The sequence below is a fragment of the Hibiscus syriacus genome, unplaced genomic scaffold (genome assembly GCF_006381635.1).
Source record: "Hibiscus syriacus cultivar Baekdansim isolate YM2019G1 unplaced genomic scaffold, ASM638163v2 tig00116962_pilon, whole genome shotgun sequence".
NCBI lineage: Eukaryota > Viridiplantae > Streptophyta > Magnoliopsida > Malvales > Malvaceae > Hibiscus > Hibiscus syriacus.
In genome coordinates, this window is record NW_024063488.1 from 7,615,391 (window position 1) to 7,687,479 (window position 72,089).

Here is a 72,089-nt window from a genome sequence, read left to right on the forward strand (position 1 = left end):
CTGTGCAGTCAGCATGTGAGATCGGGTGGGATCAGTCGTGGAGATTTATGTCAAGTCAGATAGAGCATGTAGGCAGCTCCAACGGTCACTGTACGGACAGGTTCTACAGTCACTGTACGGACAAGACTAGAGGGTGGAAAATCTGTGTGAGATTGCTTATATTCGGGGATATGGAATATTCAAATAATTATATTCTGGATGGTATTTTGAGGGGATATTTTATTGTAAAATTTTGTTAAGGGATGGTAGATTTTGTAAGTGGGGAAAGTAACATTCAACATCATCTAGTCAAGTCGGGGGGGTTGCTAGCCGGGATAGGGTAAGGAGACTAAGGGGAGAGGAGGTTGATCTTACTTTTCACACTTTCAAAAGAAAACTTTCTATCTTTTTCTTTGATTTTTGGAGGGTCTCGTTTGAAGTGTTGGCTAACCAAAAAGGGCGTGAGAGTGATATTGGGTTTTCTCCTTCAATTGCCCATTCTACTAGTATAATGTCTGAGGAGGTTGCGGATCTTATAAAGCATCTGAGTTTCACGGAGGAGGAGTCGGAGGATATTTCTCCACCGCGGGTCATTACTGAAGACGATGTGGTATAAATGGACAAGTGGATCGTAGCGTGGATAATTGGCTACAAGAGAATAGATAGAGATGTGGTGTTGTGGGTATTCTAGTCTATTTGGGGTCATTCTAAACTCTTGGGTTCTAGCATTTTGAAGGACAATATGTTCCTTTTTAAGTTCAAAACGCTCTCGGATAAACAAGCGATTATGAAACGCATCCCATGGAGTTTTGAAAGAACTCTTTTGGCTATTGCACACTTTGACCCTATATTAAGTCTTGAAGAATTAGATTTTAGGCCCCTTCCTGTGTGATTGAGAATTTATGAGCTCTCTTTAGGGCTCATACAGATTGAGACAGCCGAAAAGATCGGTAACAGAATAGGAAAGACTATTGCTACTGATACAAGGTTAGGAGAAGGTAGAATGGGTGACTACCTTCGAGTCAAAGTGGAGATTGACTGCACCAAGTCGCTGCATAGATGTGCTAAGATGGGGGTGCTTGCAAATGGGCAATCGAAGAAGTGCTTGCTAAAGTATGAACGACTGCCTTCGTTCTGCCATCGGTGTGGTATTATTGGCCATGTGCTTACTGAATGTCCGAGCTTTTTGGAACACTTACAGCAGTCACTGCAGTTCGGGGAATGGCTCCAAGTGTCGCTTATTAAGCGCCCAGAAGAGAATAACAATAGAAGAAGAGAATGGATTATTTATGCTGCAGGGGAGAACAATGGACGGTCTATGACAAGCTCGGCGAACAGTTCGATTTCAGATCGGGTTACGAGGATTCCCCAAGGGAGATCGTGGATACCGGGAAGAGATCTTCTGCATTCATCCAACTCTAATAAAAAAGACGACTCAGATCCGTCTGATCCCGCAGGACCTGATAGCTCCCTCCCTCGAACTTTTCCGGAGGTTTTCATTGCCCGAGAGCGTATGTTATTGGAGGAGCAACAAGCAGATCGAGAACCGAGTGTGAGGGCTGAGGTCGATTCTTCAAGTTCGGGGAAGAGAAAGAACGGGGAGCCAAGCAAAGGAAAAAGGAATGTTAAACGAGTGAATCGACAGATAGTGCATATTTCGGACTCTACCCTGAACTCTAAGGTGGGTACTGGTGTGGATGAGGACCCAAGTGAGTTACCGGAGGAACGTGCAGGTGATGTTGTGGTATCGGCGGAGGTTGAGGCTCAGCCCCGTCAGTCGTCGTGACAATCTTTTGGATGGCATGCTTCGGATAGGTTTCAATAATTCTTTTGTTAATCTTATTCGAAAGTGTATTTCCACTGTTTCTTTCCAAGTGCATATTAATGGGGTTTTATCTGACTCTTTCATTCCTCAAAGGGGTCTCCGTCAAGGAGATCCTTTATCTCCATATTTGTTTATGTTTTGCGCTCAAAGGGGTCTCCGTCAAGGAGATCCTTTATCTCTCATTTGTTGTATGCAGATGATAATATTATGTTTGTTAATAATTCTATTGGGGAGTTGCGCAGAGTTAAGAGCATTCTGAATCAGTACGAGAAAGCTTCAGGTCAGAAGGTGAATTTTGAAAAATCAAGCATCTATTTCAGCCCTAATACACTAGTTGTGGATCGTTCGAGCTTTTTGAACGTTTTAGGAGTCATTGAGGCTGTAGATCCAGGTAACTACCTCGGGTTACCCCTTGCTGTTGGAAAAGGCAAGAGAGCGACCTTTAACTTCATCAAAGATAATACTGAGAAAAGGATTCAGAGGTGGACGAAACGTCTCCTTTCTTTCGGAGGGAGGGATGTCTTCATTAAGTCGGTGGTATAGGCTCTTCCAGCTTATGCAATGTCATGCTACCTGCTTCAGGAGGGTGTTATAGAAGATATTAAGTCTCAAGCCAGGTCCTATTGGTGGTCGGGCAAGCAGAATGCGAGAGGTTGGCCGATGGTTGCTTGGGACAAGGTTTGTTGTTCAAAAAAGTTGGGAGGTATCGAATTCAGGGATCTTAGCCTGTTTAATATTGCATTGCTCGGAAATTAGATTTAGAGACTCATCCAAGATGAGAACTCTTTGGATTTTAAGGTCCTTAAAGCTAAATATTTCCCTAACTCTTCATTTTTTGAGGCAAAACTTGGGGAGAGTCATTCGTATGCTTGGGCAAGTCTGATGAAGGCTTGCTCAAAGAGGCTATTAAGGATGATTTTTTCTGGAGGGTGGGGGTTGATAGTAAGGCTCGTATGCTTGAGGACAAGTGGGGGGACTCTAGGTCGATTTGTTGGAAGGAAAGATATTTGGATCGGCCTGATCAGCCGGTTAGAGTGGCGGAGTTTATGATTTATGGGAGTGTAATGTGGGATGAGCCGAAAGTAAACAGGGTGCTTCTTAGGGAGGATGCGTCACAGGTCCTGAATACCTTGATTATTCCAATTCAGAATGATATGATGTTGTGGAGCCATCATAGCTCGGGAATCTACTCTGCTAAATTGGGGTACAATTGGCTTAAAATTCATAACAATCCGACTTTGGTTGTGGAAGGTATTTGGAATACTGTGGCTAAGGCGAATGTTCTTCCAAAAATCAGGATTTTTGGCTGGCGCATTTTCCATGAGGCTCTACCAGCGGGGTTAAAGTTGAAACAAGCTAGCCTTGGAGAGGGGATCTTTCCGATTTGTAACCAAGAGCTGGAATCAGTGTTGCATGCGGTTAAGAATTGTAAAGCCTCCAAGACAGTCTTTTTGATATCCAGGCTTCCCCAAGAGATTGTTGATTGGGAAGGAAGTTCTTGTCTCCTCTGGATGTCGTGTGTTCGATCTAAGTTGAGTAGTAAAGGTTTTGATTTGTTCCTCGCCTTACTTTGGAACATTTGGAACCGACGCAATAATTTGGTGCATAATGGGGACATGCAATCGGATAGAGATATCATCTTGAACTCCTCGAATCTGATTGGGGAGTTTAAGCAGACTTCGATTCCCTTCGATGGTTCAAAGGCTGACCTTCAACACCAAAGGATCCTTAAATGGTGCAAACCAAATTGAGATGAGGTTAAGATTAATGTGGACGGAGCGTATTGCAAGGATGCTCGGGTTGCGGCTATAGGCATTGTTGCTAGGGACTTGCATGGTATGGTTATTGGAGGGGGGCAATGAAAATTAATCCTCCGTTTACGGCTGAATCAACGGAAGTAGACGCTTTCACCCAAGGTATTCACTTTGCGCAAGAGAATGGATGGAACAATGTCATTATTGAAGGCGATGCCATTTCGATTATGTACAAGTTGTCGAACGGGAATTCTAGTAAGACCCATGACATTTCTACTATTGGATTGTTACTCAATGAGGCAAGATTGAGTTTGGCTTAGCATCCTTCTTTTAAAGTTCATTATGTTTGTAGGGATGCTAATAGAGTTGCTCACTCCATAGCTCAATGGGCTTTATCGAATCACAATCCAGTCTGGTTTTTCCTGGATGAACCTGAATGTATCAAACAACGTGTAATCGATGATGCTATTGAAATATAAGAAGCTTTTCCTTCAAAAAAAAAAAAAGGTGTCCCATTCTCTTATTTATTATTATTATTCATTCTGGAAAATGAGAAAATTTATAAAGACGGAGTTGGTGTTTATGATTCTCTTTATATTATTATTCCTATAAATTTTACTTTATATTACTAAGGTATCTTTGATTATCTGTTTGTACGTGCGTGAACACAAATTATTGTTACCACATGGACAATAGAAAATTATTGCCACCTCAACAACCAAAAATAAAACTCAGTAAATCAATGAGAAAACCAGAAAAAGCAATAGCCAATCCTTAGATTGGATCAAGGTCCGAGTTAAAGTTTGGTGACGATATGATGGTGAACGATGGAGCCAAGAGAAAAAATAACTATAAATATTAGCTTCATTTTTGTGACACTTAAGATCCTTCAGCAATAAATCAAAAGAGATAGGGTAAATTACAAATTTAGAGCCAAATTGATCACTGTGTAAAAATTGATGGTTCAATTTGTTATTATACATATTTTTAAAGTTGTCACACCATCATTCCAGTGGTCATTTAAAGGAGAGTGATAATAAATTAATTAATTAATTAAAAAATATTAGTGATCAATTTGCATTTTTTTTGCACAATTAAGTGACCAAAAGAAAATTTGATCAATGATTAAGTGGTCACAAATATAAATATATAATTTACCACATAGAAAACAACAATATAAAAAGAGATAGGGTAAATTACAAATTTGGTAGCTAAACTTTAATCTCTCTCCTATTTTATCCATTGTACTTTAAATCTTTTTAATTTCCTCACTATTCCTCACTAAACTTAAAACATTGGATTTTCAACCGTTTTCTCACTAACGATGTTATAAATGAGATGTTATATGGATTTAAAATGACGTTGTTTTGGTAAAAAATTTATTTTTTTAAACTACATCGTAACTCCATTAATTATTTAACACCAGAGTGATCAAATCAATATATTAAATTCAATAAGAAAATTGGTCATGTCCACATGTCTCCAGAGGGCAAATCCTCTTATATTTTATTTTATAGAACTTAGTTTCTTCCTTTGTTGAACATAATTTTATAGGAAATAATTGGTCAAAGGATAGGGATTTACTTGAATGAAAGCTGAAGCCTATTGAACCAATTGTGTTGTGTATGAATTGGTCGAAGGATATTATCCTGGAGGTAGGCTTAGGACTGCAGAGAGACTGCACCACCTCCTGTGCTATGTAGAACAAGAATAACACATAATGCAAGCATAGTATTTGAGGAAGCACAATTCATTTTCACACGAACCAACCAACAACCAAAAGAAAAGAAATGACTTCGACAAAACCAGCAATTTCTCTTGTAAATCGTACACAGAACAGTCAACTGGCTCATTCAATCAAGGATACACACTATCTCTCCATTCATCATATTAATAATATCATTGATGCTAAGCACAGTTAGAAAAACTAAATCATCAAAGAAATGACTTCCACAAAACCAGCACTCTCTCTTGTAAATTGTACTCGTACATCTTTGGAAGGTAAGACAGTCTACTGTTGTTGGGCTTTCATTATTTGCAATGTTGGGTTGCTCACTGGATGCTTTCCAAGAAGCTATTATAGGCCGCCCCAACATTGGGTTAGAGACCGAAGGCCAGTAAATCCGCCCAGATCCATCGTTCTAAATTTCTCTCTTATACATTTCTATGGGTTATTATGTACATCTGTATTGGAATTTTTTAACTGTACAAATAAGGTGAAGAACTATCTTTCTTTTTATTTTTTAAAATATTTATCAATAATACATTTTATAAATATTTATTTTTTAAAATATTTATAAATACGTTATAAAACACCAGAACGACAGCAAAGATAAACATATGCCAACAGTTAAGATTAACCCCAAATAGAACCCCGTGACAGACAAATAACATGAGAAATAAAATTCTCACATTCTCAAATATAAGAGATTTGTTCAAAACAATTAATTATAAAGTAAAAACAAATGCATGATTGATTCAATTATGATAACGTATCGTTAGTTGGTGAAACGATATTGGGTACCCATCCAAAATCAAATTGATGTGATCAGATTAGACTATGAAATGCAACGAAAACCAGTACCCATAATTACATGGATTTCTTTATTACGAATTAAAGAAAAAAGTTTCCTTAACTGTTCATTTTATATTTTTATATAATACTTGCATATATATCTTTGGATATATATTCTTCCTCAATTGAATTTTATTAATAAATACGAAAGAAAGAATTAGAATTACAACGCACCTCGACATAAAGAGAAAATAATAGAAACAATAGTCACCAAGAAATTCGTACAAAAATAAGAATATTAAACCCAAAGATACAAAGAAAAACGAAACCTTTCATCGAGAATGACGACCAACATCAAAAGAACTCAATAACCTTCATAAAAAAAACTCATTGTCTCCGTCGAACGAGACGTCTTACAAAGTGATAAAGGAGTGGTGAGCGAACCAAACTATCTGGCAGGCTGCTACGTTACACAATTCTGATTATATTGGCAAATAACCTTTTATCAAAGAGAGAATATGACTATATTTGACCACCGACAAACCAATTAGAAAATAAAATGTCGTTTGTGTGAGCACCAAAATTACTGTAAAGGTATGCAAAAAACATACCAAAAATCATAAGCATCGTGTCACAAGAGCAGAGGAAACACGTGCTAAAAGAGCAAAGAAAAACGTATCACAATGATAAATATTCTTATTTAAAATTGAAAAAAAAAAACTCAAAAAAAAAAAACATAATAGGAGAAAATAGGAGAACTAACTAAATAAACAGAAGTAAAAAAAGAAAAGGGTACAAAGATATTAAGAGAATAATAGTTTAGAAAAGGCTCTTTGGATATTTCTTTGACATTGAAATTAATACTCATACGTGTATATTTGATGGGGACTTGAACTGGGAGTGGAAAGTCTTGGTGTAGGCCAATGATCGATTGGAACAAGAATTATGAAAAGCAATAATGCCTTATTTGGTCTTTGCTGTTTTGCTTCTGCCCTTTCTTTTCTTAAAAATTCTCAGCCATATTTCGTGTTTATCAACAATATATCATTAATATCCACCTGATTTTTAGCCAATAGAGGGTGTGATAATTGCATACGTCAAGCAATCTCAGTCACCATAAGTGAGTGATATATATTGATGTGCACCATTTATAATATGTATTGATATATACTATTAATATAAAAACATAGTAGAATTCATAAATAGATATTAAATTTATAAAAATCATTTCATTTGTAATTGAATTTTTAAAAGTTATAAAATATTTATTAAACTTCGAATTTTATTAAAAAATAGACGGTGGCCATGAAATATTGTTAAGGGATAACAAGTCACGCTAAATTAATAGGAAATATTTTAATTGGCTCCTCAATTGTAACTAAAATTTCATTTTTGATATTTTTTCAATATTTTAAATAATAATTTTAAAAAGAAATTAGAATATTTAGAATGGTTAGGATCCACTTACACAATGTAAAACACTTTAGTTTTACAACGATTTAGGACCGTTAGATGAGTGAAAATAGATGACTGAAATTAACTTATTTTTTTCCAGTGAATATCTTCTCATTTCCTATTTTTAATCTCAAACATCTATTTTCACTCATCCAACGGTCGTAAATATATGTAAAACTAAAAGAGTTTTAGTTTTACATTGTATAACAAGATCATATCCCTATTTAGAATATTTTTGAAAAATATATGGAAACAATTTATTTTTAAAATTGAAAATTATAAATTTTTTGAAAAAATTTCATTCATCAAATTATTTTATCACTAATTATTTATTAATCAAGATTGTATTTGTAAAATTAAAAATTTATAATTTTCAGATTTAAAAAAATTGAATTATCAAACAATTTAATTATTTTTTATTAAACAATGTGATTCAAGCACTTGACTTTTGCTTAAGAAGTTTAAACACATTTTTTAAAATACATTCAGAAAATTATAGTGTCATATTAATAAGAAAAATACATCCAAACTGAAATAAAAATAATTTAAATAATCCTTAACTTTTAATAATGTATTAAGTAATTTATATGGTATAAATTCGATATTTATAATATGACACTAAAAATATTATTTAATTTATTTATATCGATTTTATTTTCAATTCAATGAACATAATAAATATTATTTTAATTAAAATTACAAGTAAAATGAATTTTTAGTTACAATTAAAGGGTAAAATGTGATTTCCCCCTATTAATTTAGCATGCCACATCACATCTTTAAAGATAGATAATCGCGTTGTGCCCATTTTATAATAAAATCTAAAGTTTAATGTCTATTACATAATATTTGAAAGTGTGGTGGCTAAAAAAATCATTTCCACATAATTTATTGTCTATTAATAAATTTAACCTTATAATATTAATGGTGGATATCAATGTTTGACATTCATGCTAAGATTTTTCCCACCGCAAAATAATTATTGATTTTAAGTTTTCGATAACTAGAACATTACAAAGAGGAAATAAATTACAGCATTTTCTTAATATAGAGAGTGAAAATTACATAATAACTCAAGACTTGCATGGAGTTCAAGCCCATATATATGTTTATAAATCATCGAAGACGGTCTCAGTTCAAAAGAATTTGCTCACATATTTCGGGAGGAGCGGGCGAAGTAGGGCTCTGTATGCATTCTCCGTTGGATGATAACTGTCCCAGAATATATACTTTGAGACGTTTGTACAAGTAGTTGGACTCCATTTATTACACAAAATTGCTACCTCATAGTACCCAAATCCACAGCAGCCTTTGTCTGCAACTTCAAAGCCTGAAAACCCCACAAATTGAACGGTCGTTTTTGACGACCGCCTTGTGTAAAATAACAACAACAAAAAAAGGAGTTTAAAGGGTAAGGTTTTAGTTACCATATTCTCCAGGGTTTTTAATGAGATCAAACAGCGGATTGTAGATATCTACGTACACAAATCTCCCATCGGGCATGCTTGTTCCAAGGGAATTCAACGCTGCGTATAGCTTTTTATTGAACGATCTAGCTGCCACGTTATAATCATTTGCGCATCCCCTTTCAATCCCTCCTGACAAAGTTCTTTGTGATGGCACACAGCCGATTGGAGGTGTACTAAACACCCCTATTCTTCTTGCTCCCAAACCATACAGTTCCTTCCAGTATTTTTCATTAAATAATGATAATAATGAACTTTCAAGGCTAAATGATTAATGTGTTGGCATGAAGATTTGAAATACCTTTAAAAAGTGTGTAGCCGAGTTAAGCATTAAATCAGTGTAAGCGGGAATGTCGTACTGCAATTTCCTGGCACGGAGAACAAAATAGGTATTGGCAAGGTCGTCGCTACCTGCTACAACCAGATATAAATTCTTGGCCAAGATGAACTTTGTTCTCTCTTCTCCAACAAGTTGTTTCAGCTTCGCTATGTATTCTCTGAAGTGATCTAACTGGGCCGGCATCGATATTACGGACTGATAAACGACATTGGTAAGAAGCAAGAATGAAACACAAAGGTAATTAACAAAAGGAAGTTTTAGTTAAGAAGAAATATTATGTACCACCAGTTGGGCAGTCAAAGAATCATATCCGCTGCCACCTGACGCAAAGCTTACTCCTGTTATGAGATCCTGAGGTTTTAAATTTGGATCCAAATATGCTGGCACTGTATCTTTTATTCCCAGTTCTTTAGCTGAAGATTGTTTAAACAAAGAAAAGAAAAGTGAGTCTCACCTCATTATTCCATCTGTCACTCTAAAAAGTTATTAAAATTATAAAATAATTATTAAAAATTAATCAATTCTAAAAAATATCATATTAAAATAACATAAGTTGATAGAAAAAAATATTAATATTAATCAAAAGAATACATTGATATATATTTTTTAAAGTTCAAAAACTTATACTCCGAAAAAAGGTAAATTTATATGTATGTATAATATATAGTACAATTTTAGATACGCTGAAAGCTTATGACGTATGTACACCTTTGACATAATACAGAAAATAATTAATCAGATAATGCTACTGAAAGTGAATATTTTTCATGAAAATTTCTGCTATTTGTAGGAGCACTTTTATTCATAGAACAGGGATAAATTTTGATTTAATATTAATTTTTTTTTATTTTATTTAATAATACACGATTAATAAATAACTAACACTGTTAAGAAATTTAACTAATTGTTCGTATAAGTAAAGAATGTATGTAGTAAATAAAGATGATGTATAACATTTACAATTATTCCATCCTACAGACAACCATTAAAGTTAATGTATGAAGAGTAGTTTTTGTTTCCCGTCCCGTTTTGACGTACTAGAAGAGAAGAATAATATATATGTAGTTTGTCAAAGTGATAAGCCAACACCAGATGTTTTTCAGTTTGATTTTCTCTGAGATGCAAGAAGAAGAAGAAGAAGAGGAAGAAGAAGAAGAAACTTGGCTACAAACTAAAACAAGAAGATGAAGCATAGGGAAAATTATAGGATACGTGAGAAAGAGAGAGATTTGATTAATTAGTACCTATGAAATCGGAAGGGACTTTTCCGTTGCAAAACCTTCCTGTTGGAACACCGCCTTCAAAATCTTGGCCGTAGGGGGGGAAGTTGGACTTGATAAGAGTGGGGAGATTGTTGTTGTTTCCGGGGTCAACAATTGAATCCCCAAACGCCATAACACCGGTAACCATTTCATTCGGTGGTAGCTTTATCAATGCCGTCGTTTTGAATATCAAAAGTGAAAATATTACCAACAGACGAGACAGCCAAGCGGTTGAGGAAGCTGAGGAAAATGTCAGTTCCATTCCGGAATTATTTTTTATGTGATACTCGACTTTGATCAAAGGTTGTTTGTGTTCTCACTCGTGCTTCTTGGCCTTTTTATACATGCAAACCACAGGATTTCATCCAACGCCACGTAGACATATTTAAAACTGACATCAGAAATGCAAGCAAAACAATGCAGTCATTTTCAGAACTTGGATAATTTAAAATGTCTGTTGTTTTAGTGTAACTAAAGATATTATAGAAACATGAAACGCAGACGATGCAAATTTTATTATTTACTCCAATCAGTTTAAGCGTTTGAAGTCAAAGTTTTTCAAAGATAGAGGGTTTAACAGTAACGAACGTAACCGATTTATTTTAATATAATTAGTAACCAGACTTGAATTTTTAATTAAAAAAAAGTAGAAGGATTGGATTCCAAATCTAAGAAAAGCCAAGGATTAGGAGCATATTTTAACCAATATTAAATTATATATTTAAGTTAATTAATTTTAAGTTGAAAACTGTTGTACCAGCTCAACTGCTCAAGTACACGAGGATTAAAGATCAAGATTCACAACCAACAACCAATTAGTCTAGTGGGATGAGGTACTAGGTCCCTTAAGTAAGGTCAGGGGTTCCAATCTTGACGATTGTGAATGGAGTAAACTGGGTTGGGAGAGTCGCTCTCGCCTCTGCAGTACCCGATTTGGATTAGTCGGTCAATAGATCGGATATCAGTGATTAATTCAAAAAAAAAGATCAAGATTCACAAGGCGCGTAGGAACAAATAACCGAAGGATGGAGGTTATATTATGAAGATGAATGACCGCAAACTCTAAATACGATCAATAAAACAAATAACACTAATCAAATGAGCGATTGTTAATTGTTATAGCTTAAATGTGCTTGAACTTGGTTCTACGTTTTGGAATTCTTACTAGTGATGGATTCCTTCTATATTTGAAGCACACACAAGTCCAAAAACTCAAAGCTTAAATTAGAGCATTTGCCGAACATTTTTTATCAAAAAAGAAATTGAACTCCCGTTTAAGATGACTGAAGCCACAACAGCATATTTGTGACGCATGGAAAGATTGTTATAAAGCAATTGGACAAGTTGGAAAAAGAGCTAGGTCTTGACCAAGACCTCGTGTGGAAAGGTGGAAAAAAGGCGAAAAGATGAACCGTAGTTATCTCCTTTAACACAAACAGAATCTTTATGAAACAAAATTAAAGTAGTTTGGAAATTAGAGATTCTTCCTTGTGCCAAGTTGTCAATTTTATTAGATTAATTGGATCTTTAAGTGTAATTAACTAATTGGATGTAATCTATTTGTTGATTGGTGATATATTTGATGTTCTTAGGTTATCTGTAAGATTTTGAATTTAAATCTTGTAAACGAATAAGTAATAATGTTAGGAGAAATTTTTTCGTATTCAAAAGTCTAATTCAACTCAATTCCATATATAATTGGATGTCTATACAAGTACAAGACACCACGGTATTGCATGCACATATCATCTCCTTCCGTTGCACTATTCATGTGATGTTGAATTTAGAATTGCTTATAGCATTACTAGATGTTGCTTAATAGTACCTAACTTCCTTACTTGAACCATTTAATTTTGGTGTTGGGAAACTTAAAACTTCAAGAATAAATAATGTCTATAACTAAACTATGAATCTGATCATTAAACCACCCTCTGCTCTCTGCAACAGGTGTCTTTAATGGTGAAGTAGGAGTGCAATTCTGCAAATGCTTATAAAATTTAAGAGAATTAACATCTTAGACTCAATTGTTATGAACCAAACCAGCCAACGGTCATTGAAATCTCCCATCTGCTCATCTTTATGATATTGGACAACAAACTATTTGGCGAAGCAAGTCGTGGTTAATTTTGATTTTAACATTAATGCGAAATCTTTGAATCATCTAAAAGATTTGACGTGGGATGAAAATTGAAAGGTTAATCTTTTAGAGGAAGCTGTGCAACCCACAACCACAAGATTATTATATCAATTAACTGATCTCAAATTTGTATATGATAAACCGGCAATCAGTTGATTTCGATTGCTGATGTAATGGTAGGAGATTAATTCTTGTTATACTCCTAACATTTACAAATGAAGCAAATTAAATTGAAAAGATTACTCTCAACTTTGGGCCTTTGTAGAATCCGATTTGGAACAATCGATCAATTCAAGTGATTAAACCAAAAAAAAAAAAAACTCAGTGTAAAAGTTAAATTCCTCGTGAGACTTGTAAATTATAAGTTGAATTAGTATGGTGCAGTCATCAAATGCATGTAATTAAAGTAGATCTTATTCCCACTTACCCCACCATTGCAAGAGCATAAAACATACAAGAAAACAAGCGCAACCGTTGTACCGGGAAGCACTCTCGTCATAATTATAAATAAAAAGGATCTGTAAAACTTATAAACAGACATGGCTTGAAGGGATGGCCAAGGGGTCCGACAGGTTGAACAAATAAATGAACACACAAACCTAATCCATATTAGTTTTATTATAATCACAACCTCAACAAGAAATTAATTGAGAAAATTAGGAGCCTTTGCTGGTGACAAAAGCCCATGATCAATGGGCACTGACAAGGAAAGGATGCTGGCACACCCCACATTCAACGGTCTCGGAGCCTGAGCTGGGAACTTGCACCTGCAAAAATTCTCAAATTCAGCAAAACTACAGGAAGAATACAATAAGCTTTGCGGTCCTCAAATGGTTTGGCACATGGATTACAGACCTGCAAATGAACAGTGCAGGTAGGACAGGCAACTTCCTTCATCCGCCTACCAGATCCGTTAGACTTGGAGCCTACCAAAATGAAACCATAAAAAGAAAGGTCCACATAATATTATATTTCCCCCTTTATTAAATGTGTCCTACAACATATCCTACCCTGACTTTTCACCCAGCTACATCAGTCATTGGAGTTAAAACTGTCTCTATTATTCAAGCAACACCATGAGTATGACACATTTATAAGCTCTTCCATTTTTTTTACTAATATTATATTGTGCATACATGTCTGTGCAAGTATCTTGTTTCACAATATCATACAACACTCGGGGTACCAAAATTACCTGATAATGCACTGCGACCTTTTCCCATCTCCTCCTGTCATAAGTCATCATAATTGGACAATTCACATAAGTGATTCAGCTAGTTTATCTTAAGTTGCTTTAAGATCAATATTAAAATCATACAGTTCCAAACTGATGCATACCTGAAGCTTCCTAGCAAGATCCTCATGACTCTGTAACACAGTAGGTTTACTTGCTGCTTCCTTGGCATTACTCAGCCTCCGAGTGACTTCAGCCTATAACAAAACAAAAAGAACCAAGAATGATAGGTATTCTACATATAAAGGTCTCTCCCCAATAAATATTTTCAAAAAACTGAAAGGAACTATGAACAACTTAAAATTCTTTCATCATTCAGCAAACAACTATGAACAATATGCTCAATCTTCCCTGCATCAACCTACCCTTGAACTGCATAATCAAATTCAGTTGTCTAACCACTTTAAACAATAGCTTTGAGGGCAGAGAAGAAAAGGATTTCAAGACTACACCACAAGAAAACAGATATTAGACTCTTTCATGGCTCTTGCATTGGTCAGTCACCTAAAGATAGATTTCAAAATAAAGGACACTATAGAAATACAGATGCACTATAGAAATACAGATGCTCAACATGTTCAACCAAGTTCGCTTACAATCTGTAAAATATGTTCTTGTCATCCTGATTCTTATCACACACCAATGCCTAACTGTTATGCTAAGTTGTTAAAGACCATTAACATGATAAATAACCAGATACTATTTTGCTATGAAAGAATGGAGGTAAGAAACTGATTGATAACCATACCATGCATCGGTCACAAACCCTAACTGGTTGGGCATTCTCATCAGCAGTTAGAGCAGTTCTACCTTGGGTACACTTGTCACAGAAAATATCCCCACAGTTCCTGCAGTGGTGCTGAAATAGAAAAGGGGGAACGATGCGTTAAAGCTTAAATTGTGAAAGTATGCAAGCAGGGGATCTTTTCCAAAAACAGAGGGGCTGCCATACCTTCCGTACAAAGGCCCCAAAATCTGTTGCACATGCTGTGCACTTTGAAACAGCTTCATCAGGGACCTAGCGAGAAAAAGAATATTGAGATAAGCCCGCAATTAGCTTTCTTAAATATGATTTTATTTGACCTGCAATATCTAGGTGAAAGGGGGAAAACATATTTGGAACTCTAATTTTTACCCAATGATCTTTCTCCTCAACACCAGGCTTTATAATATTCATCCAATCAGCAATTCCTCTCTTCTTTTCTGCAGATTGTTCAGCAGTCTTTAGAGGTTCAGGAGGCCTACTTTTCCAACCCATCTCCTTGATCTGTAATAAACATATGAAAGAGTAAAGTCATCAAGACACATACATATGCAAAGCTCTACACAAGCCTGATGTACCAATCAAAGGAAAAGAAAAGAAAGGAATCAAGTCATTCATGTACGAGGATTGGGGAAATTCACCAACAAGGTATCGGAAGAAAAAAATTGAAAAAACATTAAATGCACATAAGCTTACAGCCTACAGGAACCGGACAAGAGTAGAATGACAAACCCTCGTATCCTTCACGTGAATAAAAGGCTTATTATTAAAAAATTGAGTGCTCCAGACGACATATATATCTTGCAATGCACTCTCTTCTGAAGACACTTCAATCACAATGCCATATTAAGAGAAATAAGATTATTCTTACAGATCATATTTTCTTAAGCTATAACAAACGATGTTCAATGATAATTCACTGCGTTGCTCCTTCCAACCCTCCTAAATATCAAATGGAGTTTAAAACTCAGACGCACGCATGTTAAGCTATGGAAAAGTTTACTATAAATATGGAAATTGGAAAGTGAAAAAAAGAAAAATGAAACAAGAGTATAAATCGGTGAAGTGAAAAATTAGAACTGCCGGATTCCTGAATACAGATTAGCTGATTTTGCACACATGTGTATGCATCTTTCTGCAAATAAATGAATTAATAAACAAGTCTGCATTGAGTCTTTAAGTATGTGTATCTTGTGCATATATGCTGAATCCATCGAAGTATGATTCAACATGCCACACCAAGAATCATAAAAACAACACTATATAGAGCAACAACTTCTCTTCTAACTGAAGAATTGAAATATCTTAGGGATGGATCAATAATACACAAACCACAAGAACAGAAAAAAGTAGACGACCATGATAGTATGAAGTCATACGAAACAGTTCATTCTAACAAGAAAATTACAACTCTCTCAGACTGACCTGTACAGTTGCAGCTGTTACAATATCCAGAAGAGTGTTTGTAGTGTAACTGTTTGATTGCAACCTGATTCGCCTTGGTTCAATGTCAACAGTGCTCTTGGACCAGAATGCCAAGGTAGATGAGTCCAACACCTACATCAGAAGAAAATATTCTTTTTTTATTACAATGCCCACATCATTCAAAGACAGAAAATCACAAAGAAAAACAATGGGGAGGGAGCAGGGGGAGGAAGAAAATAAAAGTACTAGGCAACTCACTTCACATCTTGTGATGTTCTCAAGAGGATATATTCTCAATGTTCGGCCGCTGCTAGGCTCAAGCATACGAATACCATCTAAACCAATCTGACACCAAAAAGATAAGCTGAATCATGAGTTCAAAGAGCCGGAGAAATAAATAAAAGGGCTAGAAAACACAATTATTCATTAGTAATATAAATATGACTTACAATGTTGATAAATCATACAGAACTATGGGACTTGTCAGACTAAAATTTGAAGAAACTTGCAAAGCGTTTCAACTATCCAGTTTAAATTCCAACAATTCAACAACATAAACAACATGGATGAATTAAATTCTCAGAAACTTAATCTCACCAACCAAATGTAAATCAACACCAATGGTATTTAATTAAAAGTTACCTGGCAAAGCACATCCATGGGACCAAGTGCTCCACTTTCAGACAACAACTTAACACGAAACTTCTGGACACCACTTTTTTCATCTTGCTCGGTCTCAGCCTTAGGCACCGCCTTCAAAATCTTACCAGCAGATGAACCTGACCCACCAGACGAGGCCTTCGCAGAAGGGAAATTAATAGACCGCCCATAATCATCAAATTGAACCCAAGTTGACGATTTTGGAGCAGTGCCACGTGCCCCATAAGGCTCCACCTTTCCTCCTTGATAAGCATAAACCTCATCACCGTAACCACCGTCGTCATCATATCGTGAATAGCTATCCGATCTCTTACCATAGGGATCAGATCCAAAATCAGATCTGCTGAGGTTATAACCTCCTCTAAATTTATCATCGAAATAACCGGCACCACCATGTTCCAATTTTATTGAATTGTCGCAAGTGTTTTCATAAGCGGGAGGAACAGATGATGCCGATGATCCCACTTGGCCATACGGATTTGAATAGTAAGGTGGATTAGGCGTGGGGTTAGGGTTTGGCGGAGAAGGGCCATAGCTGGAAGCCGTCTGGTGTTGATCATACGGCTGGTAATAATGAGGCTGGGAAGTCGGTGGCTGATAAGGAAATTGAGAATCATAAGGCGGGAAAGGAGCTGCGGTGGCCGATGGTGGCGCAATGGGTTGTTGATTGAAAGAAGATTGGGGAGTTATCGCCGGAGCAGGTGGAATCATTGTGGCTGATGGTGGATGAGTATAAGAGAGGAAGCAGCGGGAGGGACAGCATCAACATTTTGGGAATAGGGAGGGTAATTTGAAGGATAAACGGAATAATCGGAGGAGGCATAACCGGAGCTAAAAGGTGGTGCAGATGCGTAAGGTGGTTGGTGAAATTCGGCTGGCGTTGGATTGAGGTTCGGGTTAGGGTTTGGATTAGGATTGGGGTTTGAATTGTAGGGATATTGATAATAGGAGCTGAAATCTCCTTGCTGCATCGCTGATCTAACGAAAATTCCCTGCGTTTGCCGAGAGAGAATTGCGACGACTAATTTGGTTTAGGTTTTATTTCTTTCTCCCCGATTCCTATCTTCTATTGGTTGCAGAGTCAGAGTCGACGGTGACTCGGAATTGGGACGATCTTAGATGGGTGAGGCCCAAACCAAAGAACAAGAGGCCACCCATTTGGATGATAAAATGCAGCCAATGTTAGGCTATTTGGGCTAATGACGCTTCTAATTACTGAAGTTTAAAGAGACTTCTTATTTACAAAATGGAATATCACTTTTAAAAATAAAATTATTAGGATGTAAGCTTATATAATATAGGATAAACTATACCCATAACCATTTAATTATAGCAAAAATTTAATTTAATCTTATAATTTTGCCAATCAAACCATTTAATTATTCAAAATGATGTCAACCAAGTCAGTTTGATGGAGGAGTTGATGTTAAAGTTAACAAAATTGATGTAATTACACATTTAATACTCAATACTTACATATTTTATCAATTTGATCCTAATTTTAAAATTTAATCTCATAAATTCATACCTTTAATCAAATGATGACTCGAGGGAGAGTTGAGCAAGCACTTACCACTAAGTCAAACCCTTCACTTGTGACGTAGATTACACATTTTATACATACATTATACTGTAGTTAATGCTAAGAAAATAAAGAAAATTGCTTTAAGAAATTCAAACTCAAGCAAATTATAAAATCTGACAACGTCTAAACCACTTAAGCAAATCTAATAGTTGGTTTATGGGTAGAATACATTTTATACATATTTGACTTAAAATAAAATAAACTCCTAAACTATATTTCTTTTTCTCTTAAAGTCCTTAAACTATTATATATAATCATTTCAAGTCCTATAATTTTTTCCGACCAATGGGATGTTGACATATCATACAAAATTAGGTACTTATCTCGACAAATAAATTTATCTTGACAAAATTAGGTACTTAAAGTTGTAACATGTGATATGATAATTTAAGGATTTATTTTCACCGAAAAATAAGTTTAGAAACTTAACGAAAAAATATGGCAATTTAAGGACTTAATTTTAGTATTTGGGGAAGAATTTTTTCCCGTAACTCCTACTGATATGGTTAGTATCTCCTTTCACCATCCAGCCTAGACTATGCAATTATTATTTTAATAAACGACGCATAGTCGTTAACAAACATGTTAAATCTCCACAGTTGGTTTGATGGCTTTACCTGTAGAAAACCTACAGTCAAGTTGTGACTTTGTAAATGGCAACCTTATAAACTAAGGCTTCATTTGCATGCACAATTAAGTTGAAAGTGTCAAACAGGTACCCTTAAATACAAATGTAGCTTTAAAGATTTCAAACTTTCTGAAGAAAACAACTAAGGTTATTGTAATTCTGTAACTACGCAAAATAACAACTCGTTCAAAGAGGAAGATAACAGCTACTAGCATGAGCTACATAAGAAAATTCTGGTTGTCATATGAGAAAGGTAAAATTATTCATACAACACCAGTTTTTTTTTAATAAAATAGAAGTAATCTCATCCCATTGAACTGAAAAAAAGTAAACTCATCCCGAGCACACTTGCCTATTAGTAGGAAGTCTCACTACTTGCATTATTATTTTCAAGTACTCTATTGCTCACAAAATTCCCATTGATCGGGCTGGAACTTCTTTTCCAGCAGTCAAAATTGTCATCTTACTCCTTAATTCTAGCAGGTTCTTCCACGGCATTTTCCATCCGACTATACCATTCATCAATACGTGTATGTTCCACCATATCTTTAACAGACGTTAGATACCGGATAGGCCTCAGAACACCGAAAACAGCAAGGTCGGCTAAATTGGGTTTTGAACAACCTGATTATTACACAGAGAAGTTAATGCTTGTAAATAGAACATATCATGTATTTCGTCAATATCGCACTATATTATGTATGAATGTAAACTGAAACAGACCAAGATAATGCCGTCCCTTCAAGGCATCCAACCATGTTTCAGCAGCTTCATACAAGGCTGCTCTCTCATCAGTAATGTTGTGCTTCTTCTTCAGTTTCTTTGAGACAAAATACATAGCCGCTGCTCCAGCATACTTCGCTACAAACCTCTCAGTGAAACTGAAATTACCTACATTTATAAAAAAAACACATAAACCAAATATGATTACCAGAATATCATCCTTTCTAGTTTTTAGAGCATGACACAAGCAAAGAATATTAAGTTCCCTAACTAAAGATTAAACAAGTTTTAGTTGTGCAAGTAATCGACTAAAGAATATTAATTGAAGCATGATTATTGGATAAGCTTATTATTATTAATGGCCAAGTAAAATACTTCAAAAAAGGACATACCAGCACGACTGATGTGGAAGCTTATATAAGTTATTAATGGCCAAGTAAAATATACTTCAAAAAAGGACATACCCAGCACGACTGATGTTGACAATAAAAATAATGATTTAGAAAAAGACTAGAGAACAATAACATGTTAAAGGAAGGCTCATATACTAAAACCAAAGTAAAACATTGCACATCAACCTCAACAATAACCATGAAATAACCAAGTGCCGACTTCATTCAAAGTTAATTATTAACCTAGAGTTAAAACAACACCAGAAAATGAAGATAGCTGTAAATATCCTCCCATCCATTACAAATAGTTAATCGCCATCTTTGGCAACAAAAAATCGCAAAAGAAATAAAATAATACTACAACAAAAAATGGTAGACAGAGAAAAATTATAAAAGCAATATATCTTCCACCTACGTTAAGTAGATATAAATAGATCTTTGAATGTAGAGGAAAAGATAATCTTACCATGAGTGGTGATGTAGTCAAATGATTCAAGTGCCTCAGAAGTACTCCGATATATGTTTGGTGATAAAACATGAACCAGGTGATTATCCACCCACCTACATCATTGTATTTCCACCATAAATTATAATGAAACCTCCATATTGATAATAAATCAAGTAATCAACCATTATATGAAAATTCTTCAAAATAGGAGTAATATGAATTTTGTCTAAATATCTGATAGAATATTCCTCATAAACAATTGGCAATCTTCAAACAAGCAAAAAAATAGACGAAAGTTTGATAAAGGGAAAATAACCTGAAGAATCAACCATCTGTTCATGATCAACTTTGAGTATAGGCACCTTCTTATAATCAGACCACTTGATCTCCTTTTTGCTGATTGGGTTGACTTCCACAATTTTATATGGAATGTTATAATAATCCAAAAATGCTGTAATTCAAAGAAATGGGGCAGGGATGGAAAGAAAAGAAGAAGGTGGGGGGTTCTGTTAATAACATTTTGAGGATCAAATGAAAATTAAATTCACTTCACTTCATCTCAGAATGAGTTATGGTAAACTATTACAGTTTATGAACTAATAATGACGTGTAAAAACAGATTCCACCGATTATAATAACTTTAAGGAGTTCATTTATTCTTAAACAACAGAACAAGATCATACTATTGATATGCTTCAGTTCCAAGACTTCACACTAAATAAGCTATTTGATCAACAACACAAATCAATATGTTATCAGTATCACTATCTCAACTGTCACAACCCCTTACAATTATCAATCAAATAAAGCTTTATGCATTCACCAAAAGGAAGGGTATGAAAAGGAAGGCAGAGTTGAAAGTCAAATTGTCAAGCACATATTTAGTCATTTTCCCGTTTTAATAAAATAATTTGTTTTTACAAGCATTTTTCACTCAAATTTTAGCATGCTGATGAAATAATCCATCGCTATTAGGGCAAATTAAGCCCTCCGAATAATAGTTAGAGAGCTTACTTGACCCTAATAAAAGGATAGGACTATAATGACACAATATGTATAATTTAAAAAATCAAAAAGCTAAATTTATCTTTTATGATTATTCTAAACTAAAATCCGCCATTCATTTCTAAACTTATTCTTCATTGGAGCTCATTTCTATAAGAAAACAAAGGAAATAAAATTCCAGGAAAACGTGGATAATAACTGAACGTGGTATTTGCTACAATAGAGAGTGAAATTATTTACCTTTAACCTTGTTACAAAAAGGGCAAGCTTCATACTGGTACAGAACAACTTCCTTAGGAAGGAACTTCTCAGAGGGAGGCTTCTCCTTAGTGAGCCAGAGACGATGCTGCTGCAGAAAACAACATGGTCCCGGCAACACTACGCGCAAGGGAGGAACGCGATAACCCCAATCGCTCCCCGAGTTTCTGCGAGAAAATGTGAGAATTTGACGATGAAGAAGAGCATGTACTCATCAACGCCGCTTGAACCATCCGTGGCTCAATGGCGCCGCCGCAGGATAAGGCTCTGCTTAGCGTAGCAAGTCCGTTGACCTTTCTCATTGCTACAAAAACGAAATCGTAGTTTCAAGAACTTCTCGAATTTCAGCTGTTCTTGGTTAAAGACTTGAACCGCAAGGTTTAGGGTTTAAGCTTCGTCTACGTGGCATTTGCTTCGTCCACGAAACAAAACGACATCGCCTTCAGTACTCACCTACAAAAATAATGATAATTAAAAAGGGAAAATGAACAATTCAAGAGAAAGTAACTTCACTAAATTACTGAAACGACCAAATGCTACATTAAAAATTTGGGTAAACTATATGAATGATCACTTACCTTTTATTTTTGTATACTTCTACTCATCAAATTCAAAAACATAAGTTTTAGTCACTTACGTTATCGTTTTATTAAGTTTTGATAATTGAGATGTTAAATACCTTTAAGTTGATGACATGACACATTAATAAAAAGGTTAAATTCTTTTTAAGCCCTGAAATTTAAATAAAATACAAATTATGGGTCTTTCTGTAAATATAAAATAGTTTAGGGATAAATTTTCAATTATCCCTTTTTGCTTTTCTGCATCCTCCACTCTACCAAACTATAGTTTTCCTCCACTAATGCCACACACCCCGTCCATATGCATCTTTCTCGTTGTCGATCAGTCTGACTTTGAGCTTACAGTCGATAAAATTTTTCCCAAAACCCAATACCAATTTCCCCCAAAACCAAAGCCACCACCAATGTTTGCTTGAATGAAAATCAGTCTATATCTGATGGTCGTCGGTGTATTTTAGCCATGCGTTCTTAAAAAAATATTATTGCATGAATTAGTAAATCTGGGTATAAAAAGGGCAAAAATGATGGAGGCTCTACATATGAAGGAATTGTTATTAATTTGGTCGAGAACGCAAAGCACTCGTGTTGCTCTCGTGGGTGGGAATCACATCGCCGCCCGATTTTGCACCCGCTAAATTTGCCTCTCTTTTGTCCCTTTCTTTCTCTACTCTTCTTTATTGTTTTCCCTTTCACCTCTTAATGAAAACCAAATGTCACAACAAAAAGCGCTATGGGGAAATTAGATTAATTTGCATTTGGTACACATTTGATGGTCAAGGTTATTCGTTCTAGGGTTTTCAAGCTCCTTGATCGATCGGTGGTTTTCGCTTTGACCATTGTGTTACTTCCCTGGTCGGGGATTAAATTCATCACCAACAACGAAACTGTAACGAAGCCTGAAATTGTCTCTAATGATGATGTTGCTTTGGTTTTAGGAAAATTTGGTACTGGGTTTTGGTATGATTTTCATCGACCTTAGCCTCAAAGTCGGATTGATTTGCGACAGGAAAGATGAACAACCTATGGACAGGGGTGTGCGGCGCCAGTGGCGGAAAACTATAGTTTGGGCGAAGTAGAGGTTGAAGAAAAGTAAAAAGGGATAATTGAAAATGCATCCCTAAACTATTTTGTATTTACAAAAAGCCCATGATTTGTATTTTATTTAAAATTTAGGGGTTAAAAAAATTTAAACTTATTTCAGTGACCAAAATTAAATAAAATAATAACGTAATTAAAACTTAGCTTCTATTAAATTTGGTGAGCAAAAATGTAAAAAAATAAAAGGTAAATGATCATTCTTATAGCTTACCCTAAAATTTTCAATGAAGAGGTTGGCAATACACGAGATGTGTTGAGGGTATTCTCGGTAAAACAACCAAATTACAAAAACGACCTAATATAACAATAAAAAATTCAATGAAGAGGTTGTGATAAATACAGAAGATGCGTGGAGGGTATTAACGGTAAAAAGAAGTAGCCTGCGTATTTAAAACAGTAGAGCCCTAACTTTCTCAGGCTATATATACCCGAGCTTGTTCCAAAATTCGCAGAAATTTTTAAAATTGTACTTTGTGTACTCGTGATTTCGGTAAAAATCTCAGATAATGCGTGGGAAAAAGAACAACGCGTGAGAGAAAAGAATGGCTCGGGTGATGGGGAATTTATTTTCTCAACGGCATTATTTAAGAAATTTGCAGATAATTTTGAATTTTGAATTTTCTTGAAGAGAAAGATCTCTAAAGATTTTTTTATCTAAGCATGTATACTTATTACTGAACGATCTTGGGTTACTGGTTCGGGAAGTCCTTTGGATTTCGAAAAGAGGAGGTGATACTGTCGCGGTGCTTTCCATACCACCCCCAGGGTTTTTAAGCCTGGGATTGGTCGAACCAATTAAGGTTTGTTGAGCAAAAGTATTTTGTTTTCGTTTCTGTTGCTCAACTCCATGCGTTTGCGATAGTTGGATATGATTTGTAATTTTTAGCTTTTGTAATTGAAAAAGGAAAGGGAGAATTTATTTTCTCAACTGCATTATTTAATTATTAAAAATATAGTAAATTATTATAAAATATAATAAACGATTATAAATATATTATTATAAAATACATTATTTAAAATATTTAAAATATTGATATATTCAGGTAGGGGTCGGGTTTATAGTCTAAAATTCGGACGAGTTCGAGACGGGAGAAAACCTATAAATTATCGGGACGAGAAGAGATCGGATATTAATAAAATATTTTCGAGTCGAGATTGGGATAACCAAAAATCCGACTCGACCTGCCCGGTGCCCATCCCTATCGGGAAGTCCTTTGGATTTTGAAAAGATAAGGTTGATAATGTTCAGTGCTCACAAGGTTTTTAAGGCTGGGATTCGTTGAATCAATTAAGGTTCGTTGAGCAAAAGCGGTTGGTTTTCATTTTCTGTTGTTCAACTACATGAGTTTGCGATAGTTGAATACAATTTGTAGGGTGAATTCACGAGATAATGTTCTCGAACTTTTTTATTCACGATATAATACACATCCCAGATTAATTGCTAAAATGGGGTGAATTCTACTGTGACCTCGTAGGTCGCCATGGCATCCGGGCGACCTTGTAGGTCGCCATGGCATCCAAGCGACCTATGTGGTTTGCATGTGTAGGTCGTCATGCAATCAAATAGTATTAGAGCATGCATGGGGGAGTTGTGGGAGCTGTGCATGGGACGTGGGAACTGTGCATGGGGCATGGGGGAGTTGTGGGAGCTGTGCATGGGACGTGGGAACTGTGCATGGGGCATGCACGTCGAACGGTGTAGGTCGTCGCCATGGAGTCTCGGCGACCAAGCTCTGGGAGATTCCTGTGTAACTGCATGCGTTGCATCATAGCTGGGAGATTCCTGCATCCGTAGTTGCATGTGTTGCATCCATAGTTGCGTTATTGCAACGTTAATTTAGCTGCCAAATGCAGTAAATATTATTGTTCAATTGCAGCTTTTCAATGCTCAATAGTTATACGATGCAATGCTAATATTATTTGCTTCAACAGTCAAATTTAATGACTCTGTCCAACGCTCAGTTGCTTTATATAAAGGATATGGGGTTTAGGGTAGAAGCACAAGCAAAACCGCACATATAAACTTTGCCGAGAGAAAGAAAAAGAAGAAGAAGAAAAGAAGATAAAGGCTCAAACATAGTTCGTGAGGTAATTTTTTTATTGTTTAATTTAGTTTATTATATGAAATTATTAGTTTGTTAGTTTCGGGTTTAGGGTAAAACTAAAATCTAGTTAATTAGTTTGTTAGTAAATTATTAGTTTGTTAGTTTAAGTTATATTATATTAGTTTATTAGTTTAAGTTATATATTATATTATATAAAAATTAGTTAATTAGTTTCTTAGTTTAAGTTATTAAATATAAAAAATATTAATTAATTTGTTAGTGTCTTTAAACGTATATTAGGTTGTTCGTTGAAGTTGAAGTTATATATAAAAAAATTAATTAGTGCTTAATTAGTTTGTTATTTTAACTAAGTTATTATAATAAAGAAATAGTTTATTAGTTTAAGGTATATTATATATTAGATTATATAAAATTAATTTGTGGGAGCTATTGTTGTTTAAATAAATATTTTGTTTACACATACAGGACATTATTTCACAATATTTGCCCACGTACAGATTGATTCGAAGAAAGAAACAAGGCAGGAAAAGAAAGTAAAGGAAGAAGGCATAAAGACGTGAGTAATTTATTTTTTGTTGTCCATTTTTTATTGTTGTGTATGTGTAAATTAGTTAGTTAGTAAGTTTATATTAGATTAATAAACTATTTGTGCGAGATAATTTCCGTTTTAAAAAATATTGTGTTTAAAAATATTTAGTGTGTTTTAAAAATATATCTCGACAGTTTTGCCTAACAAATTTGTTTGTTATTTTTAAAAATAAAAAATATTATCAAACTAATCATTATTATTAGTAATAATTACTAAATGATTAGTATCAAATCTAATCATTAAATAGTTTAGAATAATAATTATTAGTGATTATGACTAAATCATATTATTATTAAATCATTAAATATCAAATCATTAGATTAATAGTAATTTCAAATCATTATTAGGTTTATTAGTAAGCAATCATCAAGTTAAATAATAAATTTTATTTGATCATTAATATATAATATTATATTATATTTAATAATTTATGAAATTATCTTATCTAATTTTTAATCTAAATTAATTTATTTTTTTATTTGTAGAGAAAATGAGCAACAACTTTTTCACGATTGTCCATTATAATGGACAGATTATGGAAAATGAGGTCGGAGTAGTTTTTCAGTCTGAAAAACCAATAAATATGATGTTCAAAAAAGACATCACATTTATAGAAATGAAGCATAAGATAGAAAGAAAAATTCGAGCTGCAGTGATGGTTTGAGGTATAGGTTTGATATGCTCTACCCAGTCAGATATGATGCAGTTCCACTTGAAGAAGATGATGATATTGGAACCATGGTTGGATTACATGAGTCAACCATATAGCAGTTATTGAATTATTTGTTGATGTGCGTAACATATGTGATGTTCCTGGGTCATCAAGAGGTGTGGCTCAAAATCCATCTGAAATGGCTTTATATAGTCAGTTTGAGGAGCCGACATACAGGTTCCCGAACAGTTTTATGGCACTATTGGAAAGTGTAAATGAAGTCGGGGGGACATCTACAGCAGAGTATGAGACGAGAACATACCGGAATTGGTTGTTGATATTGACGCTGAAAATCGATTGGGGAGAAATTCATGATGATTCAAGCGAGATGAAGAAACTGAAGAACCCGTTTTGGGCGCGATGAAATATTTTGGTGGAGGTGCAATTGATGAAGTTCCGACACCTTATGAAGCTACTCCTCACATGTACGAGATAGACTATGATGCAATGAGGGCACCTGAATTCCAGACATGTCACATTTACCTCCGTACCAAATGACTGAATCATTCGATAATTCTGGTGAATTTTCAGTTGGGGTGCAATTCAGAGGAAAAAATGAAGCTACGCTGGCGATTAAGAGTACTGTATCAAATGCCATGTTGTGTCCATGTTGCAGAGTCCAACCAAAAAACCCTATACGCAAAGTGTGTAAAATATGGCCCAGAGTGCAAGTGGAAGATCAGAGTGTCGAAAAATCAAAGGCACGATGTTTGGGTCATCACGAGGTACATGGTTCGCACACATGTTTGCGAACTCCATCGAACAATACCACCGACTATTGGACTCAGATGTAATATGTGAATACGTGAAGGCGATGGTTGAAAAGGATCCAAGGATATCTTGTTCAGTGTTAGCTGATCTATTCGAAGCCATTTGGATATCAAGTAAATATGGCAAGGTGTGGAATGCGAAATGAAGGCAATGAGTTGACGTATGGAGATTGGGATACATCGTACAATGAGCTACCACATTTGCTACAAGCAATGAAGCGATTTATCCCATGAACTATAGTGAAGTCTCAAACCATGCCCGCATATGAGAAGAAGGTCAACTTCTGCCAGGGAAGAAATATTTCATAGACTATTTTGGGCATTCAAGGCATGTATTGAAGGATTTCCATTTTGCAAACGTATGATCTAAGTAGATGGTACGTGGTTGTATGTCAATATAGCATGTACTTTTGATGGCAGTTGCTCAAGATGGTGAGCGAAATATCTTCCCAATTGCATTCGCCATTGTTGAGGGAGAGACAACAGAGGCTTGGGATTTCTTTCTGACCAATCTACGTCAATATGTCGTTCGTGAAGATGGATTTTGCTTGATATCCGATAGAGGAACGGGTATTTGGCGGCAATTGAACGACCAGGAAGTCGTTGGATACTTGTTGAGGGAGAGACAACAGAGGCTTGGGATTTCTTTCTGACCAATCTACGTCAATGTCGTTCGTGAAGATGGAGTTTGCTTGATATCCGATAGAGGAACGGGTATTTTGGCGGCAATTGAACGACCAGGAAGTCGTTGGATACCTCCGTATGCATATCCGACATTTTGTATCCGTCATATTGGCAAGAATAGTATCGACCAGTTTCATAACGCACATATTCGTAGAGAGATAGTCAGCATGGGTAAGTTTTATTTTCAATATTTGTGTATTTTTTACGTGGTTTTTTTAATTGTGGTTTAACACAATATATTATGGAACAGGATACAAACTACGTCGACCAAATTTTGACAAGAGATTGGAGAATTTGAAGGTATTTTACGATGATCAGCGTGTTTGGAAGTGGGCTTCAAAAATACCGCGGGAAAATGGTCGCAAGCATACGATGAAGGTCGGAGATACGGACATATGACGACAAACCTTGTTGAAGCCATTAATTCGGTACTAAAAGGTCGGAGATACTCGAATTCATACCAGTATGGATTTCCATGCTATAGAGAGAGGTCAAGCAAAGAGATGCGGATTATGTAGGGGTGAAGGCCATTCAAAAAACAATTGTCCTAATTTACCAAGATATAGGCCTCATCATTAGTAATCATATATATTTATGTATTTATTAATCATTATAAAAATGATTTAATAATAATTTAAATATTTAATGATTTGATGATTTAGTAATGATTTGATAATAATCATTATAGTAATGATTTGATAATAATCATTATAATAATGATTTAGTATAATCATTATAAAAATGATTAATGATTTAAATATTAATGATTTGATGATTTAGTAATGATTTGATAATAATCATTATAATAATGATTTTATAATAATTATTTAGTTATTATTTAGTAATTATTTATAATAATGATTTAATACTAATGATTTAATAATTATTACTAATAATTATAGAATACTAACAAATGAGTGTACAAGTGTGGATTACTGAGTTTAAATTTATACATAGTCGAATTTATTAATGATTTTTAAATATTTAATGATTTGATACTAATGATTTACTAATTATTATTAATAAGGATTTATTGTTAATATTTAATTATTTGATACTAATGATTTAAAATAGTTGATTTACTAAATTTAATTATTTGATACTAGTAATGATTTGATACTAAAAATCATTGTTAAAGTTAAAAAAACTAGTCTAATTTCAATATATTGTAATAATAGCAAACGAGTTTACAATTGTTGTCGATGCCGGGGTGTTGTTGAATGATATGTCGGGGCGAACGTCTGATACGTTGTGGCCCTTGTGGCTCAGGAGTATTGTACCCATCCCCCTCATTCATTGGGGTATTGAACTGTCATGTGTTCAAAGTCATACGTCGACGAAAACGTAGGAGAATAGATGGGTGCCTCAGGCTGCACAAACTCTTGTATGTATGCCGGGACAGTAGAATCATCAACTGCGTGATGCAAAGATTGTGGTGCGCTATTATCCACATCGGTCATTTCCGCTTCAGGTTGTAGAGATGAACTCCCACTCCCACTCGGTAGAGAGTATTCAGCTTTACCAAATCTTTTCTTAAACCTCAAAATTGTCGCCTCTCTACTATTGTTGTGAGGAACAGCTTTCATTATCCAAAAATAAGCAAGGTAAGCCGAAGTCTCAAAATTAAAGTCGTCGTCTTGAATGGCGTCAAGAGTTGGCATGAATGAAGCCCTATTGTTCCAATGTAGGTTGCATGCTTCTCAACCCAATTAACGCTTTCTTTACGACGACCATCAAATTTGTGCAGGTCGTCATGCATCTCAACCCAATTCACTGGACGACGACCATCTAAGTTTTGGAGGAGGTCATGATCCCATGGACATCGCGGAATAGGTTGGTGGAAGTAGAATTGCCTCAGCACTCTATCCCCAAATTGGATCTCAACAAAAGCAAAATTGATCAATGGTGTAACAGCACACCAATATTGAAACCCATCTAAAATATCGTGCGGTATCAACGCAAATAATTCTTCATTCATGTATGGTCTCCAATTAAACTGTAAAATTACAAAAACAATAAAATTGATTTAAATCAAATATAGTTAATTTAAATATAATTAAAAATACAGATTATGCATACCTCCTTTTTGGCCTTAATGTCGATCTTCAACCTGAACTCTTTAATGTTGTTGTGCACCAACCCTGTGCCTTCAATTTTATGCCTCCATCTGTATATCATCAAAACAAAATAGAGACATTTTGTTCAATAATTTTAATCAAAATAATATTTTTTAATTAATATTTTATATTAAAATAGAGGATTCATATTACCTTCCGGCAAGTGTAAAGTCAACCGCAGTCCGACTAATCGGTGTCAAAAACGAAAGTCTATGCCAAGCCCATGATTGTAGCAGCAACAGACATCCACTGATTTCTACTGTATTATTATCATTCACGACTAATGACGCCTTGCACATCTCACGATACAAGAATGCCAATATCGCCGAACCCCAGCTATATTGCCTACAATTCTCAAAATTTGTTAAAAAAAGAAGATACTGAGTGTGAACATAACTACCGGATTTATCAGGCATCAAATTCCCCCAATCAATTGTAATATATGCTCGTGTTGCATATATAATTTCGTGCTCCGTACTATTTGATTGAAGTTGAAATTCATTCTTCAACCATGACAACCTCACCCGCCACCCTTTACACTCTGATGGTACGGTCGCTTTCCCAAGAAACAAGTTGCAAAGTTGTTCCACCTTATTAAACTCATGTGACATTACCACCGGCATCCCATTAGTTTGGACCCCGAGTTGCATTGCCACATCCTCCAAAGTTATAGTGCATTCGCCACACGGCGAATGAAACGTGTGCGTTTCTGGCCTCCAACGTTCAATCAACGCACTGATCAAACCTGGGACCAACTTGTAATATCGCACAAATGTTATATACCAAAATCCAGCCTCTTGCAAATTTTCTTCTATCAGTGGGTGTGGCTTGGGCACTTTATGTAGTCGAAGACGAAGGACTCGCTGCTCGTCCTCCTACAATTAAATATTTCAAAAAATTATCACAATCATAAAATAATATCAAATATTTATTAATTATAATTCATTAAACAATATTTATTCACCATTATTCCCAAATGACTTGAAATATGTTCATTGTCAAGCCTCACAGTGGAATTTGGTCAGCCATTGGAATGAATCTGTAAAAAAATTAAACAACAATATTTAAAAATCATTTAATATAATCTAATATAAACTAACTAACTAATTTACAACACTAAACTTTAATAATAACTTATATAATAAACTAATAAACTAACAAACTAAACTTTTAAAATATAAGTTAAACGTAAACACTAACCCTTAAACAACTAATAAAATATTTTTTATATACTAAAACTAACTAATAAACTATTTTTCATTATAATACTACTAATAAACTTACTAACTAATTTTTTATATATATAATTCAACAACAAATATAACTTAACTATTTAACTACACAAACTAATTAAATAATTTTTTTATATAACTAACTATTAACAAAACAACTAATTAATTATTTTTTAACTATATAACTATCAAACATATACTAATTAAATAATTTTAATTTATGTATACTATAACTTAAACTAACAATCATATACCCTAAACTACTAAACTAATTAACATTTATAATAATAAACTAATTTAAATATAAAAAAATTTACCTTATCTCCCTTTCTTCTTCTTACTTTCCTTTCTCCCTTTCTTTCTTTCTCGGCTGCAATCTCTTCTCCCTTTCTTTCTTTCTTTTATGTGAGATCTTTCTTTTATGTTCTTGCGATTTGCACACCCCATATATAACCGACTACCTCAATTATTTCACCAACAGCAATGGTTCAATTATTGTACCAATCACGGCTCAAATGGTTCACATGCATGCATCAATAGCTGTAGGCATGTAGCGGGAGCAGGAGAGCACGTGAAGGAATCTTGGCTGCATGTGCATGCATGGTCTCGTGAGCTAGGACTACATGGCGACCTAAGGTCGCCGGGACTACATGGCGACCTACAAGGTCGCCGGGACTACATGGCGACCTACAAGGTCGCCGAGACTACATAACGACCTACAAGGTCGCCCAGACTGCATGGCGACCTCTCGATCTCTCCATTGGCTCGTATGGCTCGTATATGCCTTGTATGGCTCGTATGTCACCCCGTATGGCTCGTATGTCACCCCGTATGTCGCCTGGATTGCATGGCGTCCTACAAGATCGCCTGGATTGCATGGCGTCCTACGAGATCACTGTAGAATTCACCCCATTTCAACAATTAATCTGGGATGTGCATTATATCATGAATAAAAAAGTTCGAGAACATTATCTCGTGAATTCAGCCGTTTATATATACGTGGGTGATATATAAGTCTTGAAACTGTAGAATTCACGAGACCATGCATGCACATGCAACCAAGATTCCTTCACGTGCTCCCCTCCTGCTCCCCGCTGCATGCCTACAGCTATTGATGCATGCATGTGAACCATTTGAGCCGTGATTGGTACAATAATTGAACCATTGCTGTTGGTGAAATAATTGAGGCAGTCAGTTATATATGGGGTGTGCAAATCGCAAGAACATAAAAGAAAGATCTCACATAAAAGAAAGAAAGAAAGGGAGAAGAGATTGCAGCCGAGAAAGAAAGAAAGGGAGAAAGGAAAGTAAGAAGAAAAGATAAGGTAAATTTTTTTATATTTAATTAGTTTATTATTATAAATGTTAATTAGTTTATTAGTTTAGGGTTATATGATTGTTAGTTTAAGTTATAGTATACATAAATTAAAAATTATTTAATTAGTATATGTTTGATAGTTATATAGTTAAAAAATAATTAATTAGTTTGTTTTGTTAATAGTTAGTTATATAAAAAAATTATTTAATTAGTTTGTGTTAGTTAAATAGTTAAGTTATATTTGTTTGTTGAATATATATTATATAAAAAATTAGTTAGTAAGTTTTTAGTAGTATATTATAATGAAAAAATAGTTTTTTAGTTAGTTTTAGTTATATAAAAAAATATTTTATTAGTTGTTTAAGGGTTTGTTTACGTTTAACTTATATTTTAAAAGTTTAGTTTGTTAGTTTATTAGTTTATTATATTATAAGTTATTATATTAAAGTTTAGTGTTGTAAATTAGTTAGTTAGTTTATTAGATTATATTAAATGATTTTTTAAATATTGTTGTTTAATTTTTTTTACAGATTCATTCCAATGGCTGACCAAATTCCACTGTTGAGGCTTGACAATGAACATATTTCAAGTCATTTGGGAATAATGGTGAATAAATATTTGTTTAATGAATTATAATTAATAAATATTGAATATTATTTATGATTGTGATAATTTTTTTGAAATATTTAATTGTAGGAGGACGAGCAGCGAGTCATTCGTCTTCGACTACATAAAGTGCCCAGCCACACCCACTGATAGAAGAAAATTTGCAAGAGGCTGGATTTTGGTATATAACATTTGTGCGAGATTACAAGTTGGTCCCAGGTTTGATCAGTGCGTTGATTGAACGTTGGAGACCAGAAACGCACACGTTTCATTTGCCGTGTGGCGAATGCACTATAACTTTAGAGGATGTGGCAATGCAACTCGGGGTCCAAACTAATGGGATGACGGTGGTAATGTCACATGAGTTTAATAAGGTGGAACAACTTTGCAACTTGTTTCTTGGGAAAGCGCCCGTACCACCAGAGTGTAAAGGGTGGCGGTGAGGTTGTCATGGTTGAAGAATGAATTTCAACTTCAATCAATAGTACGGAGCACGAAATTATATGCAACACGAGCATATATATACAATTGATTGGGGGAATTTTGATGCCTGATAAATCCGGTAGTTGTTCACACTCAGTATCTTCTTTTTTAACAAATTTTGAGAATTGTAGGCAATATAGCTGGGGTTCGACGATATTGGCATTCTTGTATCGTGAGATGTGCAAGGCGTCATTAGTCGTGAATGATAATAATACAGTAGAAATCGGTGGATGTCTGTTGCTGCTACAATCATGGGATTGGCATAGACTTCCGTTTTTGACACCGATTAGTCGGACTGCGGTTGACTTTCCACTTGCCGGAAGGTAATATGAATCCTCTATTTAATATAAAATTAATTAAAAAATATTTATTTTGATTAAAATTATTGAACAAAATGTCTCTATTTTTGTTTTGATTGATATACAGATGGAGGCATAAAATTGAAGGCACAGGGTTGGTGCACAACAACATTAAAGATTTCAGGTTGAAGATCGACATTAAGGCCAAAAAGGAGGTATGCATAATTTGTATTTTTTAATTATTATTTAAATTAACTATATTATTTGATTTAAATCAATTTTATTGTTTTTGTAATTTTACAGTTTAATTGGAGACCATACATGAATGAAGAATTATTTGCGTTGATACCGCACAATATTTTAGATGGGTTTCAATATTGGTGTGCTGTTACACCATTGATCAATTTTGCTTTTATTGAGATCCAATTTGGGGATAGAGTGCTGAGGCAATTCCACTTCCGCCAACCTATTCCGCGAAGTCCATGGGATCATGACCTCCTCCAAAACTTAGATGGTCGTCGTCCAGTGAATTGGGTTGAGACGCATGACGACCTGCAAAAATTTGATGGTCGTCGTAAAGAAAGCGTTAATTGGGTTGAGAAGCATGCAACCTACATTAATGCTTGGAATAATAGGGCTTCATTCATGCCAACTCTTGACGCCATTCAAGACGACGACTTTAATTTTGAGACTTCGGCTTACCTTGCTTATTTTTGGATAATGGAAAGCCGTTCCTCACAACAATAGTAGAGAGGCGACAATTTTTGAGGTTTAAGAAAAGATTTGGTAAAGTTGAATACTCTCTACCGAGTGGGAGTGGGAGTTCATCTCTACAACCTGAAGCGGAAATGACCGATGTGGATAATAGCGCACCACAATCGTTGCATCACGCAGTTGATGATTCTACTGTCCCGGCATACATACCAGAGTTTGTGCAGCCTGAGGCACCCATCTATTCTCCTACGTTTCGTCGACGTATGACTTTGAACACATGACAATTCAAATACCCCCAATGAATGAGGGGGATGGGTACAATACTCCTGAGCCACAACGGCCACAACGTATCAGACGTCCGCCCCGACATTATCATTCAACAACACCCCGGCATCGACAACAATTGTAAACTCGTTTGCTATTTATTATAAATTATTTATTGAAATTAGACTAGTTTTTTTAACCTTAACAATGATTTTTAGTATCCAACGACTTCCTGGTCGTTCAATTGCCGCCAAAATACCCGTTCCTCTATCGGATATCAAGCAAACTCCATATTCACGAACGACATATTGACGTAGATTGGTCAGAAAGAAATCCCAAGCCTCTGTTGTCTCTCCCTCAACAATGGCGAATGCAATTGGGAAGATATTTCGCTCACCATCTTGAGCAACTGCCATCAAAAGTACATGCCTATATTGACCATACAACCACGTACCATCTACTTGGATCATACGTTTGCAAAATGGAAATCCTTCAATACATGCCTTGAATGCCCAAAATAGTCTATGAAATATTTTCTTCCCTGGCAGAAGTTGACCTTCTTCGTCATATGCGGGCATGGTTTGAGACTTCACTATAGTTCCTGGGATAAATTGCTTCATTGCTTGTAGCAAATGTGGTAGCTCATTGTACGATGTATCCCAATCTCCATACGTCAACTTCATTGCCTTCATTTTCGCATTCCACACCTTGCCATATTTTACTTTGATATCCAAATTGGCTTCGAATAGATGCAGCTAACACTGAACAAGATATCCTTGGATCCTTTTCAACCATCGCCTTCACGTATTCACATATTACATCTGAGTCCAATAGTCGGTGGTCTTGTTCGATGAAGTTTCGCAAACATGTGTGCGAACCATTGTACCTCGTGATGACCCAAATATCGTGCCTTTGATTTTTCGACACTCTGATCTTCCACTTGCACTCTGGGCCATATTTTACACACTTTGCGTATAGGGTTTTCTGGTTGGACTCTGCAACATGGACATCAACATGGCATTTGATACAGTACTCTTTAATCGCCAGCGTAGCTTCATTTTTTCCTCTGAATTGATTCCCAACTAAAAATTCACCAGAATTATCAAATGATTCAGTCATTTGGTACGGAGGTAAATATGGCATGTCTGGGAATTCAGGTGCCCTCATCGCATCATAGTCTATCTCGTACATGTGAGGAGTAGCTTCATACGGTGTCGGAACTCATCAATTGCACCTCCACCAAAAATTTTTCGTCACCGCCCAAACGGGTTCTTCAGTTTCTTCATCTTCGCTTGAATCATCATGAATTTCTCCCCATCGATTTTCAGCGTCAATATCAACAACCAATTCCGGTATGTTTCTCGTCTCATACTCTGCTGCTGTAGATGTCCCCCCGACTTCATTTACACTTTCCAATAGTGTCATAAAACTGTTCGGGAACCTGTATGTCGGCTCCTCAAACTGACTATATAAAGCCATTTCAGATGGATTTTGAGCCACACCTCTTGATGACCCAGGAACATCACATATGTTACGCACATCAACAAATAATTCAATAACTGCTATATTGGTTGACTCATGTAATCCAACCATGGTTCCAATATCATCATCTTCTTCAAGTGGAACTGCAGCATATCTGACTGGGTTAGAGCATATCATAAACCTATACCTCAAACCATCAACTGCAGCTCGAATTTTTCTTTCTATCTTATGCTTCATTTCTATAAATGATGTCTTTTTGAACATCATATTTATTGGTTTTTCAGACTGAAAAACTACTCCGACCTATTTTCCATAATCTGTCCATTATAATGGACAATCGTGAAAAAGTTGTTGCTCATTTCTCTACAAATAAAAAAATAAATTAATTTAGATTTAAAAATTAGATAAGATAATTTCATAAATTATTAAATATAATATAATATATTATTATTAATGATCAATAAATTTATTATTTAACTTGATTGATTGCTTACTAATAAACCTAATAATGATTTGATAATACTATTAATCTAATGATTTGATATTAATGATTAATAATATGATTTATCATAATCACTAATTATTATTATAAATATTTAATGATTTAGATTTGATACTAATCATTTAGTAATTATTACTAATAATAATGATTAGTTTGATAATATTTTTTATTTTTTAAAAATAACAAACAAATTTGTTAGGCAAAACTGTCGAGATAATATTTTAAAACACACTAAATATTTTTAAACACAATATTTTTTAAAACGGAAATTATCTCGCACAAATTAGTTTATATAATCTAATATAACTTACTAACTAACTAATTTACACATACACAACAATAAAAAATGGATAAAAAATAATAAATTACTCACGTCTTTATGCCTTCTTCCTTTATTTTCTTTTCCTGCCTTGTTTCTTTCTTCGAATCAATCTGTACGTGGGCAAATATTGTGAAATAATGTCCTGTATGTGTAACAAATATTTATTTAAACAACAATAGCTCCCCACAAATTATTTTATATAATCTAATATATTATATATACCTTAAACTAATAACTATTTCTTTTATAATATAACTTAGTTAAAATAACAAACTAATTAAGCACTAATTAATTTTTTTATAATATAACTTCAACGAACAACCTAATATACGTTTAAAGACACTAACAAATTAATTAATATTTTTTATATTTAATAACTTAAACTAAGAAACTAATTAACTAATTTTTTATATAATATAATATATAACTTAAACTAATAAACTAATATAATATAACTTAAACTAACAAACTAATAATTTATACTAACAAACTAATTAACTAGATTTAGTTTACCCTAAACCCGAAACTAACAAACTAATAATTTCATATATAACTAAATTAAACAATAAAAAAAATTACCTCACGAACTATGTTTGAGCCTTTATCTTCTTTTCTTCTTCTTCTTCTTTTTCTTTCTCTCGGCAAAGTTTATATGTGCGGTTTTGCTTGTGCTTCTACCCCAAACCCCATATCCTTTATATAAAGCAACTGAGCGTTGGACATAGTCATTAAATTTGACTGTTGAAGCAAATAATATTAGCATTGCATCGTATAACTATTGAGCATTGAAAAGCTGCAATTGAACAATAATATTTACTGCATTTGGCAGCTAAATTAACGCTGCAATAACGCTATGGATGCAACACATGCAGCTACGGATGCAGGAATCTCCCAGCTATGATGCAACGCATGCAGTTACACAGGAATCTCCCAGAGCTTGGTCGCCGAGACTCCATGGCGACCTACCTACCACGGCGACCTACACCGTTCGACGTGCATGCCCCACGCACAGTTCCCACGTCCCATGCACAACTCCCACAACTCCCCCATGCCCCATGCACAGTTCCCACGTCCCATGCACAGCTCCCACAACTCCCCCATGCATGCTCCAATACTATTTGATTGCATGGCGACCTACACCTGCAAACCACACAGGTCGCTTGGATGCCATGGCAACCTCCAAGGTCGCCCGGATGCCATGGCGACCTCCAAGGTCGCCCGGATGCCATGGCGACCTACAAGGTCGCCCGGATGCCATGGCGACCTACGAGGTCACTGTAGAATTCACCCCATTTCAGCAATTAATCTGGGATGTGCATTATATCGTGAATAAAAAAAGTTCGAGAACATTATCTCGTGAATTCACCCCAATTTGTACTTTAACTTTTGTAATTGAAAAAGAAAAGGGGGGGGGGGAGCTATACGAAAGAAATCGCTTAACTGATACTTTTATCTTTCTAATTATGAATTAGAAAGATTTTTTAAGGAACACATCTAGGCGTTAAACTAACCCATGGAATTCATTGGATTTCTGTTTTCCTATTAACTATGAATCCTTGGCCTTGATTTCTTTGTATAAATACTATTGCAAATATGGGTACATGATGTTGCTTAGAGAAATGGGAGTTTATTACCCAGGATGTTTTAAATTCAATTTTTTATTGATTTTCCATGAAGTGTGTCCCGATTTGACTTGACCCAAGGTTCAATTTTATTGTAAAAACTATGATTCTCTGTCCCTTGGTTGTTTGATCAACTAAATCTCATATTGTGTTGCGCAACAAATCCATAGAGTGAAGGCACAGTCCAAAACAGAACATAAATTACCCAATAAAAGGGAGAAGCGGGAGGAAAAGAAGGAAAGCAAAAGAAAGGAAAAGACCCAAGGTCTAATCGATAAGTTTAAGAAGCTTGATGATTCCCTAAATGTAAATAAAGATGACCCAATTGGAGAAATAATGACCAGGAAAGCAAAAGAAAGGAAAAGACCCAAGGTCTAATCGATAAGTTTAAGAAGCTTGATGATTCCCTAAATGTAAATAAAGATGACCAATTGGAGAATAATGACCTTATCTAAGAAATCGACCTGCCTGTTTGCTATGCATCTGGTTGCACAACTAAAACAACAACAAGAGGAAAAGAGAAACCTTATTCCTTGGTGAATGCACAGGGTTGATGGTGAGTTTTATTCCTATCTGTTAATCAGATGTGTTTTATTTGGCTATTGATCTGATTTGTTAAGAGAGATGTATTTCAGATTTTGGGATATTTACTTTTATATTTTCCATTGGGGATACGAAACATGGTAAAGATATGGTTTTCCTTAAAAAAAGCCTTGAGAACCTAATGCATCTCTCAGTGAACAACCAATCTTTACCACTGTGAGTTTGGCTCAAGAGCAATGTTGCCCGGAGTACAAAAGCTGATCCCATTATTCATGTGCCTGAACAATGCCGATGGCTCAATGATGGAAAGGTAGTGCTAGTTCCCCCTTCTTCTGGAACTTCAGTGTATGACATTGATATGCAGAAGGTTGCATTGTCGTATGCTTGATTGAGGATTGGATACCTACTCTTGTTGAGCTAAATGATGATGATAAAGCATCAAGAACAACTGACGGCTAAAACATCTAAACTTGACGATGGTATTACATGTCGTGGTAGTGCAACTTCATTCCCAAGTGCTCATTTTCTTTTGGATGCTCTGAGATCTTTGCACCATCTTATACGACCCCATTTTGATTGGTATGACAATCTATAAATGTGATAACGGTGCGAAGTGGAGGGGCAAGTTTTCGGTCTTCTCTTCAAAGAGCGACCCCGATTCTTTCATTTTGTTTCCTAAGTTGTATCGGATAAGAGAAGCAAGGGGATTGGACCTCATTGCCCTTCTCGGGACACATTGTTATTTCTTGGTCAAACCCCTGCGTATGACATTTGAATTCTATATATTCCGTTTTCATTTATAGTAGCAATTGCAAGGCACTTGTGTATTGATTATTATGTTGCAAAATCTATCAATCATGGCTGTGGGAGCATGGAAGTGACTCACAATCCTTGTCCCTTTTCTATGTAGAAATGGCACACGGCTCCGCATCTTATAAATAAAACTGTGAGATAGGCATTTAATCATCTTCCTGGTTATTTGGCACTTACAAATCAAATAGTGTGGGCGCTATGGCACTCTGTCGGTTCTTCTCACCTCACAATATTGGTAACATGTGAAGGGTAAGCCGGTTAGAATCATCGACTCTTTTGAGCTTGTCTCAGAACACTAATAAAAAGCAAATTGAATCACCGACAAGCGTTGAGGAAAATAAGTAACTTCTTATAATATATTTATAGGTCAAATGCGAAAATATATGATTTTGGAAGAATTATATTTTATTATATTAAAATTAATAATTGCTTTATTATGTTGAAATAATATTATTCTGTATAATATATAACAAAAATAAATAACAATTTTGTTATTTTGAAATCATATTTTTCTAATACGGTCTTAAAACAGTTTTTTAAAAATCATTTAAATTTAACGTAAATCAAGCAAAGACAATTGGTGTCTTTATGGAACGCCCACTGTTAATGGACAGGGCCCAATTCTATTGGGCTCCAATCGAGTATGTCCTCTCAACTGGGCATATTGGTTCGTTATTCCTCAAGAATTTCACGGGTCACTCGGGAAAGTAATTTCTGGTCAAAAAAGGATCAACCCTTGTTTTCTCGGTCAAGTGAGAAGACCGGCTGAACGGGTGGTCACGTTCAAGGTCTCGAGCAGCTCTCGACTGGAGAAGATGATGTTAAATGGAGCAGAGGACGAAGAGAAATGGCTAGCGGAAGGGATCGCTGGTATTCAACACAACGCTTTTTACATGCATCGAGCTTTGGTATCTCCTAGATCTTACTGTCTCAACTTGAACTGTGGCCTGATCATGATCCCCAATTTTCTTTCATTCGTACTAAATTTGGATCTATCTTATCTCAGGACTCCAATAATCTTAGAGAAGCTCTCAAATACTCTGCTCAGATGTTATCGGAGCTCCGGACCTCTAAACTCTCTCCTCACAAATACTACGAACTTTGTAATTCTATTTACTTTTTCTTTTATTCCTTTGATTGATCGATTCGGGTGCGTTTGAATTTTCAAATTTTGATTGGATCTTTTATGTAATTATTATTGGAATTTAGATATGCGAGCTTTTGATGAATTGAGGATGTTAGAGTTGTTCTTCAAAGATGAAAGCAAACACGGTGTCTCTGTGGTTGATCTGTACGAGCTTGTTCAACATGCTGGCAATATTTTGCCTAGATTGTAAGTGGTTTAAATAACTTTATTCATGGAACTTAGTATCAGAATTCTATAAATTTGTTTTTTTATACTAATTCCAAATTTTGAACACTTCAAATCATGCATTCTCATTCATTTTAGCTATTTGTGTGCATTTCTCTTTCTCTCGCCCTATTTTAGTATATCTCACTAAAATTGGACTCTAGTTCTTATGTGAAAGAAAACGCAAAGGAAAACTGTAAGCAATCCTTTGTTCTGGGAATTGGAAAGTGACTTTCTGCTTCATGACTAAATATGCTCCAAATAGTAAATTGTCTTGTGAATATGAATATTCTCAATATTTGGAAATCTACCAGGTATCTCCTATGTACGGTAGGATCTGTCTATATCAAATCTAAGGAGGCTCCTGCCAAGGAACTTCTTAAAGATCTTGTGGAAATGTGTCGTGGAGTTCAGCATCCCATTCGTGGGCTTTTTCTAAGGAGTTACCTTGCTCAAATCAGTCGAGACAAGTTAACAGATATTGGTTCTAATTATGAGGGGTGAGATCTCTTGATTATTTCTTCTTTTCCTTCCTGTTGAAATGAGTTTCTGACTGGTTCATTTTTTTGTCTTTGCTGATGGGGTTTGATATTTCCATGTTGTTGACTGCTTCGTAAGATGTTATCGTCATTCGTTCCAGTCCATGATTTTTCTCTTTTCAGTATTTTCACTATTTTGTTACATTAGATAGATGAAATTTATTCTCCTCTCTCTCTGTCTTCAAATATATCTTCAAATACTTGAAGACAATAAACTAATTTTATCAACCAACCTTTTGGACTGAGGAATGTATGGTGTATCCATTTAGTAGCTGCTGCTGAATTTGCTTAGAAGGAAGTGCATGCTGATCTTGAATTTTGATTTCCGTGTCTAAATTAGAACATGCAATAGAATTTGGAAAAGATTTGTTAATTAACCACTTGCCAGGACATGATTCTGTGTTCCTGTAGAGATGTTGACACTGTGATGGATGCTGTGGAATTTGTGCTGCAGAATTTCTCTGAGATGAATAAACTTTGGGTGCGAATGCAGAATCAGGTTTGTTGAATGTCTGTTATCTCTAACTTCTGATATGCAATGCACCACTGAACTTGCATGCCATAGAAGCGAAAATGTATCATAAGAGCATAAATTTTGGCCATGCAGGTGTCATGGTGCTTGTGATTCATTCATACTCTTTGGTCACCCTGAGCTGAAGTGTTCAATTCGGATTTCTGGTCTGCAGGAACCTGGTATAGCTAGAGAGAAGCGGAAAAAAGAAAGGAGTGAACTTCAAGATCTTGTAATATCAACAATCTGCAATTTTTGATTGGATAAACTCTGAATCAGTGTGTATGATGCTCATTGAAGGGAAATTTATGCTTCTGTACGTAACTCTTTCATTAGGTAGGAAAAAATCTCCATGCTCTCAGTCAGATAGAAGGGGTGGACCTTGATATGTACAAAGAAGCAGTTCTTCCGAGAGTCTTAGAGCAGGTTATTGTACTTATTTTTTCACTGCTTTTTTCCCTTCAATTAAACAATTCATGAGTCTATAGCATCAAAGGATTTTATTTGATTCTTTTACAGGTTGTCAATTGCAAAGATGATATTGCCCAATATTATTTGATGGATTGCATAATTCAGGTGTTCCCTGATGAGTATCACTTGCAGACTCTTGAGACGTTGTTGGGGGCTTGCCCTCAGCTCCAGGTGGGTAACAGATATCAATCTTCTTAGTTTATCTTGTGGCTTGCCCTGAAAACGAAGCCAGCTAATACTGGTTTTCTTAACAAGCTCTGCATTCCATAACTTACTGCGTGTCCTTTAAAGTGAGAACTCATTGTAAAATAGCCTGGTAGAGATTGGATCTTCTACTGTGTGACCTCCTCATGTATGGGATGATCTTGTTCATAGGAACCAATTTTGGTTTAATGCTTATGAATTTCCTTTATATTGTTATATAATCTTCTATATTATAGGGCACTAAGCTTGACGAATGCATTTTTATTCTTTTCTATCTCAGCCAACAGTTGACATCAAGACAGTTTGCAAATTTCCTTGAAACATTTTTCATTGTTGTAAAGCAATGATTCTGTTAAAGAATGTGCATGCTTTTGATGTACCTGAATCAGATGGTGACCCAGACTTAACTGTACATGCTGACCATTATCGTACCCTTTTTCTCCATTTCCCCACAGTAAAACTTTCCTTTATTTTTTATGCATTTAATAGGAAATCTGCAGTGTTTTCTGCTTGCTGATTGGATATGATTAAATGACAGGTCATAGTAGTGCAGGTAGACATGCCAGCTGTTGGAGCTATAACTTTGTATGTCTCTCTTCTTACCTTTACTCTTCGTGTTCATCCTGATCGGCTTGATTATGTGGATCAAGTACTGGTATGTTTCTTCTGGGGATCTACTTAGAAAATATCTTCTTTACTGCTGTACTCTGGGCATGCTACTTTACAGTAATGAAGAACATGTCAGATTAATACTGATCATTCTTTATTGTTGATCATTTGTAACAGGGAGCCTGTGTTAAGAAGCTGTCCAACATACCAAAACTTGAAGATAGCCTGGCAATAAAACAAGTGGTTGCTCTTTTGCGTGCTCCGTTGGAGAAATACAATGACATAGTAACTGCCTTGACACTTTCTAATTATCCACGAGTGATGGACCATCTTGATAATGGAACAAATAAAGTCATGGCAATGGTTATCATTGAAAGCATTATGAAGAATAATACATGCATATCAACTGCTGACAAGGTATGCCTCTTTGGTTTTCTCTCTTCCTCTCCTTGTATCTAGTTCTTTTCATGAAGAAAATGGCATTGCTTTTTGTGTAGGTTGAGGTGTTGTTCGAATTAATAAAAGGACTCATTAAGGACCTGGATGGTGCTGTGGATGAGGTGCATTACTGAAACTAGAATTTTCCTGTTATTCTATTGAATAACTTTTAATGCTCCATTTCCAGATCCGTATTAGATTATTTATTCCCCTATTTGCTTATTTTGTGTGTCATGTTTTCAAGAATGTGCATAGATTATCAACCATAAGTTCTCCTTTCTTATGTTCTCTTCATGTGTTACATATTTGTCGTAGCTTGACGAGGAGGATTTCAAGGATGAACAAAATTCTGTTGCTAAGCTCATTCATATGCTTTATAATGATGAACCGGAGGAAATGTGGAAGGTAAGTGTTTGCAATATATATTTTTACACTAATTTTTATGTCCTTTTTGAGGACAATATATCCAATATAATAATATAATATATAAATGGATAGTTTTGAAGTCTAGAAAACTGGATCTTCACCATCTTTTTCTTTTGAGTGTGGTTTAATGCCTTCTCACTTTCCATGGAATGTCACTGCTAATAGCATAGTCAGGACTCAGGATAATGTTATGCTTATTTCCACTGTTTTCATTTTCCTTGTTTATAACTGATCCAATACATCTCCCCGTGAATGTTTATATAATTGACTTCCCTTCAGATTATTTGTATTGTTTGGAAGCATACCATGGCTGGGGGACTTAAACGCCTACCCTTTACAGTTCCCTCAATTGTTTTTTCTGCACTTCAGGTAGGTTTCTTCCTTTTCGATGTTGTTATGTTTCTCTGTGTCATCTTAATTCTCTCTACAATGTCAAAGTATTAAATGTTGCTTATCAGTAAAGCTCTAAGAGATTATACTTCACATGATTTGTATATGCAGTAATTCAAATTTTATTGCAACATATTGCAGAATGGGGGGAAAAGAATGATATAGATAACATGGTAATATTGGTAGTGAATATAATTCAGACTTATGGTGGTGCTTGTGTGCAGTTGGTTAGGCGACTGCAGGTCCAGGAGGGAGACATAGTGGGAGAAGTAGTACCAGCAACACCAAAGAAAATTTTTCAGCTCTTGAGTCAGGTTTCTCTTTTTTTACGGATCTACCACATTTTATGCAGTGTTTATATTTGGCTTAATACAAAAAAAGTGGCCAAATTATACATTTTTTCTCATTTATGCATGTGTCTAAATTTTTTTTCTAGTCAATGTAGGTGTCTATTGTTACAAATGTTACCATTTTAAGTGCCTCAGCTGTAACAAACGTTAGGAAAGTCTATTATCTGACATGTGTTGCGATTATATTTTTTTGAAAATTTTATTTTAAAAAATCTTAAAAATATTATTATTTAAAAAAATCCTTAAAAAAATTAAAATTTCAAAAGCACCCCAAATGTTTTATAATTAGGGATTATCTATTAGGGTTTAGGAATTGAGTATTTGAGATTTTAGGGATTTGGAATTTATTTGTTTGAGATGACGATAAGGGTGCCAGTTAGTGGGTGTGCAGGAATGGATGGGTGGTCGAAGATAGCTGATAGCATGAGTAAAGGGATTAGAATTAGGGATTTTAAGTTTTTTTTTTTTTTTGAAATTTTAAAAAAGTTTTAGGATTTTTTTTAAATAATAATAATAGTTTAAGTATTTTAAAATAATTTTTTTAAAAAATATAAGTGCAACACATGTCAAATAATGATTTTTTTTTTAACGGCCATGATAGACCAGACACTTCAAATGGTTCAGTTGGTATCTATATTGACCAAAAAATTTGGACACGTAAATGGGAAAAGAGAGATAGGTGGGGTAAAATTGGGCCAATAGTCCAAGCGGATTATAAAATTGGGCTTATGCAGTCAGTGCAGAAATTAATTTGGGATCTATGGTAAATGTTAAAGTGTTCTAGCATAAGTCATATTATATTTGGTGGAACTTGTCACGACCTCATGACGAGTTCCACTTGGGTAATTAAAAATTAATGTAAATTTGTTGCCAGAAAATGGAGGCCACAGAGTTCTAGCAGAGAGAATAGAGTGGTTTCATTATTCCCTCTTGGTCTTTATTTTCTGGGTTTTGTAAAAGATGGTTTTGAAAATCCTTTCTTTAGCTTAAAGTTTCCTAGAAAGTTGAATCCTTTCAGCAGCAGCGGTTTCTGGGGTAAATTCCCAATATTTTTTTCTTCTTTTTGGTTTTTTTCCTTGTTTTCATTGTCCTGCAGCTCAAGAAGCAACAAGTCAAAGGTATAGATTTTAATAATGGTGGACTGTGACAAGGTGCAAATTAATTTTTAATTACCTAGGTGGAACTTGTCATGAGGTCGGGACGAGTTCCACCAAATATATTAAAATAATAAGGCTGACAGACCCACATGACCTGGGTCATGTAAAACTAATATCTTGTGGAACTTGTCAAGAGGGAATGACGAGTTCCATGAAGACTAGCATTTGCCGTAAATCCCAAATAATTTTTGAGCTGCCCTATAAACCTAAATAATTTTGGTGCCAGCAATATTGGCCCAATTTTGCCTATAGTTTGGGCACTTCATTAAGCTTTCATATTTTGATACACACACCTCAATATTATCCTGAAAATAACTCTAATAGCTCTTTCTTCAGATTATCGAAGCACTTGCAGCTGTTCCATCACCTGAACTTGCCTTAAGGTTGTATCTACAATGTGCAGAGGTAATCTTGGGTCTTGATCATACTAACAACGGCATAAAGTCATTCGTCAGATATTTAATGGAACCCCAAGAATTCCTTTGAATAATAGTAAATTTTGATTACATATTTTATAGCAACAACAGACCATTTTTCTGGTTGGAATTAGGCAAAAGACACACTGATGTAAATGACTCCTGCTTACATGGAGTAAGAGATATATGATATATGATGGAGCCAAGAAGCATAGAAGAACAATCAGCTTTATTTGTGACAATCTTTAGTATCATGATTGACAACCTTCAGTTTTTTCCTCGATTCCATGCATTATGGATCGATATTTTTGTTTTGGATGCTAATAGGATGTTCTCATTGTTAATCTTCCATTGTTATGACTTAAGTTTAATGGCTTTCTACTATTATGATAGTGACAATTCATGCATCATGAACCGTATTGCAAACTTCTAACCTTTACTTTGTGCTTTGTCTGTTTCCTGCTGACTATCAGGCAGCTAATGATTGTGGTCTTGAGCATGTTGCTTATGAATTTTTCACTCAAACGTTTGTATTGTATGAAGAAGAAATTGCGGTAATTGCCGGGTCTTTAGCTAGCGTTTCAATAAAAAAAAGCCCATGAAACCAGTCACATTCTTGCCTTCTAAATTGTGTTGAATGTTTGTTGCTCTTAGAACTCCAAAGCTCAATTGACCGCAATTCATCTGATAATCGGGGCTCTCCAGAGGATGACTGTATTTGGTGTTGAGAACCGAGATATTTTGACACACAAGGCCACAGGAGTAATATTGCTTACCTTATCTCGAATTATGGTGCTTTATTGATCTGTTGACACAATACTTAAATATGTGCTACTTTGGTCAGTATTCGGCTCGGCTATTGAAGAAGCCTGATCAGTGCAGAGCTGTTTACACTTGTTCTCATCTTTTTTGGGGTTGATGATGAGGACGGCATTAAGGATGGCGAGAGGTTTGACCGCAAAACATAGCCTTTTGAGCTTAAAAACTTTCAAAACATTGTGAATTGCTTCTTTAATAATCCCTATCCCTTCAGGTCTATTTATTAACTTTTGTTTGTAAACATTTCCTTTCAATATTTAGAATTAAAAATTTAAGGGGAGATTGCAGGGTCCTGCTGTGCCTAAAGCGAGCATTGAGGATCGCAAATGCTGCTCAGCAAATGGCTAATGATGCACGAGGTAGCAGTGGACCAGTCACACTCTTTGTCGAGATATTGAACAAGTCGGTGCTTATAGAAGCTTGAACCTTTGTTCTAAGCACCCTAATTTTTACACTATAAACATGTTTTTGGTGACTTGGTTCAGGTACCTCTATTTTTATGAAAAGGGAAATCAACAAATCACCGCTGCTGCGATCCAGGACCTGATAGAATTAATCAATACAGAAATGCAGGGTGATTCTGCAAACCCAAATAGTGATTCAGATGCTTTCCTTGCCGGCACCTTGCGTTACATTCAATTCCAGAAACAGAAAGGAGGTATAATGGGTGAGAAATTCGAATCCATCGAATTGTAAATTTTGGGGAATGTAAAGAATTATGGGGCCAAAGCATCTTTTCAAGCTTTTTATTAGTTGATGGTTTGAGTTAGGGGAGTGCTCTAATTTGATTAAGTGTTCTGAAATTCTGTTGCTTGCCATGTCGAAGTTGTGAAAAAGGTAAAAGTTTTTTTTATATGTACTGTTTAATTTTGCATAAAAACTGAAAATGGAAAGTTTCATAATTTTGAGGTAGCTTGAAAATCAGAATGATTTCTCTTTCTTGTTTTATGGATGGCACAACATTATTTGAGGTAGCTTTTACGATTTAAATTTAACAAAAATAAGTAAAAAGCAGGCAGAAACATAATTCTCTGACTCAAGGAATTAATAGTATCCAGAATTAAATAAAATGCTTTAAACATAAACATAATTCAGAAAAAGAAAAAATAAGTTTGAACATGAAAAGCAGAAGAGACGAGCATATTAACAAGGAATGCTCGTCATCAAAATAATAGATAGAGACCAAGTAAAACACGAAACAAAATCACCTGGTGCTTTTACAGAAATCCTTAGAAAGTCGGGTTGAGACTTGAGCCTAAACATGATGGTTTACTGTTTCCTTAAATTAGAAAACAAAAATGGCAGGCGGATCCATCTTTCTTGGACTTGAATCTTCCTCTATTCACAATATTGAGCAACTACCTGCTTTTTTCTTCTTGTTTTTATTCGGAGGCTGGAGCACTACCTTAATGGCTGCATCAAAGACTCCCTTCACATTCTGCATTAATGCCATTGCATGAGACTTGATTAGAATTCAACACAGGTTTTCAGTTATGAAGAATGCGTAGACAACATTTAACCTGCTGTGTTTTTGAGCTACACTCGATGTATGCAGGAGCCCCAATCTGTTTCTTTAATTCCTCTCCCTTGAGAAAAAGAAGTTACGCAAGACAAATATTTTAAAATAAGAGCATATTCTCCATGAAAGACAATCTAAAAATAACAATAATCTTCTGTAAATAAGTACTTGGGCAGCAGAAATGGGGACTGCGTTAGGATGGTCTGTTAAGAATTGTTGATCATCACGGAGATCTGCAGCAAAGAGTAGAGATCATAAGAAAATTTGGTAGGATACTCATTTGAATTTGAGAAAACTTTCAGCCGCTTGGGGAATCAACTCAATAACAATTCAATAGGACAACCATGGCAAGCATGTCATTATCTGGGGATAAAGTATAATACCAAGCTTAGTTCCAACAAGAACGATCGGAACACCAGGTGCATAATGCTTTAGTTCAGGAATCCACTGAAACGGAAAGCAAGAAACACACGATCAGCTTGTACAAGATTACTGACATCATACTGAACAAAGTTATTATCTCTAAAGACTATTATTCAAAGGTAAAACCTTCTTGGCAACATTTTCATAACTGGCCTTGCTGATGAGAGAAAATGCAAGAATAAAGACATCAGCCCCACGATAGCTCAGTGGTCGTAATCTATTGTAATCCTCTTGACCTGTTCCAAGGCAATAATTTCAAACCAAAAGCTAGAAGAAACTCGTATTTACTACTGGAAAAAGGAATTTCAGAAGCCATTTCCAAATTACCAGCAGTATCCCATAAACCTAAGTTGACAGTGCTGCCATCCACGACAACATTTGCACTGAAATTGTCGAAAACAGTTGGGACATAGTCCTGTTACCATAGCAGTTGTAAAAGCAAAAAGTTACCAATAAGAAAATCGATATTAAAGATGATCTGACCCTGACACTGTGCAATAGCCCCAATTATGGTTTCAATGAACCATGAAAAGATCTAGTTGCAGCTGATCTGTCTACATTGTACGGCATTAAGCCCAATCTTAACGGCATTTATGAAAGACAACAAAATTTTCATAGCAATTTCAACCTCATAGAAATATAGAACGAAGCTCACTCGATTATCAACAATTATAAACAATTCTTCTATCATTTATCCGATAACAAATTACATAAATATTCAGGTTATGTTTTTCTCTAAAGAAAACAAAATACATTAAGATAATGTTCGCTAATTTCTTCATCTATCTGAGAACCAACCAGAACATCAAAAAGATATTCTGATAATTCATGCGATCATCTTTCATCAAATATCCGAAAATAGAGGAAAGATGATTGAAAAGGCTCACCGTAGGGAAAGTGTTGCTGGTGTAGGAAATCAGCAAGCAGGTCTTTCCGACAGCGCCATCGCCGACAGTGACGCATTTTATGAACCTCGAGGCGCTCATTTTCCTCCGCCGCCGTGAGAATTTAAAAGCAACAAGGACTGAAATCGTTTTTTCCTAGGATATCGGGGTTCTCGGCTTTTCTTTCGCAGATTTGCTTTACGCACTTGTGGTTGTCGTGGACGCTGTTAAACGTAGAGTGAGATCCACAGGCTTCATCGCCTGTCTCCACGAATCAAATCCTAAGGAACAGACTGACGGGAGAGGGGAAGCAAGTGAAAGACGGGGAAAATGGCAAAATGAAAGGAGATGGGAAACAAATGCTTGACCTCGCCACCTAAGCCTCATATCACTTTCCACGTACTCATTTCATTTCTTTCTTTCTTTTCTATTATTATTTTAGAATAACGTCACTTTCCATGTATGCTTTACCATTGGTATTTAAAATTGGAGACAACTCTTTCATCAATTTTGTCTCTAAAATCAAAAGAGAGAAAACAGAGGTGCTCTCCCATGGTGCAACAAGTGTTGCAGCAGATACATTGGAATGGTAAGAATAGCGAGACAAAAAGATACAAGGGCCACCATTTCAACCACTTCCTTAATTTGGAACTCATCAGGGGATAAAGATGCAGCCAAGGAATGCGCGGTTGTAAAGGAAAATACTGGAGCTTCCATACCTTAATGAATTGTACCATAAGAAAAGGAATATGAAAACAATATAATATTATATATAATTTTAAAATATATTTAATTTATTAAATAACATTATCACCGTTATCTAATTTTAATAATCTGCATGAATCAAACCAATCACATGGTTAAAAGAATAGTTGTAATCTGTAAAGTTCTTAGATTCGAATACGATATTCGCATGGATGATTAGATGTTCATTTTAAAATGAATAAAAATAATATTTAGGTCATTTTTCAAAAGTAATACCAAATCGACTCTAAAAGTATATAAATTAATAGTTCTGATAAAAATAAATTAATAGTTTATTTATTTATTGAATATCATATTTTCTCATCATACTTTTCAGCTCCATACTGTCACACCAACTACATTTCCTTTAATAGTCTTCAGATTATTTCATTTCCTTAAAATTCTTTTTTAAGAAAATGGCTTTTGGGACTTTTTTGTTTGTTTTTAAGCTAGTACAATAGAGAAGAAACAAACGGAATGAATTCATAAATCATAACCAACCGACCGACAAGACGGCCGAAGGCCAAATATCACGCGGTTGAAGAATATTTCATAGCGAGATCCGTTGTATAGGTCCGAAACACCGAGAGGCTTCTTTGAACGTAAAAGATTGGCCACGAGAAGTAAATGCCTCCTTTAATGCATTCTTCACGATACACCAACGATAAGATCTCTTTGCAGCATTTGTTTCCTGTTAACTTCCTAAAAAGGTTATTTTTAGCCTTTTTTTACTTAAATTATTGTTTGTTTAAAAGCTCATTTTAGTCATTTTAGGATCATGTAGTTGCATATAGTTGCATTTGTGGTGGTTGTGCTATTTTATTTCTTAATGGTGTTGTTTGAGGGAAAGGTGCAGTTTGTCTATGGTGTGCAGGGAATAGCAAGAAAAATGATTCTTTGGGAAGTAATGCCGCGGCATCACACGTTGCTAAAGCAGATTGAAATGCCTTGGCATTTCTGGCGCAGAAAAAGATAAAAAGATATTTATGCATAAGGACAGCTGGCACTGGACAGCTATCTCTGCACGTGAAGGACTGCTGTAACCGCCTGCCAGAGCTGCCAAAGGACCACTGCCACTTGGAGGATAAGGTTCATGCACAACATGTGATTCTAGGGGTATGAGGGGTATTTTGCACCCAACAACCTCATCATTACCCCTAGATATTTTTATTATATATGACACCTCATGGGAGAGAATAAAAAAAAGGGACAGAGAGCACACGCATAGAGCAGAAAAAATCACATTTTTATTTCTTCTTCCTTGGGATATTCCTCCATTGATAAAGCTCCAAGGAGTGGTAAGCTAGGCACCAGAAGGAGCTAGCGAGCTAGGTGGTTCGTGGTGACCGAGAGGAGACCTCCGGTGGCGCGTCGAATGCTTCTTCTCACTTCCCTTTTGTTGCTATTTTTCTATTAATTTGTGGGTTGTTTGAACGAATATTTTCATGACTTTGTGTTTGGATATTTCGAACCCCACCATGAACTAACTTATTTGGTGGTGGTTGGTTGAACGATTGTTTAAACTTTATTTTTTAGGGTATATTTAAGTTTATTTTGGGTTCTTTATTTGCTTTGCTTATGAATGATTCACCATCTAGGCTTGTAAGAGGCATGGAAATGTCCATCTCTTAGATGAAGGTTAGGTATTCGGAAGAATCCTAAGCTAAAAATACTTGTAAGTATTCGGAAGAAACGCAAGATAAGATCCTCATAAACAATGGGTTATGGTATTTTCAAGGGGCTTTGAACCGGCCTAGGAATATTATAACTTAATCCCTTAGATCTCGGAAGAGACTAGGATAGGATTTCAACGACTAAAAAGGGTGTCTTTATCAATAGGGTAGGCTGTCCAACATCGTTGAGTGAGAGCAGATGCATTGGCATCCTATTCTGTTAGGTTCTTTTGAACACCTTAGGAAAGCCCTGTCGAGTAAGTAAAGACAAGATAGCTTAAATATACTTGAGAAATAAGTTTAGCAACCTTAGACCAATCCTTACCATTCATTTCATTGGAAGCTTGTCACGTGATGATTATTTTCTTCTTATTTTATTTATCTTTTTATTTACTATTTTTACTATTTTTCATTGCCTTGACATTTCACCATACTCAACATTAAACATCCATCATTGCCATTGCATTTCCATTTGCTACACCATCACACCATCAATCCGCATCCACCAGCATACACATATCCATTGCCATGACATTTGTATATATCAAGACTAACTATACTTAGATAGAATATTGCATTGCTTTGGTTAGACTTTTGTGATTTCACTCAATCCCTGTGGAGACGATACTCACTCATCATTATATTACTTGAGCGATTGTGTATACTTGCACATTATTTGCGTATATTTTATAGTACTCACAACACGCGAACAAGTTTTTGGCACCGTTGTCGGGGATTGGCAGCCTGAAGTTATTTAGTTTTGCCAGAGCATTTTATTTTGTTTTGCATTTTTATTTTTGTATAGTTTACTTGATATTTTTGTTTTATTTTTCAGGTTTATTTAGTGTATGCCTAGAAGAAATTCTGAAGAGCCTTTGGAACCAATAGAACCTGAGATTGAAAGACTCTTTAGAAGAAGAAGACGTGCTCAAGGAAATATGTATCAGATTGGAAACCAAGGCATTGGTCAAGATGACGGAAATCAGAATGTCGCGGCATTAAACAATGCTGAACCTGCTATCAGGCCTCGTGTTATTTGAGATCATTTAAATCCGATGTTGGATGATCTGAATCCTGGGATTATGGCACCTGAAATTCAAGCTGCACATTTCGAGCTGAAACCAGTCATGTTCAACATGTTAAATTCCATTAGGCAGTTTGGGGGTATACCAACTGAAGATGCCAGGCAACACATTCGCAATTTTATGGAAGTTTGTGATTCATTCCGCCAAGAAGGAGTGCATGAGGATTTTCTGAAATTAAAGCTTTTTCCGTATTCATTGCGTGACCGAGCAAGGGCTTGGTTGAGTGGTGTACCAGCCGGTTCGATGGAATCATGGGCCGATCTTTGCAAGAGCTTCTTATTGAGGTACAACCCACCAAACATGAATACGCAGCTAAGGAATGAAATATCATCTTTTCGCTAGGGCGACGACGAATCTATGTATGAGTGTTGGGATCGTTACAAGAGTTTGCTTCGAAAGTGTTCAAATCATGGTTTTCATGATTGGATTCAAGTAGTCATGTTCTATAATGGAGTCAATGCACCCACGAGGATGTTACTGGATGCCTCGGCAAATGGGACATTGCTGGACAAATCACCTAAGGAGGCGTTTGCTATCTTGGACAGAATTGCTAACAATGATTATCAATTTCCTTCCTCAAGACTTGGGAGTGGGAGGAGAGCACCTGGAGCATTCGAGTTAGAAGCCAAAGATTCGGTGTCTGCTCAACTCTCCACTATTACTAATATGTTGAAGAACTTAAAATGTTCCACTGATGTGAATGAAGTGAAAACAACTAGTCTGGCATGTCTGTTATGCCAAGGCAATCATCACGAGAGCGAATGCCTAACCAACCATGAGTCCATCAACTTTGTAGGCAATTACAATCAAGGCAGCAACAATCCTTACTCAAACACTTATAATGCTGGATGGCGTCAGCATCCTAATTTTTCATGGGGAAATCAAGGAGCCCACAATGCTAATCAACCTACTAGGCAGCAGAATCACAATGAGCCTCAAGGTTACCAAAATGTTATGCCATGGCATAATGCTAACAAAGGAGCTTCATCTTCAGCGAGCATAAGTTCCTTAGAAGCTACAATTCAAGAATTCATATCTACGAAGACAATGCTGCAAGACCATTCTACTTCAATTAAGAATCAAGGAGCTTTACTTCATAGTCAAGGTGCCTTACTTCAAAGCCATAGCTCGTCTCTGAGAGCTTTAGAAGGTCAAATTGGTCAGATTGCTACGGCATTGCAAGAGCGTCAGCAAGGACGTTTGCTAAGTGATACTAAAGTCACTAAAGGGCCTGGAAAAGAACATTGCAATGTGTTAACTCTTAGGAGTGGAACACAAATCAATCGACAAGTCAATGATAGTGGGCCACAACAAGATGATTCTAATCCCACTACTGAAGATGAATTATAAGATGATAGAGTTTCTGAGAATGACAAGGAGGAGGATTCTGCCAAGGTACCAGATTCTGATGCCAAGGCAAAAGAAAATTCTATTTCTACAGCTAAGGAAGCTAGACCTCCCCCACCCTTCCCACAAAGATTGAAGAAGCACAATGATGAAGTTCAGTTCAAGAAGTTCGTAGACATTCTTGATCAGCTCCATATCAATATACCTCTCTTGGAAGTTGTTGAACAGATGCCGATGTATGCCAAATTTCTGAAGGACATCTGTACCAAGAAAAGGAAAGTAGAGACTGTTGCCACAGCAACAGAATTTTTTTCCTCATTGAGTAAGTTGCCGCCAAAGAGAAATGATCCGGGCAGCTTCATTATTCCTTGTTCAATTGGAGCTAATTTCGTTGGAAAGGCTTTATGTGATCTTGGTTCAAGTGTCAACTTAATACCGAAATCGATATTCTTGAAGCTTGGTATAGGAGATGCAAGACCCACCTCAGTTATTTTACAACTTGCCGACAAATCCCATGTTAAACCTGAAGGGAGAGTCGAGGATGTCATAGTAAGGGTGGACAAGTTTGTGTTTCCAGTCGACTTCTTAATTCTGGACTGCGAAGTTGATGCCAAGGCACCAATCATTCTGGGAAGACCTTTCCTAGCCACTGGACGTATCTTGATAGACTGTGAAAAAGGTGAACTCACCATGAGAGTGGCTGATCAGTGTGTGACTGTAAATGTTTTTAGAACGCTCAAATATGTTGATGACACTGAAGAATGCCAAGGCATTTCTGAATTGAACTCAGTGATTGAAGAAGAGACTGAACATCTTTGCCAGAACAACTTCATTCAGCTATCAGAAAATGAATATTGGGTGGATGACGAAAGCTTAGTGGAGTCCGACGACTTTCCAATTTTGGAGGAGCAATCTAGCTTAGTACAAGTTAGATCAGGTATGAATTTTGAACCTCTAAATTTTGATGAATTCATTTCTCCTAAGCCTTCAGTATTGCATGCACCCAATCTAGAGCTTAAGACTTTGCCAGGGCATCTTAAATATGTTTACTTAGGTAGCGATGAGACTTTACCGGTGATTATTTCTGCTAACCTTACTGTTAACCAAGAGCAAAGTTTGTTAAGTGTTTTGATGCAGCATAAGAAAGCAATTAGTTGGACTATGGCCGATTTGAAAGGCATTAGTCCCACGATATGCATGCACAAGATTCTGCTAGAAGATTACCACGGTAATTCAATTGAACCACAAAGAAGACTCAACCCTGTTATGAAGCAAGTGGTGATGAAAGAAATTTTGAAATGGCTTGATGCTGGAGTGATCTACCCTATATCCAATAGCTCATGGGTGAGCCCTGTCCAATGTGTTCCGAAGAAAGGAGGCACGACGGTGGTTACGAATGAGGATAATGAGCTATTACCCACTCGCACTGTAACTGGATGGAGGATATGTATGGACTATAGAAAACTTAACAAAGCTACGAAGAAGGACCACTTTCCTCTACCTTTCATCGACCAAATGTTGGATCGATTGGTCGGCAAAGCATTCTATTGCTTTTTGGATGGGTACTCGGGGTACAATCAAATTGCCATCGTACCAGAGGACCAGGAGAAGACTACATTTACTTGTCCCTATGGCACTTTTGCCTTTAGGAGGATGCCTTTTGGACTCTGTAATGCCCGGCAACGTTTCAGCACTGTATGCAAGCTATATTTTCAGATATGGTTGAGGATTTTCTGGAGATCTTCATGGACGATTTTTCTGTTTGTGGGGATGATTTTGAATGATGCCTCGGCAATTTAGCAAAAGTTCTCAAGAGATGCGAGGAGGCTGAGTTGGTCTTAAACTGGGAAAAATGTCACTTCATGGTGACTGAAGGTATTGTATTAGGCCACAAAATTCCACACAAGGGTATTGAGGTGGACAAGGCAAAGATTGAAGTGATTGAAAAATTGCCACCACCAACTTTGGTCAAGGAAATAAGAAGTTTTCTTGGACATGCTGGATTCTATAGAAGGTTTATCAAAGATTTCTCCAAGATTTCTAAACCCTTGTGCACATTGCTTCAACAAAACCAACCCTTTGTGTTTGACGAATTATGCCTCGGCGCGTTTACTGAGCTAAAGCGACAACTGATCTCGGCACCCATTGTAGTCCTTCCCGACTGGACATCACCATTTGAGCTGATGTGTGATGCAAGCGATTATACCGTAGGAGCTGTTTTGGGGCAACGCTGAGGTAAAATCTTTCATGTTATTTATTTTTCTAGCCGCACTTTAAATGAAGCACAATTGAACTACACCACCACTGAGAAAGAATTACTTGCCGTAGTATTTGCTTTTGATAAATTTAGACCTTACCTAATAGGCACTAAAGTTATTGTTCACACTGATCATTCGGCTATAAAATACTTAGTGAACAAAAAGGATGCCAAGCCTAGACTTATTAGGTGGATCTTACTTTTGCAAGAATTTGACTTAGAGGTGGTAGATAGAAAAGGAACTGAAAATCAAGTTGCTGATCACTTATCTAGGCTAGAGAACAATTCTGAATGCCATGACACTGTAGATATCCAAGAGGAATTTCCTGATGAGAAAATTTTATATGCTGCGGCAATCCCGTGGTACGCTGACCTTGTTAATTTTCTTGTTAGTGAAATTGTGCCTTTTGATTTGAATAGTCAGGCTAAAAAGAAGTTCAAGCACGATGCAATGCACTATTTTTGGGATGAGCCATATCTGTTCAAACATTTTGCCGATCAGCTCATTAGACGATGTATACCTGAAGAGGAGCAAAGTGATATTTTGTACCATTGTCATTCGGGCCCAAGTGGAGGCCATTTTGGTGGAGCAAGGACTACTGCTAAGGTCCTACAATCAGGCTTTTACTGGCCAACTTTGTTTAGAGATGCCCAAGCATTTTACAAAGGATGTGATCGATGCCAACGGACTGGAAACATCTCTAGACGACATGAGATGCCGCTGCAAAATATTTTGGAAATAGAGCTGTTTGATGTGTGGGCCATTGATTTCATGGGACCATTCCCATCTTCTGAAGGAAAATTATATATATTGATTGCTGTGGATTATATGTCAAAGTGGGTGGAAGCAATAGCAACTTCAAAGAATGACTCCAAGACCGTACTCAAGTTTTTGAACAAGTATATTTTCACTCGGTTTGGAGTACCTCGTGCTATCATCAGTGATGAAGGAACCCATTTTGATAACAAGTTGATTGCCAAGGCATTGCTGAGATATGGAGTTTGACACAAGATTGCCACGGCATATCATCCGCAGACAAATGGCCAAGCTGAGATATCTAATCGAGAGATCAAGCAGATTTTAGAGAAAGTGGTGAACCCAAAGCGAAAGGATTGGTCGCCAAAGTTGGATGAAGCACTTTGGGCGTACATAACAATATTCAAAACTCCTTTGGGGATGTCACCCTTCAAGCTAGTATATGGGAAAGCTTGTCATCTCCCGGTTGAGCTTGAACATAAAGCTTATTGGGCTATCAAGCGATTGAATTTCGATGCTCAACTAGCTGGGGAGCAGAGATTATTAGAACTTAATGAAATGGAAGAGTTTAGAGCACAAGCATATGAGAATGCTAGGATATACAAGGAGAAAACCAAGAAGTGGCATGACCAAAAACTGATGCCACGGCATTTTCATGTGGGGCAACAAGTCTTGCTTTACAACTCCAGACTTAAACTCTTTCCTGGGAAGCTAAAATCTCGATGGTCAGGGCCATTTGAGGTGCATTATGTCTATCCCCATGGAGCTGTTGACATCAAGAGAATAGACAATGTGAAGATCTTCAAGGTCAATGGCCAGCGTCTGAAAGCCTACAATGGAATTCCACCACCGCACAACAAGGACGTATTACGGCTGCACGATACTGAAGCGTGCTCAGAGGAGAACCAAAATTCGATGCCTCGGCATTGAATTTGTGTCTGTGCATAAATAAAATTTAACATTCAAGTTTTTTTTAGTTTTATTTTATTTTATTTTGTAATTAATTTTTTGATCTGATTTGTAGGGACCACATTGCTGCAAACCGTACAAGGAGCGGTTACCAAAGGGAGGAAATGACAAAGCATTAATTGGAGAGATATTCTTTTGATTTGTTTCTTTTTATTTAATTTAATTTCTGACATTTCTTTTTCTCTTTCCACAGACTTGTCCTATCACCATCATTACCTTTTGGCAGTTTTTTTTCCTTCCCTATACATGCACAACCCCCCACCCACTAATTCCTCTCTTAACCGTCCTATCACCCCTTTTTCCTCCCAAATTTTTAACTTTTTCTTTTCTCTTTCTTTATTCATTTTTTCTCTTTCATGTTAACTTTTACTTTTTCTCTCTCTTTTACTCATCTTCTTCCCTTATTCTCTCCATAGCCGAAATACATCCAAGTTTTTAAAGCTTTCAAAAGCTTCTTCCTTTTTCATTTTTCTTACTTCAAAAACACTGAAAATGGTGCGCTCAAGACCAGCTCCAACCGACACGACCGCTTGGCAACAGTTTGAGAACGATGAGGCCAAGGCTCGGTTCCAAAACTTCAAGAACCGAAAACTCTTTTTTGAGTTGGGATTTAATTTTATCGAGGAAACCGATGGTGGTTTTAAACCCGATGTTATGGACATCGTGACGCCGCTCAAGTGTCAGAAGTTTGCCCGTCATCCTGGTTCGGTGAACGCCTCATTAGTTAAGGAGTTCTATGCGAACATTTCCAAGCCCAATCAGCACTCCATCTTCGTTCGAGGTAAGTAAATCCGTTTTACATCCACTGCTATTAATCGTTATTTTCATTTACAGGAGGTAGTAGACGACCATGCCATGTTCGAAGAGGAAGCCGATAGCAACACATACGATTGGGTCTTGGAGGACCTTTGTTTTGAAAACACTGAGTGGAATGGACGACAAACGAGTAGATACTCGGTCAACCGAGAACGTCTTCAGCCGCGCGCAAAGTTATGGAATCACTTTCTCAAGCATAAACTAATGCCCACTTCCCACAACACTACGGTATCACTTTCACGCTTATTGCTTTTACATTCTATGATAGTATCACATACGATCGATGTGGGTCGTATTATTGTTCAGCAAGTTCATGACTGTTTGGGTAAAAAGGCAAGTGCTTTGGTGTTTCCTAATTTAATTACCGCTTTATGTCGTAAGAAAAAGGTTGAGGAAAATGCTTTTGATGAAATTTTACCTGGATTATCGGGCATCACTAGGGCTAGACTTCCACTATTGTTAGGACTTGAAAATCCCAAGTCTAAAGACCCTGTTCATGAGCAATCTGCAGGTACTACAGAATCGTATGCCGAGGCAAGGTTACTTGCTCTCGAGGAAGCTGTGACGCAGACTCAAGCTCAACTGCATGCTTTACACGGTGACATCCGTAATTTCTTTGGATACGTGAAGCATAGAGATACTATGGTGGAATCGTTGTTTCAAGAAATTATTCCCCACGGTCAACGGAATTTCCCTTGTTTCCCAGACGAAATTCTACCGGCATTCAATGCCGAGGCATCTCCAGAGCCTGAGCACGATGCACCCGATCCTCCTGCTGCTGACCCTACTCCTGATACACACCGGTCCGAGACTCCTGAATATCCGCCCACTGTCCCTGTCGAAGAAACACCCAGCCCCGTCCCAGCACCCAATCCTTCTCATGCACAATGTAGTGGTCGTCGCACCAAGACCACGGCTGGACGCATTGCGCACTATTACTCCACTTCTTCCGAGTCCAACCCAGCACCTATCCGAAAGCGCACCCGACGAGGAGCTGCTAGCACCTCCAAAGCACCACCACCACGTAAACATTGAGGTACCTCTCTTGCATCCATTTTCATTTAGTTGCATTTCATTGCATAACATATAGTTTATAGTTAGTTTAGTTCTCTTTAAAGCATTGAGGACAATGCTTCCCTTAAGTTTGGGGGAGGTATTGTTCTTGGTAGGTCATATGCATGATAGCATTAGCATAGTATTATGCCATGGCATCAGTAAATGGTAGGACAGTTAGATGAAATGTTTTGAGGATACCCGATGATGATAATTTTGTTAGGCTAGAATCTGAATGTAAATGACTGTTGAGAATGATAGAACTCACTCTAGGGCTTGATGCTCTGTGAAAAATATTTACACGATTTGTATGTTTTCTATACTTAGAAAATTTAGGAAATTTTTATGAAGGAACTTTAGTTAGTCTTGGCATTGAAATATAGTACGGTGTTTAAAAGAAAAATAAAAAACAAACTCCCTTAGAAATGAAACTGTGAATAAATGCTTAAGCATAGCTGTAGAGGGACACTCCTCTTTGCCGTGGCATTTCTTGGAACTTTCTTTAATAAATGGAAGCCTTGTGCATATGAGTGAATGAAAGAAGTCACGAGATGACTCTACTTAACTAGCTCGGAGATGGAAGGTATGCTCCCGTTCATCTAGAGTGTGGGAGAGTAGGTGTGATGAGCTGACTCCCTTCGTAACAGCATTTAAAAAAAATCAAAGAAGAGGGAGTAAAAATGTGCTTAATGATAAGTAAATGCCTTGACAAAAACTAGGGGACTTGATTAGAAATTGTCTAAATTCGCTAAGTATAGATTGGATACAATCACGCACACACACTACCACAAAGGATTTTGACCTAGGGAAAAGTACTTGAATTCTTGATAAGTCTAGCATGTTGAAGCCTATCGTTCTGAGGGTTGAAATTCAATTTTTTTCCTACTGTCTTACTATCGAACTTTTCCATGACATTATGCTTATGTAACTGCTATCTATTGCTTGAGGACAAGCAATAGCTTAAGTTTGGGGGTGTGTTAACTTCCTAAAAATGCTACTTTTTAGCCTTTTTCACTTAAGTTATTGTTTGTTTAAAAGCTTATTTTAGTCATTTTAAGATCATGTAGTTGCATATAGTTGCATTTGTGGTGGTTGTTCTATTTTATTTCTTAATGGTGCTGTTTGAGGGAAAGGTGCAGTTTGTTTATGGTATGCAGGGAATAGCAAGAAAAAGGATTCTTTGGGAAGTAATGCCGCGGCATCACACGTTGCTAAAGCAGATTGAAATGCCTTGGCATTTCTGGCGTAGAAAAAGACAAAAAGATATTTCTGCATAAGGACAGCTGGCACTGGACAACTGTCTCTGCACGTGAAGGACTGTTGTAACCGCCTGTCAGAGCTGCCAAAGGACCACTGCCACTTGGAGGATAAGGTTCATGCACAACATGTGATTCTAGGGGTATGAGGGGTATTTTGCACCCAACAACCTCATCATTACCCCTAGATATTTTTATTATATATGACACCTCATGGGAGAGAATAAAAAAAAAGGGACAGAGAGCACACGCATAGAGCAGAAAAAATCACATTTTTATTTCTTCTTCCTTGGGATATTCCTCCATTGATAAAGCTCCAAGGAGTGGTAAGCTAGGCGCCGGAAGGAGCTAGCGAGCTAGGTGGTTCGTGGTGGCCGAGAGGAGACCTCCGGTGACGCGTCGAAGGCTTCTTCTCACTTCCCTTTTGCTGTTATTTTTCTATTAATTTGTGGGTTGTTGGAACGAATATTTTCATGACTTTGTGTTTGGATATTTCGAACCCCACCATGAACTAACTTATTTGGTGGTGGTTGGTTGAACGATTATTTAAACTTTATTTTTTAGGGTATATTTAAGTTTATTTTGGGTTCTTTATTTGCTTTGCTTATGAATGCTTCACCATCTAGGCTTGTAAGAGGCATGGAAATGTCCATCTCTTAGATGAAGGTTAGGTATTCGGAAGAATCCTAAGTTAAAAATACTTGTAAGTATTCGGAAGAAACGCAAGATAAAATCCTCATAAGCTATGGGTTATGGTATTTTCAAGGGGCTTTGAACCGGCCTAGGAATATTATAACTTAATCCCTTAGATCTCGGAAGAGACTAGGATAGGATTTCAACGACTAAAAAGGGTGTCTTTATCAATAGGGTAGGCTGTCCAACATCGTTGAGTGAGAGCAGATGCATTGGCATCCTATTCTGTTAGGTTCTTTTGAACACCTTAGGAAAGCCCTGTCGAGTAAGTAAAGACAAGATAGCTTAAATATACTTAAGAAATAAGTTTAGCAACCTTAGACCAATCTTTACCATTCATTTCATTGGAAGCTTGTCACGTGAGGATTATTTTCTTCTTATTTTATTTATCTTTTTATTTACTGTTTTTACCATTTTTCATTGCCTTAACATTTCACCATACTCAACATTAAACATCCATCATTGTCACTGTATTTCCATTTGCTACACCATCACACTATCAATCCGCATCCACCAGCATACACATATCCATTGCTGTGACATTTTTATATATCAAAACTAACTATACTTAGATAGAATATTGTATTGTTTTGGTTAGACTTTTGTGATTTCACCCAATCCCTGTGGAGACGATATTCACTCATCATTATATTACTTGAGCGATTGTGTATACTTGCACATTATTTTCGTATATTTTATAGTACTCACAACACGCGAACATTTCCTTTTCGTTTTTCTGAATTTTACCTCGATCAAGAATGGCTGTTACTTAGATTCCTTTTCTGTTTTTTTTTTTCTTTGGTTGTTATTTTTATTTGAACAGAGCGAAAAGCTTCCGGCCTATTTATTTAACTATTTGGCATCTTTTAGAAAGACAAATGGGTATACTGAGCACTATTTGGGTGTTTTCCGCTTCGGAATTGGGACTCCGATTGGTCTCATAATTGGCCATTTCGTGTTCATATACGTACTGCCCACTGATGTTGAGGCCTGTTCTTTCTCTGTTGAATTCTCGTTATGTTTTGCTTTTATTATTTTTGGAGCTAAATTTTGATATATTTTGGTTCTTATTCGTTTTTCTTTTTATCATTTTTGTACTTCCATAAACAGCTTTAAATTTTGTCCTTTTATTAGTTGAAAATGAATAACAAAATGAAAACTTTTTTCTAAGCGATCAACTGTTTATTTATTATGGTCTGATAAAATATATGGGATCCTTTTTCTGTTTAATTCAAGTGTTGTCTAGAGCCTATTTTGGTTTATGGATTCATCTCCAGTTTCAATGTGCAAAGATTTGTACAACATTGGATTTTAGTTTGGAAGCAAAACAATATAAATTGCCTCAAATGTCATGACTCATGATTCAGCCTTTTGAACATTGATAAGATGGTTGCATTTTTTTTTCAGTTGTTAACACGTGTGTTTTAGGATATAAAAGTTCATCCTTTGGTCGAGGACGACACAGAGACTATGCAGCGGTTGCTTCCAGAGATCCCTTTGTGGGTCAAAAATCCAGATTTCGACCGTGTATGTTATTCTTTTTCCTTGGGGTTTCTCTGATGTTTCGTCTCAACTGAATTATCTTACGAACAAGGTAATCACTGTTTTCCTCTGAAGGTTGACTAGCTTAACAAATTTCTTGAGTATATGTGGCCTTACATAGACACAGTATGTGTAGCTGCAATGATCTTTCATCTATTATACTTTGTTTGCCTTTCCTTTTTCTAATTTCCCTGCTGAGTTTTGACACCTAAAGTTATCCAGGCAATTTGTGCAACCGCCAAGAGTATAGCCAAACCCATTATTGATGAGCGAACTCCACAATACAAAATTGATTCAGTTGAATTTGAAAACTCTCACTCTCGGTACCGTACCACCAAATTTTCAAGGTTGACTCCTCTTCCTCTATTAGATAATCCTAAACATTTACACAAATAAGCTCAACATGTGGCATATCAAATATGTTCCCCTTATATGATCACTTTATTCGACTTCTTTTATGCACTAAGAAAAAGAAGAGATATTTATATATGTTGAAAAGAATAAAGCATGCCAGATATCTTGATTATGCTTTCGAATGACATAAGTTGATAGTGAGGTGCTGAGTTTATGTATGTATATGAATAACCCTAGCATTTCATTTGTGATAAACAGGTAATTTTCAGATTAGAACCGAAGTTATCGATACTGAGGATCTGTAAGGGAAATGGGTTAGAACAATGGCCTTTTGTAGTATAATAATTCAAGAGAAGTACTGAAAAGCATTCACCTGGAACAGTACATGGTTGCTTATTGTCATTTAAAGGGAAATGGCTTAGAATAATGACCTTTTGTAGTATGCACATGGTGGTTATGATGTTGTCGGGTTATTTGCACAAAATATGTTCTATTTTTTCTTTTCCCTTGTTATTATCGTACAAATTTTTACAGAGTGATAGTCGTTGTTGATTTAATTATATGCCAGGAATGAAAGTCTATGTCACTGACGACAAGGAACTTATAATGGAACCATCAATTAAGTGGGCAGCGAATCCTAACATCGCAATCGCTGTTAAAGCTTATGGATTAAAAGTCACTGCTCAGGTATTTGCTAGTGTAGTGGTGGATTGGGAAAGAAATGTGCATGACGAGGCATACAAGAAATGTGTAGTTGTGTAGACACTCTGTATATCTGCCTGTGCCTCTCATGAACAGATACCAGTGTGCACACATATGAAACAAAATGGTTTAGCAAGAGCTAGAAAGAGAAGCTTTGTATGGCTCCAATGGGGAGTATTGATTTTTTTAACTGTTTCAGATTGTTGATTTGCAAGCATTTCTCTCCCTCAAATCACCATGAAGCCGTTGGTCAGTGTCATTTCTTGTTTCGCCAATATTTTTTCCCCCTAATGAACAAGGTATGTTGTATTTGACAAGCCATATGTCATATATGATTATTTATGCAGTAATTAGGTTTATGCTGCATTGTGGCTTATTACGGACAGTATTATGGATATGATGCCGATGTTAGAATAAGCCATACATGTCTATAGAAGGATCTTACTCTCTTGCCTCTTTTTCCCCCTTTCCTTTTGCCTTGATCATCTATTCTTTATTTTATAGCCACATATTGACTTTGGGCTGAAGTTACTTGGGGCAGATCTTATGGCCATTCCTGGATTATACAGGTTTGTCCAGGTAATACTTTTTATTTCTTGTATCTTCTTGTAATGGATCAAGTTTTTCTGATGAAGAACACTGTTATTTACCTCGTGGTTGATGGTTAGGCTCTGCCTATCCACCTTGATTATGTATAGTACACTGCTAATCTATTTTCCAGATAATGTCATCACCCCCTTCATTTTCGAGGAATCATGTTTGAGATCCCGATACACCCTCCAACTCTTCGTTTCTCTTTGGTTAGTAAGGATTTTTTTTTTCATACAGGAGCTCATAAAAGATCAAGTTGCAAATATGTACCTGTGGCCTCAAACCTTAGAAGTGCAAATAATGGATCCTTCAATGTAAGAGTGCATATCCCGGGCATTCAAGCTAGAGATGAGATTCTATTTCTTACTGGCTAAATTTTCCTCTAATCGACAGGGCTGCGAAGAGACCTTTAGGAATTCTTGATGTTAAAGTTTTGAAGGCAATGAAGCTTCAGAAGAAAGATCTCCTTGGAAAATCGGATCCTTATGTGAAACTAAATTTAATGGATGAAAAACTAGCGGTGAAGAAAACTTCTGTGAAACGCTCCAACTTGAACCCTGAATGGGATGAGGAGTTTAATTTTGTTATTAAAAAATCCAGCTGCTCAAACATTGGAGTTAAAAGTCTATGACTGGGACCAGGTATGATCATTTTTATGTGTTTAATAGGTTAATTGTAGGTTCTGAGGTTGTTCCTAATGTGACCAGCTTAACCGTTAAATTTGGCGTTGTTGTGTGCTTATAACGGGACACGTCACTGTTATTTCTGTCCTTGTTGGAAAACTTTAGTTTGTTAGGATCTAAAGCATTCCATGCTTGCCTCTGTATGTTCCACATGTATTTTCAGTATTTTTCAAGCTGTATGTTAACTAATTCAGGTTGGCACACACGAAGAGATGGGCATGAATGTTGTTCCATTGAAAGATCTTACACCTGATGAGCCAAAATTTCTAACTCTTGATCTGCGGAAAAATATGAACTCGGTTGATCCACATAATAATAAGTCACGGGGGCAGCTTGTCGTTGAAGTCATGTACAAACCTTTCAAGGAGGATGAGATGTTAGATGACACTGAGGAATCAAATATGATAGAAAAAACCCCAGATGGAACACCAACAGGTGGAGGTTTGCTTGTAGTTATTGTGCATGAAGCTGAAGATCTCGAAGGAAAGTACCACACAAACCCACATGTGCGTTTGTTGTTCAAAGGGGAGGAGAGAAAAACAAAGGTATGTGCCATAAACCTATGCTGTAAATTCTAAATAGTTTGTTCAAGCATGGTTTCACTTGGAAGAAATAATGGTGTGGAATTCTGGTGCCAAACTTCCAATGAATCTTACTTTTTTATTTGTATTTCCATTATTACAGTTGTTGCTGCAATCATTTAAAATCTGGAAATATTCGATAAATCATGCTCACTTGCATGTACTAATTATAATCACTCCCAGTTGATTGATAAATTGGTGCTGTAGAGCTACGTCTTTTACATTTGCCTATATGAGCTTTGTGTTCTTGTTATTTGTCTTACTTTTTGGTTCCCCATATGGAATTGACAATCATGTTTGCACTGATACAGCGTATAAGGAAAACCAGAGATCCAAGATGGGATGAGGAATTTCAGTTTACTTTAGATGAACCGCCGGAAAATGAGAAGCTTCACGTCGAAATCTTCAGTACACCCTCCAGGGGATTACTGCATTCCAAGGTTCGCTTCACAATGCATTTCTTGCATACGTGGTGTTCTAAGGGTTTCATTATCTTTGCATGATAGGATCTTTTCTTCTTCTTTAAATCTTTTTCTGACCTCAATAGTAACACTAGATGACTATGTTGAACTTTCATCGTTTTCTTCTTTCATTTTCGTTTATGCAATGAAAATGACAGTACCTTTTCACATGATTTACCAGGAATCTTTGGGCCGTGTTACTATAAGCCTAGCTGATGTTGTTAATAACAGAAGAATCAATGAGAGGTATCATCTCATTGACTCAAAGAATGGTCGGATTCAGATTGAATTGCAGTGGAAAACTTCTTAAGTATTTCAAAGTCTGGTTTTTCATTTTTGGAAAGTTTGTAAAAGATTTAGTCCGGTTGTTTTCTGTTGCTAGCAATTTATATATCATTGCCACTTTGTTTTACCCTTATCTTCTACAGTTAATCAAAGGCTTCTCAGCACTCTTTTTAAATTCATGATTAATGTCTGTAACTAATTTTGGTTGCAAATCTCTATCCTGTTCAACAACTCTGTTATGCATACCTGCCGTTTGGTATGGACACAATATTTTATGTTATAAGGGTAAATTTGTAAACTTTTTAAAAGAGAAAAACAGATTATCAATAAAAATTATTAAATAAATATCTAAATTATCATAAAAATTTAAAATTTTTAAGAGACCGCCTATGTCAGCCTCCCCTCATCCATCCCTGCATGTCGGTAACCCACCTCGTGCGTTATGACAGCTCTAATCTTAAATCCTGCGGCTGTAGTTACGACCTTTGTCCAATACTGCAGTCTCTTTGATAGATTAAACACTGCTGAAAAATATTCTTCACGTAATTGCTTGGTCCGGTCTCGTTGAAGAATTATGGAACTATATATTGTTGAAATGACTGCAAGTTTATCACCTACCGATGCTCAATCCCAATCTTGTTGGGGGGGGGGGGGAAACCAAGCCATTAACTTTGCTTTAGTTAAAACAGGTAAAAGTAGGCATAATCACATTTCTTTATAGCATGAATTTTCTGGCAGAGATGCTTCAAAGCTGTCGAATAGTAGGTAAGATTTCTTTTCATAATGGCTTAATCTTGAGCTCGGGAGTTTAGGCACGTAAGAAAATGCTTGAAGAACCTCAACTCTTTCCCGCCATTTTTTTGGGTCAAATAGGAGATTATATGCTAACATAGATTTCATTTGGATCCGGTAGACAAAATTTTCAGGATTACAAACTTTGAGATTATATACACCGTTTATTATTCAAATAAAGTGGAATGTGGGAGCTCCTTGTCTCCTTTAAAGCACTGCAAGTGGTAATCGTCCATTCTGTTTCTTCCAACTCCAATATATTTTAAGGGTATATTTTTGGATGGATTCTCCATTTCACCGTGCACGAATGGAGAACGAGGGCTGCTCAGTTTTTCTTAAAAAATGGCCAAACCTAAATACCCAAATAGGTTTTGTTTGCTCTAAAAGTTGGTATCTTTATTCCCTAAAACACTCCCTTAATATTCTTAGCAGACAATTCTCCACTAACACCCCATTTTTTTACATAACAGAATATGAATTTATGCTGCTTCTATTATAGTGGATCTAAAATAAACCGAATAAATGCTTGTCTTCCTTAACACAGCTCGCGCGGCGCTCATTTTTACAAGTAGTAATCTACAAGGAAACAAATTTTCTTAAATCTAAAGGCTTTTAGCCAAAGAATAAAGATGGCCAACAAAAAAAAAGTCACTTTAAGCCAAGATTTTAATATATACTACAATATTTATTAAAAAAACAAAAATATATACTACAAAGTCCACGGTTTGATTTCGAATACCTCCAACTGGCTGAGATAAAATTATAAACGTTTGACCAAGATAATCAAGAGTTTCCACCATTGGTCATTAAACAGGTGGATGCTGGTAATCAAAAAGAGGTCATTAAGGGATCATCACTGGAGTCTGGACGATCCAGTTATCCAGATTAGAGAAAACAACAAAAGGAGTGGACTTTTGGGTCACACCCGCATTGGAGTCGGAGGGGAAAAGGGTACTCTTTCTTCGGGAAGGGCATACAAAGACTTTACTCAGGGCCCAGAAAAGCCCTTCTCCAATCTTCTTTTGAGTCTCTCAAAAGGATAGGATCAACATTGATATTTGCTGATCCCTGAAGCTAAAAGAGTAAAAAGTATGATTAAATGAGATTGGTTTCATGATTTTATCCAAGGAAATGACACGGTTTCTCTGTAAGCTAATAAAATTAATGTCAGTTTTGACTTATACAATCTTGTTGAGCTGACAAAGCAATAAAAAGTATCAGAATCTTAGTTAACGCACCATCGTGAAATATTGTAACGTGCGGTGGAACCTGGAGCCATACTAAATTGAAGGGTGTTACGGGTTCCATTTAACTCTCTCTCTTTTGACTTTTCAGATTTTGTATTTGTTTATCTAAATTCGATACTTTGGGGTCTACGATTCTCTTTACAAAGCACTGCACAACTCTACTACTTAACGTAGCATCTCAGGATTGAGTTGCACTGCATAGAGTTAACGCTACATTCATTTCTCTCTCTCTCTCACTCAGCCAGGAGACGAACAGTCGAATACCGAGACATGAGAAGCTTTTACAGTTTTTTTCTCCTCTGTTTTTCTATGAATCTTCTACTGTTTTCTACCAGCATCAATGGTTACAGTGATCTTGAAGTTCTGTTGAAGCTCAAGTCTTCCATGATTGGACCCAAAGGTTCAGGTCTCCACGATTGGGGATCCTCTTCATCTCCATCTGCACACTGCCATTTCTCTGGCGTTGAATGCGATGAGGATTTGCGTGTTGTTGCTCTCAATGTGTCCTTTTCTCCTCTCTTTGGCACCATTCCTCCGGAGATAGGGCTCTTGAACAAGCTCGTGAACCTCACAATATCAATGGTCAATCTTACAGGATATATTCCGATGGAGATGGGAAACTTGACTTCTCTCAAGATATTCAACATCTCCAACAATGTTTTCAGAGGCAATTTCCCTGGTGAAATACTTAGGGGTATGGCACAGCTTGAGATTCTTGATGTTTACAACAATAACTTCACGGGTCATCTTCCCGTTGAGGTGGCGAACCTGAAAAATCTAAAGCATCTATGTCTTGGAGGCAACTATTTCATGGGAGAGATACCGGAGAAGTACGGTGACATCCAGAGCTTGGAATACCTGGGTCTAAACGCCAACGGTTTAAAGGGTAAAATCCCTGCAGGTTTAGGTCGTTTAAAGAACCTGAAACTCTTGTATCTTGGATATTACAACACGTACGATGGAGGAATTCCTCCTGAGTTTGGATCATTAAGCCAACTCCAATTACTCGACATGGTAGGCTGC

General features: G+C 36.2%; 4 protein-coding genes and 3 pseudogenes across 4 annotated transcripts in view; 3 read left to right on the forward strand and 4 right to left on the reverse strand.

Annotated features, from left to right (window-relative positions):
- Positions 1 to 8,570: 8,570 nt before the first annotated feature.
- On the reverse strand, positions 8,571 to 10,886 carry LOC120190018 (GDSL esterase/lipase EXL3-like). Its single transcript, XM_039193146.1, has 5 exons — positions 10,579 to 10,886; positions 9,617 to 9,747; positions 9,296 to 9,529; positions 8,956 to 9,211; positions 8,571 to 8,858 (listed from the first exon to the last, which is right to left on the reverse strand). Exons 1-5 carry the CDS (start codon positions 10,856 to 10,858, stop codon positions 8,665 to 8,667), a joined length of 1,095 nt encoding a protein of 364 aa, XP_039049077.1. The 5' UTR covers positions 10,859 to 10,886; the 3' UTR covers positions 8,571 to 8,664.
- A 2,299-nt stretch (positions 10,887 to 13,185) lies between these two features.
- LOC120190390 (protein FREE1-like) lies at positions 13,186 to 17,927 on the reverse strand. Its single transcript, XM_039193477.1, is given in 11 exon segments — positions 13,186 to 13,500; positions 13,589 to 13,659; positions 13,929 to 13,962; positions 14,072 to 14,164; positions 14,716 to 14,826; positions 14,920 to 14,985; positions 15,103 to 15,234; positions 16,156 to 16,287; positions 16,414 to 16,500; positions 16,798 to 17,553; positions 17,556 to 17,927. Coding segments are annotated over 11 exon segments (1,791 nt in total). The 5' UTR covers positions 17,787 to 17,927; the 3' UTR covers positions 13,186 to 13,422.
- A 1,343-nt stretch (positions 17,928 to 19,270) lies between these two features.
- LOC120190391 lies at positions 19,271 to 22,292 on the reverse strand (annotated as a pseudogene).
- Positions 22,293 to 41,377: 19,085 nt separating this feature from the next.
- Positions 41,378 to 49,181, forward strand: LOC120190508 (annotated as a pseudogene).
- Positions 49,182 to 49,403: 222 nt separating this feature from the next.
- LOC120190507 (rac-like GTP-binding protein 6) lies at positions 49,404 to 51,520 on the reverse strand. The gene is made up of 7 exons (XM_039193585.1): positions 51,182 to 51,520; positions 50,622 to 50,709; positions 50,421 to 50,530; positions 50,255 to 50,318; positions 50,040 to 50,104; positions 49,873 to 49,938; positions 49,404 to 49,790 (listed from the first exon to the last, which is right to left on the reverse strand). The coding sequence occupies exons 1-7, from the start codon at positions 51,278 to 51,280 to the stop codon at positions 49,695 to 49,697; spliced, it is 588 nt and encodes a 195-aa protein (XP_039049516.1). The 5' UTR covers positions 51,281 to 51,520; the 3' UTR covers positions 49,404 to 49,694.
- Positions 51,521 to 65,317: 13,797 nt separating this feature from the next.
- Positions 65,318 to 69,067, forward strand: LOC120190043 (annotated as a pseudogene).
- Positions 69,068 to 71,130: 2,063 nt separating this feature from the next.
- Positions 71,131 to 72,089, forward strand: part of LOC120190769 (receptor protein kinase CLAVATA1-like) — a 3,291-nt gene continuing 2,332 nt past the window's right edge. Inside the window, exon 1 of the mRNA XM_039193822.1 lies at positions 71,131 to 72,089. This exon is cut by the window's right edge and continues 1,843 nt beyond it. Coding sequence (XP_039049753.1) covers positions 71,337 to 72,089 — 753 coding nt within the window. The 5' untranslated portion in view covers positions 71,131 to 71,336.

Excerpts from the sequence above, each read along its gene's own strand:
- LOC120190018 (XM_039193146.1), bottom strand. The coding sequence starts at position 10,858 with ATGGAACTGACATTTTCCTCAGCTTCCTCAACCGCTTGGCTGTCTCGT. Across the intron at positions 9,212-9,295 it reads CGGCTACACACTTTTTAAAG|GAACTGTATGGTTTGGGAGC; the intron begins GTATTTCAAATC and ends AAATACTGGAAG. Across the intron at positions 8,859-8,955 it reads TAAAAACCCTGGAGAATATG|GCTTTGAAGTTGCAGACAAA; the intron begins GTAACTAAAACC and ends TGGGGTTTTCAG.
- LOC120190507 (XM_039193585.1), bottom strand. The coding sequence starts at position 51,280 with ATGAGCGCCTCGAGGTTCATAAAATGCGTCACTGTCGGCGATGGCGCT. Across the intron at positions 50,531-50,621 it reads AGGTTTATGGGATACTGCTG|GTCAAGAGGATTACAATAGA; the intron begins GTAATTTGGAAA and ends GCCTTGGAACAG. Across the intron at positions 49,939-50,039 it reads TCCCCATTTCTGCTGCCCAA|GGAGAGGAATTAAAGAAACA; the intron begins GTACTTATTTAC and ends CTTTTTCTCAAG.